Raw genomic sequence first — 72,089 nt, 5'->3', positions numbered from 1 at the left:
GAATTACCTAATAGAAATTCCACAGCACAAATCAACAGGACACCTACGCAGCAGTACCAGCAAAGCAAGAAACTAGTGAGTACACTACATTTATTGTATATATTTATAAACTTTCTGTATTAGGAACACTAAAATGAAAAAAACATTTTTTCACAGAAATGACCAGTACTTTGGAATGGCTGGAAGAAAATGTTCCTCGGGAGGAAGTGAGTGAAGACAATGATCCTAATGATAGACACTACACTTCTCTATAAAAGCCAATTAATAACCACTACTTTATGTGTACTTAACAAATTTCTTTTTTTTAAACAGACCATACAGACAATCAAAATAATATAACAGATGTTAGAAAATCCACTGCAGCGAATGGAGCGAACAATGGACCTGTTATTGAAAAATGTGATTGTTTTAAAAAAAACTGTGTGGAGGACCATATAAGAGAAAAAATGTAATATCACTGTCCCACATGTACCTGTACCCCCTCTCCATGTCCCACCCAACTATTCCCAAAAACTCCCCCGCAAGAAAAACGTTACAATGAGACTTCACTCCCTTCCTCCCCTACCATCCATCATGTGCAAAGCCCTAATTCCCCTGTATTTGTATCCATTTCTGCTTCCCCCTCTTTTTCTTAATTTTTATATTGTATACAATAATAAAATATTAAGTGTGTTGTTAGTATATTCTTCTGTGTCTTATTATTTTTTTTTTTTAAATGCAGTTAGGGTGTCCGCGGACAGCGTGGCTGTCCGGGATGTCCTCAAGTAATCAAAATGCAGGTGTCCTAAGGACACTATACCTGTTTGAATTGTTGGCAATCAAAATGGAAGTGTCCTTACGACACACAAGATGTCCGCCTGTCCGTAATTAAGCAAAATGGGGGTGTCCTAAGGACACTATACCTGTTTGTATTGTTGGCAATCAAAATGGAAGTGTCCTTACGACACAGAAGATGTCCGCCTGTCCGTAATTAAGCAAAATGGGGGTGTCCTAAGGACACTACCTGTTCGAATAGGCTGTAGTCAAAATGGGGGGTGTCTGCAGAACACTGAACACGTCCGTATGTTCGTACCTTTTCAAAATAAAGTGTCCTAAGAACATTTCCCCTGTTCGCATTGTCCGTAACCAGAATGAATATGTCCGTAGAACATATAGCCCATTCGCCTGTCCGCAAAGTTGTGACGCACATTTATTTTGGTCAGGGACCTGAATACTGTCCGTAGAACACCCGCACGCATGCGTAGACCCGACTCCACGCATTTGGTGTCCTACTGACAGCATTCCCATTCGCCAACGGGTCCTCAATATCATCATGTGACCGCACCGGTGCTAAGCGTACCGAACACTGTTTGGGCCCCCAGACACCTAAAAAGTATCTTATTCAGCAATCCAAGGTATTTTCCTTTCCTGGGAAAGTTCACCCATGCACATCTCCCACACTATGTCCCTGGCGACCTGCATACTTTTGGGAATTTTTTGAGCCCTTTCTTGGTGTTCGTAATGTCCAAGGACAGCACGGGTGTCCGTGAAGCGCGCCCCAGTTCCCCTATAAAAGGCCACACCCCTGAGCTGCTCCTTATTCTGTTTTTGGGCTTCCAGGACATGGACTGCTACTTGTTGCATTGGATTGCTCTTGCTCTTTGAAACAGCTATCCTGATGACATCCATGGCTGCTGCTACAGCTGTCTCAGCAGCACCCCCATCCCCTTCACCACCAACCCATCCCGAGGGCCTGCAGAGCGGAACAGGCGTCAGGATACAGAGGAGAGTGATTAAGAGGATGAGGTAGTGGAAGTCCCTACTACTAGTTCTCACCGTGCAATCTTGAGTGTGGAGGTTATTTACCACTGTTGATGGAGTACATAAGCATGTGCACAGAAGATGACTTGCAATCAGTGCAAGATGGTGCTGAATCGTGGGAAACCAGATTTCTACATCTATGATACTACCTCAATGAAGCAACACCTAAAATCGTTCCAGCGGGGCTATTCGTACCTTGCGATAAACGTAGTAGGTTGAGTTCCCCTACAACATCCTCCGTTTCCGCTCCTGCCACCACAAGAGACACTCCTTTGGGGCAGCGCATCCCTCCAGCTGCCTCGCAGGCCATACATGATGCTGTTGATCCTTACCTTTCTAAGGTCACAGTATTGTGCATGTACTGTGCCGCAGTACTCTGCAGGGGAGAGAACCTTCAAAGTGCTTTCGAGACTGTGGTCAAGGAGCATCAGAAGAACTGCTTACCTGAATAAGGCCCAACCCACATCTTCCTCGCTCCTCAGGCCCTTTCTTTTCCCCGTGGTTGGTGTCCCTTCCTTACCCTCCTTTCCCTTCCTTTCCTTGTGTGTCGTGTTTAAAAAATAAAAAAATATATAAAACAACAAACCCCCCCCAAAAAAGGCTCTTTTCAGAGCTGCCTTTCACAGTAAAAAAAGAGAAGTGTCAATGAAATGCACAAGGCCCTGTGCATTTTTAGAAGTCCGCGGACGGTCAGCGCACATCTAAAATCTGTGCAGTGCTGCCCTGTCACAACCATTGCACTTTTCTCTGGGAGGAAGTGGTGGCTCTGAAAAGAGCCTTTGTGTTTTTTTTGTGTTTCGAAAACTTCAAATGGTCAACACCTACAGCACAATGGATTGCTCCAATTCCAAAAAAGCTCACAATGCATTCAGTATACTTCGCAGAAAAATTGCCGGCATAAGATGTACTCCATCTCTGCGAAAAATGTGTGTACTACGAAACAATGTTTTCATTGTGAAAAGAGGACCTACCAACATCTCGCAAAAAGGCACAGACAGCCTTATTAACATTGTGCCTTGCTTTCTCCATTTGTCGACCAAATGAAGAAGAACGCAGCCACATTTGTGTCTGCGCGATACAGGAAAAAATTACTCTGGAGTTTGGATACATTTCCATGACTTTCACAAGTCCTTCTTTCATTGCAAATTGCAAAGAGATTCCGGACATGTCCTAAACTGTTCCCTCCACAATTAATAATAATAATCTCTGGATGACACGGTGTCACCAAAGTAGCACAGAGCGGTACCAAATCAAGCCACTTCATTCCACGCACTCCATGTCAGTGCACTTCCACATGAGGGAATCCAAGATGTACAGCCACTCCGCAACGATCTGCATGCACCGTCAACCAATTGATCCACGAATCTCCCAAAATCCAGATAATCTGCTTTCTGAAACACACAGCCATAGCTATCTCCTCGCTTCGCAGGAAAAAGACTTTCTGACAAACTCTCTGCTCGCACACCACACCCAGTAAACCCTATTGACCAATCCCTTCCTGTGCTACGTCTCATTTGCATCCCTCTCAACCTCAAAATCCCTGTATGTAATACGCGCTGCCTGCGGACAACCGCACTGTCCGCGGACACATAGAAAAATCTGAGGGTGGGGAATGAAAATTTAAATAGTGTGTCCCAGTTCCCCTTTGAGGTTGGCTCTAAAAAGAGCCTTTCTTTGCAGATTTTTTCAGGCTTCTTTTTAGGCTTTTTTCAGATTTTATCTGTTACATGACTTCACAACAACTTCCTGATTGAGGTCTGCATATTACCAAGAAATATTGCATGACCAAAATCTGTGAAAGTCATTCCATCACAAGAAAGAAACTGCACCATCTTCCAAAAGGTTCTCATTTTGGAATGATGGCATGCCCACAGAATACATAAAACACGATATTCCTATGTCTTGCTATGTCTTGTTGAGGATTAAATACATGACAAGGCATCCATGCAGTCCTAGGTGGTATTTGTGAAAGAATTATTTTAGCAGATGGAAACAGGTGCATCAGTTCCTTTAGCAACTGTTTCAGTGCACCCAGCAAACTTGTTGCACTCAGATAGCCCAAATACATTGCTCCACAATTTACCACCAGAATATCAGCAGTGTTAAAATAAGCCATATTTCTACTAAGTGTATAAACACCTTGCACATTTTTCCTGCCACATTACACCAGGTAGCCTCCACTCCCTGCATTGTCTGAAATGTCACACATCTTTGCATACTACTACAGATCAGTAATATAATGATCTCCCACCTATCCACACTCTAACTCTGTCCATCGCAGCAACCACAGCCTTCTTCACAGCATACAGCCAAGAAAAAAATGAATACCCTCTCTCCCTATGAACGACACCCTCAGCACCTGATTGGCTAATTGCCCTAGTCCCATTCCCATGCCAGATATGCACAGAAGCTCCAGATGTGACATGTCCCCTCTGCGAACAGCCGCGCTGTCCGCGGAGTGCTTAACATTGGAGCAGCCCTTCTACCCTTTCCACTTCACTCTCTGCACCATTCCCTCATTAGCTACTGTTAAGCAGTCACAAAACCATCCACCAATCACATCCAAGAACTCTACATCTAACTCCATCATCACAAGTCAGCACTTTAGATGTACTGTTGATCACTCCGAGTACAATTGTGCTGTGATTGCAAAGTACCTACAGCAAAAACTACTATAAAACTCTCCAATACTTCAGCTTGCTGATTCATACACATCCACGTGCATGAACACAAACTACAGTTATGAATATTTTCTGCACAGTACATGTAGAGCTTGTGTAAATACATATGAACAGGGTAACTTCACTAACCCTGTATAACCTATAAAAAAGCTTACTGTCATTTCTCACATCTGCTATGATCAAGAGTCACTTGCAAAACTGTCTGCTCTCCAACATTTTGTTTACCCATATTTCTAAATAATGTGGAAACTGTTATTCTCTTCATTCGTGCTGTCATTTGTGCAACCACTGCCACCTATTTATCCACATTTGAACCATAATAACATTTAATGCATTATAGTGCATTGCATGTACATGCGATTTCCTTTCTATTCATTCTGGATACTTTACATACAATCTATCATTTGAACTTCCTTTAGGAATGATTATAATAGTAATCAAGAGACAACACACAAAGCTATCTAAGTGTCATTTCATATTAAAAGATGGGAGAAATAACAGTATAAATATGGATAAAGGCTTTCTAGTGTGTTATAAAATTACACACCGCCAAGATGAGTACATGCATCTTTATTTATGCACACAGATAGCCAATATCATTTCAAAGGCTCCAAGCTGAAACAACACCACTGCCTCTAAAACTGTTATTCCAATGTACACAGCTCCCTCATTCCAGCTGGTTGCCCATTCCGTTCTAGATTTCACAACAGCATTCAACTATGCACAGGGACAGTCATATCTATCACATCATCTACAACTATGTACAGTGATGTAAAGCAAAACATACACCACCTCCCCCCTTCCCTTCAGTCTGCAACACAAGCACCAGGTCCTTCCTTGCAACCCTTACCTTATTTCAGACTCTCCCATCTCCAAGCACCACAGAATCACCCAGTACTTAGTAATCACCTACTGAGTAATGAGCTGGTGACCCCATCAAACCCTTCGCATTTATTTCCACTAAGCAGCCCACATACCACAATCAAAATGTTTGATGGCATTGTAGAGTGATGCTGCAGTGGTTGTGGCCAGGGCCTAGAGTCTTGGGTGCATGGCCTATGGCCTTCGGCCATGCACCCAAGACTCTAGGCCCTAGCCACAACCATCGCAGCATAACACACCCATAGAAACAAACAGCTACCAAATGACCACAACCCAAAAACATAATACATCCACCTCAAAACTATGCACTTCAATTAACATTTTAAGTAGTGCACCCAGTGTTTAGTATGTTCGCTGACATCTGCGTTGACCGCGGACACCGTGAACACATCACGGCCTTCTCCCACCTAAACAAATACAGCATTTGACCGATCTCTTACTCCCCCACCCTCTCCAAGCACTCATACACATCAACACACTCCCCAAAATAGGATTTCTGCTCACTTCCAGCGCATGTCTACGCATCCAATATGGCGGGCGCATCGAAACAATTTGACGCACCTCACGCCTCATCCCAGCCATTCAGAGAACATGACGCATGTCCGCAGACACGACGCAAGCCGATTATCCAATCGGTGTCCTGTCCGCGGAGCGAACAGTAAAGTGTGTCGGCAGAGTGGACATAGATATCACAACTTTTTTATGCCTTACGCTTTGGTCATTTAAATAAAAACTACTGGACGGATTTACACCAAATTAACAAAAGCACGCGTTCGGGACCAGGCCGCCGTTCCTGCCGCAAATTTGGTGAAAATCCGTCCACTGGTTTGGGCTGTAGGCACAACAGAAATTTGTTCCCATTATGTCTATGGGAAAAAAAGAAATTATGGGACCCCCCTCTATAACTTTGCTCCCCCTTCACCAAACCTCCCCATAATTTAGAATGGGCCATATACTTTTATTTGCAAAGTTTGGTGTGGATTGGACCAGGGGGAGCGAAGTTATAAGTCGCCCAAAAAGTGCTCTTCCTGTGGGTTTAGAAACTTAACCATAACTACATGGCCGCTACTGCAGGCCATGGTTTATAATATATATATATATATGGGATACATTACTCACCGTAATCGTATTTCTGATGCTTGTATCTGCTTAGATTCACATGCTGTGCATAGGCCGACATCTAGTGGAAGCTGCGGAGTATTACAGTTTGTTTTTCGAAAGTCGAAAATGGGCGTCGACACAGGCGTGCCAGTAATACTATCCCTAGTGTGACGTCCACTGTACCCAAGATCCCTCACGCGTGTAGGATCCTCAGATTGTATTTTTTCTGACATGAGGAAGCATGAGGAGTAGCGTGAGTACAGATAATCCAAGCAGATAGACAGAAAGGTAAGACTACAAGTAATCATGCGCCTTCTCTCGGAGGGGAGGAAGGGTGGGTCGCATGTGAATCTAAGCAGATACAAGCATCAGAAATACGATTACGGTGAGTAATGTATCCCTTCTGAGGCTTGTGGAATCTGCTTAGATCACATGCTGTGCATAGATTAGCGAGCAGTACCAGAAGAAGGAGGTGGGATGTGAGAAGGGTCATGAGCAAACAGGTGTCTTAGAACCGCTTGTCCCACTTGTGTATCTGTCTTGGAATGAGTGTCAATGCAGTAATGCTGAGTAAAAGTGTGAATAGAGCTCCAAGTAGCTGCTTTGCAAATGGTGTCGAGGGGAACATTTGCAATGAAAGCCAGAGTGGCACCAATGCCTCTAGTAGAGTGGGCCCTTGGCGTAAAAGGCAGAGTCTTTTCAGAAAGAGAGTAACACAGCTGTATACAGTTGATAATCCACTTCGAGATAGCGCCCTTAGAGACGCGATCCCCCTCTCTGCCTGTAGCTACGGAGACAAACAGTTGATCTGTTTTCCTTAGCGGTCTGGTTTTATTTACATAGTATAGGACCGCCCTACGCACATCTAGGGTGTGTAGTTTCACCTCAGCCGAGCTTTGCGGGTTTTGGAAGAAAGCCGGAAGCTCGATGGACTGGTTTACATGGAACTTGGATATGAATTTAGGTGAGAACCTAGGGTGTGTGCGTAAAACCAGTTTGTCCTTGTGGATAGTAAAGAAAGGATCCTGCACTGACAGAGCCTGAATTTCACTGACCCTTCTTATGGAGGTAATGGCTACTAAGAAGGCCGTTTTATAAGTCAGGTGTTTGAGACTACTTTTATGCATGGGTTCGAATGGGGGTCCCATGAGCTTAGCTAGCACCACGTTGAGGTCCCATCCTGGCGGTGGGTTCGAAATAGGAGGGTGAAGTCTCTTTACTCCTTCCATGAAGGCTTTAACCACTGGTACTTTCCACCACGAGACCTTGTTATGGGATGTGGTGTAAGCCGAGAGGGCTGCCAGGTGTACTTTCAGCGAGTTAAAAACCAACCCTGCATCCAGCAGGTGGAGCATGTATGTCACAACGTTGGAAGGAGTGCAATCAACCGGGTTGATCTGTTTATTCTGGCACCAGATAACGAATCTTTTCCACTTATCAAAGTAACAGTGCCTTGTATTTGGTTTCCTGGACTCCTTTAGAATGTCCATACACCTCTGTGGTAATTTGAGATGTCCAAACTCTATGACTTCAGGAGCCATGCTGCTAGGTTCATAGAGTTGGGTTCCTGATGCACTGTTTGACCCTGTTGCTGGGACAGTAGGTTGTACCAGGCTGGGAGTCTGATGGGTTCGCACACCGACATCCTGCGTAGGTGTGGAAACCATGGTTGTCTCGCCCACATGGGAGCAACTAGGATGAGCGTCATCGATTCCTTGTTCATCTTGTACACCACCTTCCTGATGAGGAGTTGGTGGAAAAGCGTACGCAAACATCCCTGACCAGTTCATCCACAGGGCATTCCCTTGGGAGTCCGGCTGGGGGAACCTGGATGCAAATCCTGGGCATTGTTTGTTTTCGCTTGTGGCGAATAGGTCTATAGTGGGGAAACCCCACTGAGAGAAGAGATCTTCTACTACGTCTCTGTGAAGGACCCATTCGTGTTCTTCTGGGAGGGAGTCTCTGCTTAGAGCATCCGCTAGGGAATTGAGCTCCCCTGGAACATGTTGCGATGACAGGAAGATGTTCCGTCTGAGTGCCCATATCCATATTTTCTGGGCAAGCTTGGACAGATTTGGCGAACGAGTCCCCCCTTGCTTGTTCAGATAGAACATGGCTGTCGTGCTGTCCGTCCTGATCTGCACCGACAAGTTCAGTAGATGGGGCTCGAACGCCTTTAGCGCTCGGAATACTGCCAGAAGCTCTAGCAGATTGATGTGGTTCTTGGCTACTGAGTGAGACCAGAGACCCTGAGCTGTGTGGTGGAGATGGTGAGCTCCCCACCCAGTCAGGCATGCATCTGTAGTCACCACGGCTTGTACTTCGGGATCGTAAAAGGGTTTCCCCTTTGCGATATTCTCTCTTGTCCACCAGTGTAGGCTCTGTACGAGTGTTGGCGAAACGACCACTAGATCGTCCCACTGACCACTTGCCTGAGACCACTGTTTCGCCAACCATTCCTGCATGGGACGCATGCGCAGACGCGCGTGGGGGACCAGGTAAATGCATGACGCCATCATGCCCAGTAACCGCATAGCTTTGCGTACTGTTATCTGTTGACCTGACTGATAATGCGGAATTTGCAGAAGTATATTCCGAATTCTCTCTTCCGAAGGGAAGGTCAATCCTTTCTGAGTATCTAGGATAGCTCCTAGAAACTGTTTTGAGGTGCTTGGCACCAGACTTGACTTTTTCTCGTTGATAGAGAAGCCTAATTCGTGGAGGAGGTCGATAGTCCTCTGAATGTTTGACCTGCAAATTCCTGGGGTTTCCCCCGTTATGAGCCAGTCGTCCAGATAAGGGTACACCGGGATTGCCTCCCTGCGTAGGTGTGCAGCCGCCACCGCCAGTACCTTGGTGAATACCCTTGGTGCTGGAAATATGAAAATAAGCATCTTTCATATCCAAGGTTGCCATGTAATCCCCCTTTTTTAGGAGGGGGATTACCTCTTGTAGCGTGGTCATACGGAATTTTTGGGGCTTGACATACTTGTTGGCAGGCCGTAAGTCCAATACTGGGCGCATTGTCAAATCTTTCTTTGGCACAAGGAAGTAAGTTGAATAGATACCCTTGTTTACCTGGTGTCCTGGGACGAGTTCTATCGCGTCCTTTTCTAGCAGAATGGCGATCTCCTCGAGAAGGATCCTTTGATGCTCTAGGGAGTGCACTCTTTGTCGTGGAGGATGGTTCCGGGGACGCTGCAGTAGTTCTATACAATATCCTGCGGATACTGTTGACAGCACCCATCTGTCTGAGGTGATCCCTTCCCAAGCCTGGGTGAAGGTGGAAATGCGTCCCCCTACTGGGGTTGCGTGACAAGGGACCCTGAACTGAGCGTCACTGCTTTGGTGGAGGCGTGCCACCTCCCTTGTTGGGGCTGCCTCTGCCTCTTCCACGACCTCTCTTGTTACCCCTGCCGTAACTCTGGGTAGACTGCTGGTTGTTATTCCATTGTGTACCCTGTCCCTGGGCATAGTTGCCTCTTTGTGAATTTTGGCCGCGTGGGCGACGAAAATTACTGTTCCCCCTCTGGTTAGGGGGTTTGTTGGTAAGCTGGCCAAGGGATTTGAGAGTCTCATATTCATCTTTGGCATTTTTAAGTGCGTCTTCGACCGCTTTCCCAAACAATAGGTCGGGTTCCACTGGCTTGTCTATTAAAGAAGCCTGGGTTTCTGTCTTGAATCCCGACTGCCGTAACCACGCATGTCTCTTGATAACAGTACCTTCTGCTATCAATCTCCCTGCGTTGTCAGCGGCGTCGAAAGTTGCTTTTAAAATGCAACCAGACACGGCTCTCCCCTCTGCCGAGATCCGAGCCAGCTGGCCCTTTAACGGTTCTGGAGCAGAGGCAATGAGCGCCGCGACTTCTTCCCATTGATGGCAGTTGTAACTAGCCAACAGGGTGGTGGAATTCGCAATCCTTGCTTGGTAGGCGGACGTTGAGGCTACCTTCCTGCCAAACCCGTAAAGTTTTTTGCTCTCCTTGTCGGGAGGAGCTTCTGATGAAGATAAGGGCGTGCCAGCCCTTTTTCTAGTGTTGGTAACCACTAGGGAATCTGGTTTAAGATGTCCCCTTATATACAGAGGGTCAGACTGGGCTGCCCGGAAAATCTTTTCAATTCTGGGGTTGACAGCTCTGGTGAGGTTAGGATTCACCAGGGAAGGATCTATTCGTCGTTGGATGGATTTGAGGATAGGGATGGTCTGAGCGACCGGTCTCCTCTCTCCTACAAACTCCTCCGCGAAGTCCCTTTCCTCCTGTACACCGTGGGTGTCGATGTGGAAATGTTCCGCTGCTCGAGCGAGAACCTCGTTAAGGAGGGGCTGGTTATCAACTGGAGAGTCGGTAACTGGGGCTTCGCTTTGTACTGGGGAATCTACTCTGTAAATTTCCTGCTCATCTTCTCCCTCCTCCAGGTCCTCATCCTCTGCATAGTAATCTGTCCCGGTTTGTTCTTCCATAATTTCAAACTCCTGGTCCTCTTCAGGGAAAACTTGTCCCTGGTAACTGGGGAGTGGAGTAGAATATGGAGTGGAGTAAGGCTGAACCTCGAAGGGTTCAGGTCTTTCGACCCGGGGCTTCTTACTTAGCGGGATAGGATCGGAGGAGCCTGAGGGTGTGGCCCCTTGAGGGTTATATGAAAGAAAATGTTCTGGGTTCTTATCATAAAAATCAGCCAAGGAAGACATCCTAGACATAACCCTGTCTATGTCTTCACTGGACCATTCCCTGGAACAGGGTATTACTTTAGTAGGTGATGATTTATGGGACTTTTCAAGGGTAGACTTGTGTTTGCTTGTCTGCCTAGGGTGAGAGGATGGCTTTACAGGAGTGGAAGGCTGTGCTTTCCGCTGTTTCCCCCCCTCCCCGTGCGTGGAAAAATGTTTTCCCTGTCCCTTGGAGGCCCCAGAGACTTTCGACGCCTGGCGCCGAGGGTCTGGAGAGGTATCTGTGTGCTTCGGGCGTGGGGCCTCACTGGTGTTAACCGCGGTCTCGGTATCTTGGAGCGCGGCCTGGGGGTGGAAGTCGTCTTCGTCTCCCGACGATCGAACTTCCGTTAATGTGTGTAGCGAGGCACTCTTGGCAAGAGTGGATGATTGCCTTGCGTCGTGAGGTGATCTCGATCGAGAGCGCCCAGAGGACACCGAGTCGGACCGTTCTTTTTGTGCCTCTTTCCGGGAAGTCGACGTCGTCGAGGTCCGGTTGGTCTTAGTGTGTTTAGTGTGTGTTAGGTGTGTAGCGCTTGCGTCGCCGGGGGTCTTCCCCATAGCCGCCCTGCCGGACGACCTTCCGAGGTCGGGGACCTGCGCTCGCCGGCTGTCTTTCGACGCCATAATGCCCTCGCCGTCCGAAAGTACGGCGTCGCTGCCATCGCTGAAGGCGCCCTCCGCTGCCATGGCCTCCTGCCTGGCGTGGTGGGCCCAACGCTTTGTCGAACGGTCCTTAAGTGTCTTAGGTTTAAACCTACTACACGCTCTGCAGTTCGCTTCGGGGTGATCCCTCGGCAAGCAGAGATTGCACGTGGCGTGCCTGTCGACCCAAGGGTATTTGCGATTGCACTTGGGGCAGAATTGAAAAGGGGTACCCTCCATACGCACCTTAAGGCAGCGGGCTGCTAAGTGTAGGAATATATAAAATGTAACTATATATCAAGAGTGAAGAGTATGTACCACCCCCCACTCTCCCTACTTGTAAGGGCCGAGGCCAGCGGCCTACTAGGCCCGGGCCGAGGCCAGCGGGCTTCCGAGGCCCAGATCCGTCGTGCAGCAGTCGACGGTCGATGACTTCTCCAGCCGTCGTCGAGGTCGAGGGTCGACGTTGGGGTGGGGAAGGGAATGAATAAGAATTATAATTATAATAACAGCAAAAGTATGGCTAAGGCCAGGGAACTCCGCAAGATGCTTCCGACCAGTATGGCGGAAAAAAACAATCTGAGGATCCTACACGCGTGAGGGATCTTGGGTACAGTGGACGTCACACTAGGGATAGTATTACTGGCACGCCTGTGTCGACGCCCATTTTCGACTTTCGAAAAACAAACTGTAATACTCCGCAGCTTCCACTAGATGTCGGCCTATGCACAGCATGTGATCTAAGCAGATTCCACAAGCCTCAGAAATATATATACATACATATATACATACACAGACACACTTTCCTTTTATGCAACATATATTTCAGTCATGTTTTCTTAGGAGACCCGGCCCCAGTAAATGTCTCCCACATACTAAACATAGTAAATGATTTTACCAGAGTAATATATTTTGGTGCAATGGGAAAGCTGCAATTTGAGCCTAGAGTTCCTCATGTTCCAGCTTGCAATTTGACACGCAGGCTACATCTCCTCCCATCTCATTCCTTACCATCCCATTTTTGCTTTTAGACCAATGAAAAGAGATGGAGAAGAAAGAGGATTCACTGGTAGAAACGAGTCAGGGAGTCTGGCTTCACTGTAAAAGAAAATAACATGTGCTGCCATGGCAAAATACCAATACCTTGGCTTCCTGCTTCCCCACCGCACATCACAAAAGGCATACCTGTCACCCTGTCCACCCGCACCCACAACATGAGAACCTCACTTGTTATACTGCCTACCCACCAGTACACATTATATACATGGTTAATATTCAAATAAATATAAGGAGTAACATTATAGATTATAAACCCAAATGAGAATTACAGACAGTTAAGAAAACAAGGGACAGTGATGAAAAGTGATTTGCTCAGTATCACATAATGTGTCAAATGTGGAAGGCGGACATTTAAGCCCTACCTTCCTGGGTCCACAGTTTCAAATTTAAACAGTAGAGGATACTTCATCTCCTATTGCATCTTCAATATTGGAACTAATAAAATGCTTTCTGCAAAGTTGTTATTCAAAGGCTAAAACACTGTTCAATAAATCTGGCTTCCAAAGCACCAATATATCATAGAATAAAGAGTAAGATGATAGATTTCCACTACTCACACCCCTACCCCTCAAATAGGACCCTCTGATAGATTTTCCGGCACTACAAGTCTTGACAACATAGACTGCGTTCAATACTTTTTTCAAGTAAAACATAAAACACTGCCCTCACCTAACACAGTGCAGTTACTAACACTAAAACCACAGTATCTAAAACTTAGGCCTCAGATTACACACATACCCAAGACACAAACGATATCAAATAACAAAATACAGAAAACCTCAATGTGTCATTAAAAAACATATGATCCCAACATGTTTCTGTTCTTCAAAGCCCTTTTTCGGGCAAACATTCTTCAGGGGATAATTTAAAACATCCACTATTCTCCTCAACACCGTATTGAATGGGTAGTATCAGGCAAACCGAGCCTGTAAAGGAAAAAACAGAGGACACTAATAAGTTCCAAAGGGGGGGGGGAAATACTACAAAATGTAATAAGAAGTCGGCTCAAGCCATGATGCCAACCTCACCCGGGTCTAGAACAAATGGACCCCTAAGATTTACCTTCAATTTGTGAACCTCCAATGCACGTCTATAAGTGACCAGTTTGCTAATCTCTCGCAAATCAGAAACCAAAATTTCACAGGGCGTCACAGTCCGCCGAGATATCGCAACACCTAAAAGGACAAACCAACTTTCAGAAACCATGCACTCTATTTCAGCCAAAAATCACTAAAAAACTTCAGCTGTAGCACATTCATGCCAAATATAGTGATTATTACCTCCACACAAGTAGAGATGCCCACTGCAGGGAACACAGGAAAAACCTCACTGGCAGCGCAGAAAGGACCAGATCCACAAATTTCTATGGCATTTAACAGTACCAATCTGTAAAACAAAAATGAACAACCTACAATGCCTCTATAAGTCAGGTTCTCCACCTTTTCCCCATGCATTAGCAGAAACGTGAGTGCATCATAGTGTGTAACTATATATCACTCTCATGCCGTGCAGTGAAGAAACCGCTAGTCAGCTGTGTACCCTGTCTATATCAGAGCAGTTTTAAAGGGGCACCACCCCAGTCACCGACCAAATGGTAGCATGCAGCATGAAATGAAGTATAAATCCGGTGTCACTGTAAAACACTCTCATGCCGTACAATAAAAGAAGCAGCTGGTCAGCTGTGTCCTGTGTCTATATAGGTGCAATCACACTGAGGCTACACCCCAGTCACAGACCAAATGGTAACATGCAGCGAGAAATGGTGTGTAAATACAGTGCGCGTGTTCTCCTGACACTAACATGCTCACCTTCAATTGTGCGTGCAAACTTCCTACACGAACTAAGACGCTGAACGAGTCGTGGTGCAACAACGAGCCTTGAAAACACAACGGCCGTCTCACCGGCAGGTATTTACAAGCGCAGAAGAGCTGTCTGAGTAGCAACGGCTCCCACCTTGGGAGTAAACACAGAAAAGAGACTAAACTCGTCAGAGGAGCGCTCGCTCATAAAAATAGAGCGGCCATTTTAACACGGACCCTGCATAGAGTACAAGGTTGATGTTGAGGAGATTAATGGACCCCAAAAACGACTAATTAGAGCAAAGATGACACATAAAGCACAATGTGTTGTGATTATAAAACAGCATACAATACGTTAAGGTTACCAAACATACAATATCTTGCCATTATAAAGAAACAAAATGTGAAAGCAGCTTGTTATTTGCTAAAGATGCAACACGCAACAAGTTGTAATTGCAAAATGTTACAAAAAGTTATGGGTATACTGAGATTGCAACAATGTAAAAAGTACACGAAACTACAATATTTCAAAATATCGTGACAACTATGGCACTTCATGTCTAAATTCACATACTTAATATTTGAAGGCAAGCTATGTACATATAGTTTGATTGAACATTACTCTTTATATTTGGCTGACCAAATGCCGATTCAATGCTTTCATTAAGCCCCAAAACATTACTTTGCAGTTTGAAAATATTTTTCTGCTCCAAATTCAATAGTCTTTGATCTGTCTCAGCTTCACTATGGCCATGCACCTTTTTCAATATGAGCCAAGTGAAATCATTACACCCATGTTTCATACCAATGAAATGTTTTACTAAAGGAGCTGTGATTACTTGATTTTTGATACAGCTCCGGTGTTCCACCTTTCGGACTTTACACTGCCTGTTGGTCTTGCCCACATAATGTAGGCCACACGGACATGTGATTAAATACACAACATTAGATGTGTTACAATTGGTCATTTCACTGAACACTCACTTAACATTAGGCAAAATTTGTATGGACCTTATTTCTTTGGTTTGGGCACACATACTGCATTTACCACATGGAAAATGTCCTTTTACTTCCGGCAGGCCCCACAGTCTTGTTTGTCTGAAAGGAGGCGTTTTAATTTCTGTCACATCATTCCTAATCAATACATTCTGTAAGTTCTGACTTATTTTGAAAGCCACCAACGGTGGCAAGACCTCTTTACCTCTATAAACTTTCTTCCATGTTTTCATGACAATGGTTTTAATTTTATAGGATAAATTTGTAAAAGTGTTTACAAAAACAGTGCCAATCTTTCCCTTGGTTTTCGTATTTTTCTCTAACAGAGCCTCCCGGTTATTATTATATGCTCTTTTAGAAGCAGTTCAAATCACTCTAGACGGGTAGCCTTTGGCTAACAGTTTCTGAGTCAGTACATCCGCACTCTGGCTGAAATCCTCTTTCCTACTACTGTTACGTTTCAACCTTAAAAACTGTCCAAAAGGTAAATTGGTCTTTAGATGCTTAGCATGATGACTGTTAAAATGCAATAGAGAATTTTTGTCAGTAGTCTTGTTGTAGGGCCTAACTTGTAGTAGCCCATTGTGATGGAAGATGGTAATATCCACAAAATGAGTCTCAAGATCACAGATCGACCCCGTGAATTTAAAAAAATGATTTTGTTGGTTAAGCCAAATCACAAAACCGTCAGCCTCTTCCCTCGTGCCATCCCATACGATCAGTATGTCATCTATATACCTCAGCCACTTCCTCAGGTGATGAATATAAAGATTTGTGGCTGGGTATATCACCATTTTCTAAAAGTACTCAACGTAGAGGTTAGCTAAGTTTGGGGCCATGGCAGCCCCCATGGCAGTACCCTCGATTTGTTGGAAATATGTCCCTTGAAATTGGAAGAAATGTTTAGTAAGGGCAAACTCGGTGCACCATAAAATGAAAGCATTGCTCACAGGGTGTCCGTCCTCTCTACTAAGCAAAATCTCTTCCACCACCTCTAGTGTGGCTCTTTGAGGTATCATCGTGTAAAGGGATTGAATGTCCAACCCTATCAGTAAGGAATGGCCCGGAACAAATTCTATATTCTCAATTTTGTTAATGGCATCGGTGGTGTCCCTCAAATAACTTTTCATTTTCACAACAAAAATCCTTACCAAAAATCTGCGAATTTGGATAAGGGTTCCAAAATGGAGTTGACCCCAGAGACTATTGGACGTCCTGGAGGATCAACAAGTCTCTTATGCACCTTGGGCAAGATGTAAAAGACTGGTACCCTACCTTCTTCTCTGGTCAAAAACTCATTCTTGTTTACTAATCATCTCAGAGTCAAATGCTAGAGCCACTTTTTCTTTAATGATCTTCATAAGTCTGGCTGAAGGGTCACTGGTGAGTTTCAAATAGCTAACGCCATCTGATAGAAGTCTCTCACATTCTTTAACATAGTCACTGCGATTCATTAAAACAATCGCTCCCCCTTTATCAGCTTGTCTAATGATAACGTTCTTATCTTTAGCTAACTTCAACGCTGATGCTCTTTGAAGTTTGCTAAAATTAGAATTAAGAGACTTCTCACATGACTCTAATTTACGGACTTCAGCCAAGACCTGTCTTTCAAACACCGTTGATTCAGCAGTGTGAGAATGGCTCGGCGCACAATAAGTGGACGCATTACGCAGCCCACTACAATTGTTACTGTTATATCCTTCATGTTCACTAAAGTATTCATTTAGGCGTACCTTACGCATGAATGCAAAGAACTCAGTTCTGAATTCGAAAGGATCATGTGGTTTAGGGATGACAAAGCTAAGACTCTTATTAAGGGTACTTTCCTCTTCTGGGCAGAGGGTATAGTTGGACAAATTAATCACCACTGATTCCTTGTCCGACTTCGTATTCTGACCTGGTTGTCCCAGTTCCCTCGATATGGACCCTGCCCTAAAAAAGGCATCCTTTGTCTTTGTCTATTTGCCCCTCTCTGGCCCCTTCCTCTACCTCTGTTTGAGTTAGGCTGGGCATCAGGGCCATTGTCTCCTGTACTTTCTTCACTTGAACTGTAAGAAGTAAGTGTACACGTCTGTTATTTTTAGGAGTTAGAAATGTGTTACCAAATTTACGGAACTTACGGAATGTATTGATTAGGAATGATGTGACAGAAATTAAAATACCTCCTGTCAGACAAACAAGACTGTGGGGCCTGACGGAAGTAAAAGGACATTTTCCATGTGGTAAATGCAGTATGTGTGCCCAAACCAAAGAAATAAGATCCATACAAATTTTGCCTAATGTTAAGTGGGTGTTCAGTGAAATGACCAATTGTAACACATCTAATGTTGTGTATTTAATCCCGTGTCCGTGTGGCCTACATTATGTGGGCAAGACCAACAGGCAGTGTAAAGTCCGAATGGTGGAACATCGGAGCTGTATCAAAAATCAAGTACTCACAGCTCCTTTAGTAAAACATTTCATTGATATGAAACATGGGTGTAATGATTTCACTTGGCTCATATTGAAAAAGGTGTCGTAAATCTCCCCCTTCTCACCTGGGATCGCTTCTTGCTCTGTTCCGCGGGAGGATTCCTCTTGTGGACAGATCGGGTCTTGTATAGACTCGTTCGAGTCTCGTCCGGCTGCAGAGCGCGTTCAGAGTTCCGGGAAGGCCGCTGTTCCAGGATGTCCAGGAAAGTAGGTAGCGGTCGCTAAGAATGGGGATTCCAGGAGCAGATTAGAGGGAAGGGGTGAAGGAAGAAAGAAGGAACCAGGATCTATGATAGTGGATTCGCCGAACAGCGCACACACATCAATTCACTACCTAATGATAGCGTTGAGATGCGCGGGGCCGCGGGGGCGTGGCCAATTTATAGAACGTGCCGTGTGCGACGTGGAAGCTGGTGCGAGGCAAGTCGCTTGTTACGGCCATGTTGGGAGTAACAAAGAATACAAGCCCCGGCGCGATAAGGACCAGAAAGTCCAGAAGGGGCAAGTTCTATGGGTCATGACAGCATGCCTCCTCCGAAGACCTGTTCCACCAGGTTTGCCCGGGTGTATGAGATGGAATCTTCTAAGCAGTTGAGGGGTATTTAAATTAGAAACTGGTTCCCAGGTTCTCTTGCTAGGAGGGTATTCTTTCCTTTCAACCAGGTATTGAAGTCAACCCCGTTTATACCTGGAATCGCATATTCTGGACACTTCATATTCCAGCTGATCATCCACAACAGGACTTGGTCTGCAGAATTTTCGGGAGGATTGGATGTAAGGTTTCAATAGGGAAGTATGAAAGACTGGGTGTATTTTCTTCCAGGAATCGGGTAGCTCGAGTCGGAATCAGACAGGATTGATGACTTCCTTTATGGAAAATGGTCCATAGTACCGAGGGGCCAATTTGTTTGGCCGTAGATGTCGCAGTAATAGTTTCGAGGACAACCAGACTTGATCACCAACAGAATAAGAGGGCGCTGATCTTGTCTTGGAATGCGCATAGAGCTTAGTGCATGTTTGAGCCTCTTTCAATTGTTCCTTGGCTTCCTTGTGTATGTTGATGAGAGTCTGTATCCATGAGTCGAGAGTAGGTACTGGAATGGGATGTGGAAGAACAGAAGGTAAAACAGACGGGTGAAAACCTTGACTGCAATAGAAAGGGCTGACCTTAAGTGCTAAGTGATCGGAATTGTTGTAGGCAAACTCGGCCAGGGGTATGAGGAGAGACCAGTCATCCTGAACCTTGGTGGCAAAACAACGAAGATATTGCTCCAGAGTTTGGTTAACACGTTCCGTGGCTCCGTTGGTTTGTGGGTGATAACCTGATGAGAGAGCGCGTTGGATCCCTAGAATACGACACAGATGTTTCCAGAATTGTGAGACGTATTGAGGTCCTCAGTCCGATATGATCTTGGAAGGAAGTCCATGAAGACGGAAAATATGTTCCAGGAAGATTCCAGCAAGTTCTGAGGAGGATGGTAGTTTATACAAAGGTGTAAAATGAGCCATATGGGTGAACAAGTCTATGGTTACCATGATGGCCATGTACCCTCAGGAAGGGGTAATTCCACAATGAAGTCTGTAGCAATAAACTCCCATGGTCTTGTTGGCAGCAACGGTTGCAGTAGAAGACCCGCCGGTCTCTTGTTATCATGTTTGTTTTGACTGCAGACAGTACAAGCCTTGACGTACTGTTGTACGTCGGTCTTCATTCGAGGCCACCAAAACTGTCTTTGTATAAGACGGAGGGTGTTTGTTATACCACGATGACCGGAGTGAAGGGTATCATGGCAGAGGTTTATTACTCTGTGTTGTAATTCCTGCGTAGGAATGACCAGTGCATTGTCCTTGAATAGATATTCTTCCTCGACTCTTAAATTCCATGGATTCTTCCTTGAAATATCCTTCCAGAGGTCAGAGGACTGGGTTTGCACTCAGATTTCTTCCAGGAGGTTGATTGCTTGAGCTACAAAGATAGTTTGGGGAAACATCTTAGGATAGGCCTTGTCCTCAGTGGCTGCGTAGTCGGGACGTCGAGATAAGGCGTCAGCAATCATGTTTTGGGATCCGGGAACATGAGTGATTTGAAACTGGTACTGGGCAAAGAAGTAGGCCCAACAGGGCTGACGACTGTTCCTACACTCCAACGACTGTAGGATTTGGAGATTCCGATGATCTGTGCGGACCTGAACTGGATATCTAGCACCCAGAAGTAGGTGACGCCATTCAGTGAAGACTTGGCGGATGGCCAAGTGTTCCTTCTCCAGGACGGAATAGTGTGTCTCGCTGGGGGTCAGGGTTCGTGAAAGGTAAGCAATGGGGTGCTCCAGTCCATCCTCAAGTTCCTGTTTCAAGACCGCCCCTATGGCGTAGTTAGAGGCATCCGTTTCCACTAGAAATGGGCGATTTATGTCGGGCTGGGTCAGGATGGGGGCTTGCGTGAACTCTGTCTTTAATCGTCGGAATGCTTTATCCTGCGGTGTAGACCAGATGAAGGGGGTGTCTTTCTTCAATAGAGCAACAATCGGCTGAACTATCTCAGAAAAAGGAAGAAATAAACTTCCGGTAGAAGTTCACGAGCCCCAGGAAGGATTGCACCTGTTTCACAGAAGTGGAAGCGGGACAAGCCAGTATGGCCTTTACCTTTGAAAGGTCCATACCAATTCCTTCTGGGCTAAGGATGAATCCTAGGTAGTGAACAGAAGTAACGTGGAACCAGCATTTTTCGGGTTTGGCTAACAGTTTGTGTTCACAAAGTCGTTGTAGTACTGCCTTTACACGTTATTCATGTTTTAGAGGATCCTTGGAAAAAATCAATATGTCATCCAGATAGACAATGACGAAGAGGAACAACATATCAGAGAACACTCTGTCTATAAAACGCTGAAAGACTGCGGGAGCATTGGCTAGTCCAAAAGGCATGACTAGGTATTCATAGTGACCAAAGGGTGTTCTAAAGGCTGTCTTGCATTCGTCCCCTTCCCGGACACGGATTAAATGGTAGGCACCCTGGAGATCCAACTTCGTGAATATTACGGCTCCTCTCACAGCTTCCAGGATATCCGAAATCAGGGGCAGTGGGTACCGATCTTTGAGGGTGCATTGGTTTAAGCCTCGATAGTCGAGGCAAGGTCTGAGTTCCTTGGTATCCTTCTTGGGAACGAAGAACAACGAAGCACCCGCTGGAGATTTTGAGGGTCTTATGGTGCCGTTTTCAAGATTGGTGTCTAGGTATTCCCGAAGGGCCTTTTTCTCAGGTTCGGAAAGAATGAACATTTGGCCGAAGGGAATTACAGCTGAGTGATCTGTATCTATGGCACAGTCTTCGGGCCTGTGAGGGGGTAAGGCTTGGACTATGGCAGTAGAAAATACATCAGCATATTCCTGATAGGCCTCTGGAACCTGTATGATATTGGAAACCATGAGTGGTGTTTCTTGGTCTCTTGGTGGTTCTTTAGGAGTTATCGAGGAGGGGTCCAGGGATAGACAGTGGGACATACAGAACTCTGAGCCCAGGAATAATGATCCTGCTGTCCAATTGATATACGGATTGTGCTTTTGTAACCAGGGCATACCCAAAACCATGGGGTAATGGGCTGACTTAATGATGTCGAATGTAATCCGCTCTTGATGATGGTTTATGGAAAGTTGGATCTCTTTAGTCTGCAGGCTTATGGGTTGTGAAGAGAGGGGTCTTCCGTCAATTGCTTCCACCGGCTGCATGGTGTTTCGTGTCTCATACGGAATATGATGACTAACAACCCAGTCTTGATCAATGAAAATTCCCATAGCTCCGCAGTCCACCAAGGCCAAAATGGGATAGGTCTTGTCTTTGGAGGGCGAGAGGAAGGCCTGTAGTATCACCAAACGGTTTTGTCCAGGAGAGTTCAAGGATGGAATTGATGTGGAGCAAACATCTCTCTCCCGACACCTCGCTCCATCTAGGATCGGGAGCTGGCGTTTCCCGAATGCCGTGGAGGGGCTAGAGGGCATTCTCTAACAAGGTGTTTATCCGAGGCACAATACATGCACAGGCCTGTGTGGATCTTTCTCATCCTTTCTTGAGGGGAAATAGGCCCACGGAAGGCTCTGATTTGCATGGGTTCCGGATCTATGTCATGGGTTGGGGCAGAATCGGTTTTAACAGAGGTCAAGGGAATTCTTTTGAAAAGGTGTCTTGGTCTTTCCTCTTTCAGCCTTTCTTTCCTGGATTCGGAAGTCTATCTCCATGGCTAGATCCATAAGAGCCTGGAATGAACTAGGACGAGCCACGCGGGCTAATTCATCCTTAATGTCCTCGTTTAGACCCCTGCGAAATAGAATGAAACTTGCTTCTGAGGACCAATCCGCTTCCTTGGCCAGTTGTTTGAATCTAGTAACGTACGTTAGCATATCCTGAGTACCTTGTCGGAAATCAAGTAAGCGTTCCTGAGCACTAAAAACCTGTTCTGGGCGGTCGACATAGTCTTGAGTGCCTGAATTAATCCATCATAATCATCCAGGAGGGCATCCCCTGAGTTGACTAAGGGTGTGGCCCAGGTCAACGCGTTCCCTGTGAGGTGCGAGATTATGAAGCCCACCTTCGCCCTAGAAGTTGAAAAATAATAGGGCTTAAAAGTAAAATGCACCAAGCAGGAATCCAGGAATCCACATAAGGATTTTGCCGATCCATCATATTTGTCTACCACGCCACCCAGTAACACACTGTCCTTGTTAGTGGGGTCGCGAGACAAAAAAAGCTGCTTTATGCAGCATTCTCAGCCTTTAAGTTCTGTACTTCAGTTGTGAGCTCTTGCATGCCACGCATAAGGTCCTGGACTGCTTTCTCCATAGCAGTATCAGTGTCGGTCGTTTGGCGTCTAAAACTGTCGTAAATCTCCCCCCGTCTCACCTGGGATCGCTTCTTGCTCTGTTCCGCGGAAGGATTCCTCTTGTGGACGGATCGGGTCTTGTATAGACTCGCTCGAGTCTCGTCCGGCTGCAGAGCGCGTTTAGAGTTCCGGGAAGGCCGCTGTTCCAGGATGTCCAGGAAAGTAGGTAGCGTTCGCTAAGAATGGGGATTCCAGGAGCAGATTAGAGGGAAGGGTTGAAGGAAGGAAGAAGGAACCAGGATCTAGGATAGTGGATTCGCCGAACAGCACACACACGTCAAGTCACTACCTAATGATAGCGTTGAGACGCACGGGGTCGCAGGGGCTTGGCCAATTTATAGAACGTGCCGTGTGCGACGTGGAAGCTGGTGCGAGGCAAGTCGCTTGTTGCGGCCATGTTGGGAGTAACAAAGAATACAAGCCCCGGCGCGATAAGGACCAGGAAGTCCAGAAGGGGCAAGTTCTATGGGTCATGACAAAAGGTGCATGGCCATAGTAAAGCTGAGACAGATCAAAGACTATTGAATTTGGAGCAGAAAATTATTTTCAAACTGCAAAGTAATGTTTTGGGGCTTAATGAAAGCATTGAATCGGCATTTGGTCAGCCAAATATAAAGAGTATTGTTCGATCAAACTATATTTACATATCTTGCCTTCAAATATTGAGTATGTGAATTTAGGCATGAAGTGCCATACGTGTCAAGATATTTTGAAATATTGTAGTTTCGTGTACTTTTTACATTGTTGCAATCTCAGTATACCCATAACTTTTTGTAACTTTTTGCAATTACAACTTGTTGCGTGTTGCATCTTTAGCAAATAACAAGCTGCTTTCAGATTTTGTTTCTTTATAATGGCAAGATATTGTATGTTTGGTAACCTTAACATATTGTATGCTGTTTTATAATCACAACACATTGTGCTTTATGTGTCATCTTTGCTCTAATTAGTTGTTTTTGGGGTCCATTAATCTCCTCAACATCGACCTTGTACTCTATGCAGGGTCCGTGTTAAAATGGCTGCTCTATTTTTATGAGCGAGCGCTCCTCTGATGTGTTTAGTCTCTTTTCTGTGTTTACTCCCGCGGTGGGAGCCGTTGCTACCCAGACAGCGCTTCCGCGCTTGTAAATACCTGCCGGTGAGAAGGCCGATGTGTTTTCGAGGCTCGTTGTTGCTCCACGACTCGTTCAGCGACTTGGTCCGTGTAGGAAGTTTGCACGCACAATTGAAGGTGAGCATGTTAGTGTCAGGAGGACATGTGCACTGTATTTAGACACCATTTCTCGCTGCACGTTACCATTTGGTCTGTGACTGGGGTGTAGCCTCAGTGTGATTGCACCTATATAGACACAGGACACAGCTGACCAGCGGCTTCTTTTATTGTACGGCATGAGAGTGTTTTACAGTGACACCGGATTTATACTTCATTTCATGCTGCATGCTATCATTTGGTCGGTGACTGGGATGGTGCCCCTTTAAAACTGCTCCGATATAGACACAGTACACAGCTGACTAGCGGTTTCTTCACTGCACGGCATGAGAGTGATATATAGTTACACACTATGATGCACCCCCGTTTCTGCTAATGCATGGGAAAAAGGTGGAGAACCTGACTTATAGAGGCATTATAGGTTGTTCATTTTTGCTTTACAGATTGGTACTGTGAAATGCCATAGAATTTCGTGTATATGGTCCTTTTTGCCCTGCCAGGGAGGTTTTTCCTGTGTTCCCTGCAGTGGGCATCTCTACTTATGCTGAGGTAATTATCACTATATTTGGCATGAATGTGCTACAGCTGAAGTTTTTTTAGTGATTTTTGGCTGACAGAGTGCAGGGTTTCTGAAAGTTGGTTTGTCCTTTCAGGTGTTGCGATATCTCGGCGGACTGTGACGCCCTGTGAAGTTTTGGGTTCTGATTTGCGAGAGATTAGCATACTGGTCACTTACAGACGTGCATTGGAGGTTCACCAATTGAAGGTAAATCTTAGGGGTCCATTTGTTCTAGACCCGTGTGAGGTTGGCATCATGGCTTGAGCCGACTTCTTATTTACATTTTGTAGCATCCCCCCCCCCCCCCTTTGGAACTTATTAGTGTCCTCTGTTTTTTCCTTTACAGGCTCGGTTTGCCTGATACTACCCATTCAACACGGTGTTGAGGAGAATAGTGGATGTTTTAAATTATCCCCTGAAGAATGTTCGCCCGAAAAGGGCTTTGAAGAACAGAAACATGTTGGGATCATATGTTTTTTAATGACACATATAGGTTTTCTGTATTTTGTTATGTGATATTGTTTGTGTCTTGGGTATGTGTATAATTTGAGGCCTAAGTTTTAGATACTGTGGTTTTAGTGTTAGTAACTGCACTGTGTTAGGTGAGGGTAGTGTTTTATGTTTTACTTGAAAAAATTTTGAATAAACAAAATATGTTTTTTGAAAGTTAAAGTGTTGCACGCAGTCTATGTTGTCAAGAGGGTCCTATTTGAGGGGTAACCTATTGGTGGAGTAAGATGTGCATATTTGAATAGGGATTCTGTTGTACCTATTTGAATAGATATTCCAAAGCACAAAGGCACATGATAAAGCAAACTGACAAATTATAAGAAGCCTTAATTGAAACACATGTTCCCAAAGCAAGTATGCATCACTTCATCTAAAAAAGGGATTGAGCCAGTCCGACAATTGGGTGCAGTAGCATGCATGTTAGGCACACATCTCAGTAACAGCCACTCAATCTTTTCCAGATTTGTACCTGTCTCATTGACCCTATTTTCCCTACCCATCAACCCCTGGTGTCATTCCTTTACATCACATCCTTGATGCCCCTTCATACCCTTTTTTAAAATTTACTTTTAGACTCCTGTTCCCCTTTTGCGCCATCCCTTAAATATTGGCTCAATCCCCCTTCCTTTCCTCGCTCGGATCCCCTTCACTTGCCTACATTGCCCAGTGACCAATTCCTCATCAGGGCCTCACTTCCATTGCCTTGGCTCACGTGCAGATGGCAAACCACATTAATTTGCTAGTCAGCCCCTGCCAGACATGACGAGCATCTGTAGTCTGGGTCTTGCTGGTAATACTATTGGGTCTGCAGTTGGACCACACAGAGCAAAAGACAGAGAGGGGTCTTTGCTTTTAGCCCTGCAGAAATTGAAGTGGCAACCAGAAGATCAAAAATGTTTTGACAAGTTGAAACATACTATGTAGTGACCCTATTTTGATAGAGGCAGGTTTCAACTGACCCTTTATTTTGCAAATAGATGCTTCCTATATGGTTTTAGGAGTAGTGTTATCTCAGCTCCATGATGGTATAGAACTTTAAATCCTCTATATAAGTTGAAAGCTGTTTGAGTGGGAAAAGAAACATCCCACTCTAGAGTTGGAAGCACTTGTCATCAAATGGCTAATAACATACTTGAAATACTATTTAACAGGACAGAAATTCTGATTAATCACTGATCATGCTCCTTTTAAATGGTTAAGCTTGAAGAAAGATACCAACGCTAGAATCATGCACTGGATTTTAGATCTACAGCCTCATTGCTTCTAAGAGGAACATTGGAAAAGCAAGGAACAAGGGAATGTTGATTTCGTTTCCAGATTTCCCCAAGAGGTTAAGAAAACCAGCAACTTAAGGGGATCGGTATGTGATGAATCAGTTATGATTCCTCCCAGACACCTGGCCTGGGACCCTTCTCATGTGGCCAGGAATACTGGTAAACCCCCCTGTGTAACTTTCCCCCCGTAATCCCACACTATTAATGGCCGTTTGTCAAATAGCAAACGTCAGACAGTCTAACTTTGTTGTTGGGGACTACAAGTCCCATAATCCCATAAGAAATAGGACGAGGAAGAGGGCTAAAGATTCAGGCTGTAGAAGTAGTCAGGCAATTAAGCCTAATAGCCCACACCTAAAGGAACCCGAGAGGCTTAAAAGGCCCCATCAAGTGTATGCGATTAGAAGAAGCTGGAACTGTGGCTCAGGTGTATGGAGCAGTAGAAGAAGCATAAGTGTTGGCAATCCAGGCAGAAGTGTGAGAACCAAAGGGATGCTGGGACATTAATGCAGCAGATGTCACCTGCTTGTCCTGTGAGGTCTTGTTCTCCCAAACTCTGATGTGTGGAGGCTGCGCAGCGGAGGGCGACCAGGAATGCTGCCTTTCCCTGTGAGCCTAATTGCAGAGATTGCGCAGGAAAAAACGTGTCGGAGACCGTGGTGAACAACTGTCGTGAAGCCGTGGGTGTCAGGAGCGAGAAGGGCTCCTTAATTGAGTGGCCGGACCGGCGACTCCTTCAGCGAGGAAGGGTGTTGGTCCTAAGTGAAGCCAGAAGTCGTAGAGCTTGTGAAACACATGAAGAAAGGAATACAGAAGCTGGTGAGTTAAACTTGGCATTCGGATTCCTTGAACGAGCACTGCCAGGAACAGTATCCAGCTTAATAATCATTTGTGTAAGAGAAGAAGCAAGGTGAAGGTACTTGTTGAATCTTTAACAATGGGACAATTGAAATGTAGCAGTCGCGTATGATAGGGTAATTTCTCTTTCACTCACAGGAAGAGCAAGCCCTCCAAAAAGCAATTGTTAAACATTTAAACTTGGTAAAACCTATGCAGAAGTGGTCACGTGTGCCTAATTACACTTCTTAGAGGGAGAGGGAACTCTGAAGCATTATTCATGCAGACAACAATTGCTTATAAAGAGAAGTCAAGTGTTTAAAAATTGTATTTGAAGTTGAAGAAAGCAAGCAATGCCCAAGCTAAGAGTATTTCCCAATGGAGACTGAAACCAGCCTTTCCCAAAGTCAGAGAACTGTTTAAACATCACAGTAAGCCAAACAAAACTTCAACATTGCCTAAGATACAAGTGTCCAAGCATTACCTGAAGCCAAGAGTGGCACCAAAGCTTCAGGGTAATAATTCAAGTGGCAGAGAGATAAAGGCAAAGTTGGGGAAGGGTCATTTGCTACTTATACAGTTGCATATTCTTTGAAGTTGATACAACCTAAATTGCCAAAGACTGTGGACGGAAGAGAGAAATTTGTTCCAAAGGCAATCATAGGTTTTTGTTGGTTGCAGATAGACGAGAGGCAAAGAGACTGCCCTTTGCATAACTGAATTTTCAGAGGAAGAGTGCCTTGCCTATTTGAAGGTGATGGAAGTACCTGAAATTGCATTTTGTCCTAACCCGTTTGAAGTCACAAAGTACTGAAGCTGTTGTGCTTTAGCACCTTGAAGCGTCTTTTGTGCTAGATGGAATTACAATAATAGCTCTTAGACCAAATAACTGAACCGACTCAAAGAATATGTTGAAATACTACTTTATTATCAGTTTAATAAAACAGGGTCATCTGACAGACATCAGACTGATGCTTGCACTCTCACACAGTAACTTGATTACATGGAGGTTTTAAACCCCAGTATACGTCCTCTATGACGTCATTATACGTGGCAAAATACAAAACCTTTCAAAGGGAGGGATTGGTTAAGGGAATATATCTACTTATAAAATATTTAAGTATTAGTGCTTCACTGGCTACCCCTTGTCTTTACGGCACGCCTTGAAATACCTCTAAATGCATACAGTACTGATTATGATTGACAATACATCAGGGGATTTGCTCTTCCAATGTTGTATGTTAGGATGTCCCCCAACCCCACTGATTGGTTGGCATACTATCCTAAGCCTTGGACTTTCGGCTCCTTAGCAGCACGTACGTCCAACAAAACTTAAGCGTTTGAATCCCACCAGACTACTCCCCATTTTCCCAATTAGACCATCATCTGTCATCAGTAGGCCCTCAGCCAAGGTTTTTCGTTTGTAGTTGACCTTGTTGCCGCTCACTGTTCTGGAATATTAAATGGAGTATGAGCACACCACTATCTTAGCTTAGACCTCTAATGAATAGTCTTTGTTTTTGACTTCTGGGTCACATGTGAGTGGACCACGAATTTACCCATTTCAGCCTTCCATTTACTGCTATTTTATTTAATTATGCAAGGTGCCGATTATCCTCTTGGCCTCTAGAGACTTGCTCACTCTATCTCATATGAACTTTATACACTTTTAATTGGCCAGCAGTTTGGCTCTCATAGATGTTTTTGTCTTCCTTCATCTAAGAAGAATGTCTCATGTCCAGAGCTTATTCATATACTCCCTTTGTGCTCTGTACTTATCCTTTAAAAATAGAATCTTTGCTCTGGGCCAACCTTGAATCATCGTAGGGTCTGCTCACAGGGCTGTCTTCTCATGCCTTACAACTTCGCCCTGTTTCTGAGGTAGCTTGGTTAAATTCTACATGACCGTCGTTCATTTTCCTAATATGGCCATCCTTGCATATATATATATACTCAATGAATAAACGTTGTTAAAGGGACGTTAGGTTAAGTTGCCCCGAAATTCGCCAGTTATGGTAAGCTAAGCAACCATAACTCGCACCAGCACCGTGCACTGCTAAGACTAACACCCAGGACATCAAAGATGACATCACAAATATCATTGATGACATCACTGATGACATCACATGTCTAGCCCCTTCTTTTTTGTTCACTGACATATCTAGGCCAAGTGGTTTTATTTACTGACCGTCAGAAACTTAACATTCAAAAGGTATTACATTTATAGAAGTTGCTATTCTCACATGTTCTTACACTACTTTCCTTAGAATTTAATCGCATCAAACACAACAATCATCTTTGTGCGTGAATACAATCATGTAGGTTATACACCGTTGCTAATGATTCTGCCTCTTGTTTGCTTACTTTACTCTCCATATATAAGCCCCATATTTGTATGTATTGTAGTCTATTTATGTTTTGTGTGTATAAGTCGAAATTTGTAGTAAGTGATGCATTATTAGCTACTTAGTACATGTTTCACAGTACGGAAAAGTCTGATACAGAAGCATTCACCGTTTTATTATATAACTTTGGAAAATTACAAATATTGCACCTCCATGGTGTATGCTGCAGCCAATACCTACATTTAGTTGCAGGTAAACAGCTGTGAGACACTTTTGTTAAGTGCACTACACGTTCAAACATATAAGTGTATTGTTACATCGTGGTGTGCAATAACACATTCATTGATCTATGGCCGTCGCCTTACCCTTACACACACCCCTGTCTAGTATAAATGGCAGTTGGAAGCTGTGATGGTCTACTTGAATTCAGAACAAGACCTTCAAGTGCAGGGACAGCACCTAGCAACACGGATAGGGCTGGTAACATACTACAGAAGCATTTTTTAGGAGAAAGCCCCAAGGGGAAAAAAACAGGAGGGGGAAGAGGAAAAGGTCAGGGAATGACGACCAGACTCCAGTCACATTGGACCTAGTAGTCAATCTTTCAAATCGGACGTTAACTGTGCAAGAAAATCGCACATTACAAAAAGGATTACAATTCGTACCAACATACAGCACCAGTCTGTTCAACACGAAAGTAGAACTACACAAATTGGTACGAAAGCTTAAAGTCAAGGTCTTTTTTGCTGAACTTCCAACTCAAGACAAAAGAGCACACACCCATTGAGTTCGTAGAATTCCGACCAAACAGCATGGCTCCAATCAACGTACCTGCGATTGATATATTTGGGAAAATTGTACTGGCCGACCTCAACAAAGTTTTTTTTGGTAGAGCTAAGAACAACAACCTAAGCCGAGGTGATTTTTTCCATCATTAAAACATTGCATACAGACGACAGAATTACCATCAGACCTGCCGATAAAGGAGGTGCCATGGTCCTAATGAATACGGAAGATTACAGACAAGAATGTAAGAGGCAACTGGATATCCATGCAAACTATGCTATGATCGACCATGGCCCTACCAGTGAAATCGCAAGTAACCTAGACTAATTGCTTACTAGAGTGGAAGAAATGGGATTCATCACACAGAAGACAAAAGCAGATTTACAAACCAGACAAGCACAGATTCCCCACTTTTACCTTCTTCCAAAGATACACAAGAGCCTGATTAATCCACATGGAAGGCCAAATGTAGCAGCGAGAGGAGGCATACTGCAACCGTTAGGAACTTACATTGATTACTTTTTGCAACTCATCATCCAAAAAACTACCACCTATGTTAAAGATGGCTCCCACTTCTTGAATATACTTGAACACATCACTCTGACCAAAGAGGACATTTTGTTTACCATCGACGTCAGTAGCCTCTATACAAGTATACCACACGACTTGGGACAGGAAGCTGTTGAAGGGCTATTGCTACAAGAGAGTGACACCGGAGCTGCTAAGGAGTTCATTATGATACTAACATCATTCATTTCAGTTAACTCGTACTTCGAAAATACACTTGTAGAGAAAATGATGAATTTGCTCTACAAATCTTAGGGACAGCTATGGGGGCCAGCATGGCCCCCATCGTATGCCAATTGCTTCATGCATCAATTTGAGAAGAAACAAATCCTTGAGAACCCTTTATGGAAAGACAAGATCAAAACCTGGGTCGGGTACATAGATGATATTTTCGGAATTTGGCGTGGAGACAAAGATGCATTACTACAATTCATTACAGATATCAACAGCATATATCAAAGGATTCAGTTCACTGCTGAAATAGGGGACCCAGGACAGGAATTTATTACCTCAATGTCAAAGTAAATGTTAAGAATCTACAGATCACTACATCACTGTTCACCAAACCTACAGATAGAAACAATTTACTACATTGCATGAGTTTTCATACTCAAAACACACTAGGCAATTTACCTTATGGACAACGGCTAAGATTGAAAAGGATCATCAGTGACCCAGACGAGGACAATGTTGAACTAGATAAATTAAGGAAGAAACTAGAAGAAAGGGAGTATCCAGATAATGATTTGCAGCAAGCGACAGAGAAAGTTAACACACAGCTACGTGAAAACCTTCTACAGACCAAAGCTAAACCAGCTGCACCAACAGTTGTATATGTTTCTCGTTTTTCAACCCAAAGTGCACAAATTAAAAAATACATCAAACATTGGAGGATCCTGACCAGTGATAATAGACCAAAAGAACGATTGGCACCACAACCAGTCTTTGCTTATCAGAGAAGTAGCAATTTAAGAGACTTTTTAGTGAGCACAAGAGAAGCCAAAACATGCTGCACATAGAGCAGCAAACCAGGAACTTTCCCATGTTTGAGATGCGCCAATTGCCACAACATAATAAAAGGGAACACAGTATCACATCCCCAGACAGGGGAGAAGATCAAACTCAGATTTTGCTACCTGTAACACAGAGAACACTGTATATGGCATTAAATGCCCATGCAGCATTTATTATGTAGGGGAGACTGGAAGGAACATTTTAATTTGTATGAATGAGCAAAAGTCTTATGTTAGAAATAAAAATTCAACATCATCCGTAACAAGACATTTCACTGAACGAAACCACAATGTAGCAGCATTAAAATTCCAGGTACTACTGGTGATTGAGAAGCAAGGACAACATCAAGATTTGAAGAAAAAGACAGCTACGAAAAGCTTATTGGATAGATCGATTGAACACAATGGTACCCAATAGCATGAATGAGGAATGTGATCTCAACTGCTTTCTGTAATATGTATCCCAAGTTTTCAATTCAGTTATTCAGCAGACCTGTCATTCATCAGGACAGCCTTTGTGAACTTGCAATCACCATTGAACAGTACTACCTCATGTAGCATACGAGACATCCCGGTGATTTTCAACCAAAAATTACATTTTGTAAGAACGATGTAATTATGCAGAACAAATCAAATTTTCCACAAACTACTTATAGATGTTACTGTGACACGGGATGCTGTTTGCCAATCACTTTCCTTTACTATTGCCTTAGGTTGCTTTTTAAATTTTGCTTAGTTGCTTATGCTACTACCTAGATGCATAGTATATCCAAGAAGAACAGACTGACAATTGACAATACGTGCACAAGATACTAGTAACATTGGCTTATGCCTTTGACAAAGGGATCACCGTTTGCAAATTATTGCGTGGACCTATTCAACCTATTTTACTATTTATACTGACTGGTCCATGCCATATGTCGACAACTGAATATATATTTCTAATGAGTGGGAGGAAATAGTATCTGACTCACATATCTCGGTACATGTACGTTTTTTACAGACCGTGTTTGCCCTCTATTAACACAAAGAATTTATGATATATTGCAGTATAACTTAGAATCAGACTGCTCCACAATAGTAAATGAACATACTACATACCATCTCAAGATGGCCGCTGCCGTTCTCGCGGCACGGCCATCTTGTCAGGCATAGGTACAGTAACCGTTTCTATGACAACAAAGTCGATAAATAGAGAAAGGCACGAGAGCCTCAGTTTCTGCTGCTGCTGCCGTGCCTGCACGTCACTTTGATCGAACACAATAGTGATTTGCTACAGTTACAGAGACACTAGCGTCTCGTTAATTATTTCAAACTAGATCAACGCTAAAACCATTGTCATTTTCTAGATCACGTTGCACAGAGCAGCATAAAGCAGATTGTCAGTCCTCTTAAGTACAGGTTAGTTTCTCTCCACACCTGAGGACACCGAGCTTGACACCCACCCGGAATTTTACATGAGAGGGATAAGGGAATGTTAAGACTCTCTAATAACACGCTGTGTTAATACCGCAAACATAGCTATATTATTGTTACTAACAGACGTTTGGGCACCAGTGACCGCGTGGTAGTGCCGACATGCACTTAAGCATAATTAAGAGATAACGGTGTTGGGAGACGCAGGAGATTAACAGCTTGGCTTTTGAATACAGTTTAATCTTGTAACAGGCGCAATGATGATGTTAACAGACATGATGGGAGAGCTGTATTGTCACTTATGCTTCAGATTATCTTGGTTCAGTGCATACAATGTTAAAACCCATACTGATGGGACAGCAATGCTGATTATGCTTTTTGTTATCTTTTTTCATGTATGTTTTTTGTTATTGTGCGTCTTGTGCTTGGTGGGCACGTTATTAATATATTATGAAAATGTAATTGTGTACAACCACCATGTACCATTCTATGTAGTGATGGCATGATGTAATGCTATGACTAATTTTGACATGATGTTTGTATTGATTGATCTCTCTACCTGCACAATATAGGGATTTTTTTTAATAATGTCAAATGGGGACAAAAGTGGCGTATCCCATGGTATTTGCGGTATTCTGAAAGGGGACAGGGTTTTTCTTTAATTGTCTTTAATCTGGTTGTTTACTAGCTTTTGTATTAGGATGTATTTTGATGGTCTTATGGCCGAATAAAGTTATTATGATGAGGATGATTTCTCATGATTTGGGAATGGAGACTATAGAATGGGTTGTTTTTCAAGAAGGGCACATAGGTGCCTCAAGAGAATTATTGTCCTTACTATCATTCAGAACTCGTATTTCAGATTTGGAAAACAGTATTACCTACAGGCCTTTGGAACATCTATGGGGGCCACTATGGCCCCAGTTTATGCCAACTAGTTTATGTATAAATTTGAGCAAGATCATATGCTACCCGGAAAGGCGTAACTATTTGAGATTCTGGGTCTGATATATCGACGATTCAGCATCACTTACAGGTTTCCTAACATACATTTTCTTGATGTGAAGATTACACCCACAAAAGTTACCCAACCAACATTTTTCGTGAGGTCACAGATAGGAGCAATCTGCTACCCGGTTGAGTTTTCATCCTCCAGGTTTGAATATCTTACGTGCAGTCTTTGACTAAGAGTATGAAGGATAGGGATTCATGACGAGGAATGCACAAGACAACTAGACATTATAATTAATTCTCTGATCGAGGAAAATCCAGCAGACAAAGTCAACGGATTCAGGGCTAAAATACTAGTCTTAAAACAGGTGAACTTATTACATACTACAACCAAAGGAAAAAAACAATCCAACATTGGTATAGGTATCCAAGTATTTTATACAAAGCAAAAAGACCAGATCTACAATTAATAAACATTGGAACATCTTAAACTGTTATTCCAAGGTTGAACATCTATTCCGTGAAGGTCCAGTATTTGCATACACTTGTTCCAATTTAAGGGGACGATTAGTTAACATGGATCCCACTAGAACATCACCTAAATCCAATAAGAAAACTGGTAGTTAGCCCTGCATGCACTATACTATCTGTAGTTTCGTAATTAAACGCAATATTGTACACCACACCCAAGATCTCGAGCGAGAATCCAAGCACGGGTGCAGGCCCTGACGAAGAAAAATAATACTATAACTTGAAGTATAATCATCACACCTAACATTAGCCCACTCGTCCATCTGGATTAAGTTGCACTAACAAAAACATTTTGGTTACAAGTAAAACCGGAAAAACCTCTGTAAGCTAAGCAACCAAAACTCACGCCCCCACTGTGCACTGCTAAGACTAACACCCAGGTCATCAAAGATGACATCACAAATGTAATTGATGACATCACTGTGGACATCACATATGAAATACATTTTGATGAGAAGTCCCTACAAGGGGTTGTGTTATAATGTTGGTAACAAGATGTCAGGGGTGATCGGGAGACCCATCATGAACTACTTAATCTATTAAAGAATGTACTCATCTAAACAAAACATTATATTGGAGCGATGTTGCTAATACAGGAACCTAATCATAAATAACCATAGGCAATAGCTGCAGCATGAACCATAGAAGTACAATATTTATAATCTTGTAACTTTGGATGGTAAAATAATGAATGCTACCTTATCAGAGATTTGAGTAATGTTAAACATGTAATAACTAGCAAACAATTCAAGGCTTACTACACACTTGTGCTAGTACAAACAATACATGTGAATACCCACAATGCATACAGATCAGAGACCCATGCAGGGAAACTAAAGTATGGAAGAAAGAAACAGCATCACCATAAAATGTTAATAACAAACGTTTATCTTCATGTATACAAATAAATTGTGTGTTTAAGGCCTGCGTATTGCCCCATGAAGGTGCACCATGAGCTGAGACCAAACCCTAAGGAAAGTACTTTAAGAACATACGACAAACTTAACGTCTAGATATAAAGCACCCTTTGAATTTGAATATTCTGACTGTCAGTGAACAAAAGCACCTGGCCCAGATATGTCAGTGAACAAGAGAAAGTGGTCTAGATATGTGATGTCATCAATGACTTTTGTGATGTCATCTTTGATGTCTTGGGTGTTAGTCTAAGCAACGCACAGCGGTGGCATGCGTTATGGTTGCTTACTTAGTATTTTCATATTGTTGCAGCATAAGGTTCATATATCTTCTTCATGACATCACTTTGCCCTGGTCAGATTTCATTTAACGTCCATCCACGATATTCCCTGATGTATTCTGACATCTTGGTAGGCGACATGCTTCCATTTAACATTCTTCCATACAACATCCATCCACACTTGTGCAAGGGTACATTCTGTATGGCTGTCTACGCCTCTCATACACTCGATGCGGTACAGGAATGTTACAGGGGGTCCCATCTAAAGCTCTTCTCCGACTGTTCCAATATGACAGTAGCGAGGGTGCGGGGACTGGCAGGATAGCGCCTACCGGCTACTCTACATTCCCCCCTTTGGTCGAATCTTGGACCAAATTCTCTTCTTCCATGGTCCTTATCTCCTCTTTATGATTTACCAGCATTATTTCTTCATTCTGCTTAATTGTTGGGATCCAAATCTTTGTCACCGCCCTCAGGTGTCCTGCATTCTTTATGTGTTCATCCACACTCAAGTCATGTGGCAGCTCTCTACAGATGGTGAGCAGAATATCCAACATCCTACATATCTCTTCTGATCCTTAGGATAATAGAACATGGTTCCTCGAGGTGCAAGAGTGCTGTTCTTTATATTCTCAGGGGTAATGGCTTCATTTTTGCATCTGCTCACCCATTTCAGAGTCAATGTTCATCATTATCTTCCTCCCAATATCTTTCTTTGCTGTCTCCTTGCATTGCCCCACAATGATACTAATGAGAATGAATCCTAGAAACACAAACACTAGTATTGCTCCAAGTATTGTGAAAGCATTTGCTAGCCGGGTTGGAATCCATGAGAACAGAGATGTAAACCAATCATTATCTTCAATTTCGTCTATTTCCTCCACCATCGTTGTGTGCAATGTTGACTATTGCTTCTGTCAGACTTCCATTCTTGTCATAATAGGAAGATATAAATATGCAGCAAGAAGGCCCGATCTTTGCACACACGCCTGCTTCCATTCCTGTAATTAAGTCCAGAAAAATAGCTGTTCTTGATGGCCATAATCGGGATAGCCCTAATTTCTTCTCGAATCGCATTGAATCCTTTTATTGTCAAATGTATTGTTTGCAGCAGCTCCCATCTGGTAATCTGAAACCACTTGGCATGTGTTGCAGCCTGGAGTCCTGGCATGAATATAGATGTAAGTATCACTGCTGTTTGGGTAAACAGTTTAAATTCATCTGGAATGTCATAATATGCATGATCTGATTTTGCTCAATAAGAATTCTCTCTTTTCACGGTAGAGATTGAACAATCTTTTTTTCTCAAGTGTACATTCATTTTCGGGAAATGTACGGTCTGCAAACCACTATGGTACTACCAAGGCTGGTATACTTATTAGTACCAATGAACACACTCCTCCCACTTTCATCATCGACCCATGTCAGCATTTTTGAAGTCTTAAACCACTGGTCTTTACATTCCTTTTCTGCATTCATCACAACTCCTTCCCAATGTCCGTTTGGTGCAAATGTTTTGCACACAATCAATCGTTCAGCCCATCCTTCAGGATTAAGTACTGTTCCTTTTATTCATAATTGGCCTCTTTCCCAGCATTCTCATCTTTTCGCCCCAGTCTTGTCTTCACATTTGAGCATCTTATTTTCTTATGTCGTAATTCCAGGCTGGTCATATTTTATTATTATTCTAGGTTTTGTTTCTTGCTTTTCTCTTGGCTTTATTGTACATAATTGTCTTCTCTAGACAATGTTGCTTTATTCACCCATAGTATGGATGCTGTCCTGCTTTGAAATTGTCCTCTGGTCAGACAAAGTGCAAGATGCGTCAGACAATGTGCCTTTGTCACTGAAACTTTTCATAGCTATGAATATTTTAGATGTTTCCAAAGAATAAGGTATAAGGAAAGACATAACTTTCGTCTGATGTCCTCCTTCCCACCTTTTGCATGTGTTGGTACCATAAGTTATTTTTTAAATGAGCTGAATTATCAACTTTACTTTTCTTTATTTCATCTATGTAGTGCACCAATAAACCCGTAGGCATGAGGGTGCAGACAGTACAAACAGCAAAAATATCAACAGATTATACAAAAAGTACCAATAAACTAGTACGCAAGTGGTATCAGACAGCCAAAGGAGGAATACAAAACAAGTCCCTATAAATAAGATAAATCAGAGAATCAAATTACAGTTAGACAACCCTCTGGGGAGATATTTGCACAGTCTTAGAAAGTCAGGTAGAGTGCTGGACCCGCAGCCCACTAAAACACAGTCTTTATTAGGTTGCGAGCACCAGTCTTAGGTCCAGCCTGCAGAGAATCTTTAGGTCAGATAATCTGACCACACCCGGCCCAGTTCTCTGTCTTAGCCAAGCTAGGACCTTGTTACGCAAGGCTTCCCTGGGCTCCTGACCTTCGACCTTACGAATATTCGTAATGATGCAGTTCTTCTGGTCCATAATGAAGTCATGTGTACTCGGATAATCTGTTTTAGGCATTTGAGACTTTCCAAGGCAGAAGTTCTGCAAGGGACCCAGTATAGCAATCGCAGAGGAGTATTGTTTAGTCCCTTTTTGACCCAATTTCGGAGCATGTACCGGGAGGGAAGGCAGTGATTCCTGTACGGGCCCATGATGACAGTATTGGGTGTTTCACCCCTTTCCTCAAGGTACGGATTTATATCTTAAATCGAAACAACCTCCTAGTTATATTGTAAAACAGGCTGTCTGTTCTTTTAGTGGGGACAATAACAGATGTTTTATTAATACCTTCCATTTCAGTACTACCTTTTGCCACATTGTGACTTGCTATAATAATGAGGAAAATACAAACCACAAAACCCATAAAAATCATCAATAAAAGTCCATGAAAACCTATTAACCTTCTGGATGGCAATGAGTCTCTAAAATGTTGAAGTCTCTCTGTGTTATATTCACTTTAATGTGCACATGTTAGCTACTTTTTAATCACTTCTATATCAAAAACTGGAGTGTTACTGCAATTATCACTCTCCAGACAATACAGTTGTTTTTTGGGTCCTCCAAAAATATAATAATGTTTATTCCTCTCCGAACTAGTCTGTAATACATAGGAAAAAAGAACAGATAAGAATGTATATACTAGTGTTACTAAAGGTATCATACATGGTAGTTGATACTCTTTTTTTTCAAGGTTCGGACTCTTTCCTCATTGCCCTTTAAATTCTGTCCAATGGGAGTGTTCCAAGATAGCTGCAGGTCTACTTTCTCTTTGTCAAATCTGGAACCCAGTGATCTTTAGTGGATTCAAAAAGAAGATAAATCCTAGTCTATAGTTCTTGTGTGCACTTCACTCTCCTTATTCTCGTTCCTAGCCATTTGGCAGGTCAGCATATGCAGAACTACTTGTCTTTCTTCTCTTGTGGGGTCTTTGGGAGAGGCTGATGTTTTGCCTTTGTATGGTTTGATGGATGTCGTGTAGATGTAGCTACGCTCTTCGACCCTTCAACTTTACGGCAGTGGGGCTTGCTTCCTCTACTTTGCAGGGACCTTCAAACGAGGACTACTCCAGTTGCGTATACATTTTCTTACTAACACCTGGTGTGCGGGATACAGTTTTGGGGGTTTGAGCCGATCTTCCATTTCCTGGGATTGTTACTGCTTCTTTTTGACCCCTTCCTCATGTTTCTGAACTTTTGAGACATTAAAGAAACACTTGCAATCATTGCTGTTAAATAATCATGCATCGCGTCACCTAATGCCCTTCCTACACTGTCGGCATCAGTTCTTACTGTAGTTGGAGAAGTCAATGGGGTTCTCATACAACGTCCCGTCACCAACTAATGACGTGTCAAATGGTGATCCGAACCAGGTTTGTTTCTTAATGCAAACAAAGCAAGGAGCAGACAATGCAACCACCCCCTTTTTAAAGTTATTTTAATTTAAGCTATTCTCTCCTTAAGAAGTCCTTTTAATTTCTCACAGATACTGTTAGCCTGTGGAGGGTAAGCAGACAAAAAATGCTAGAAAAAGGACATACTACGACCAGCATATATCTATAGCCGTTACATATCTGTAGCATGTCTACATAATCTATATGTACATTTTGAAATGGGCCATTTGGTCTAGTGATTACTCCTCTTACTGTTCGCAAAGTGTGTCCTGCAGTACACTTCTGACACACAATGCAATTCACAATGAACTGAGATTGTTTGAGAACCACTCTTCTGCAATTGTTGCAGCTAGAATCTCTCGAGACGTCTGCGCTGGGTAGTGAAGCTGCTCTAGCGCTACTCTCAATAATGCTAGAGGTATAACTGGCTTTCCAGCACTATACTGCCTCCAAATTGCCTCAGTGCGCGATAAAGAAAACCCTTCATACATCCTGTTCTTCTTGTGAAGCTAAACCTTGTATTTTAATTAACTGGACAATAGACAGTATGTTAAAGCCTTCCTTTACCAAAATGCATTGTCCTGTCATTTTTTTATCATCTTCTTTCTCTAAAATAAATATGGATGGGTAAGAGGCTGCTTTTTTAGCCGTATGTCTGCGGCTTCGTTTCCGTGGGAAATTAAATCTGGTTGTTTAGAATGTGCTGGCATTTTACGATTGTTAGGGTTATAGAAGACTCAATGCTTCTATAATCCTATCCAATAGGGCTGCATGTTGCACTGGAGTACTGTCGGCACGGAGGAAGCCCCACCTTTTCCAGCATGAAAGACTTGTGCGCACAGTTGACATCACATAGGCAGTGTCAGAGTACACCGTCACTTCCTCATCCTCAAATTTTTGCAGTGCTTCGATGAGTGCCACTTATTCTGCAGCCTGTGCTGAGTAACACAAAGGCAACCTCATGCTTGTTACAACCTCCAGTTCACCTACTCTATTCAGCTTTACTACCAGTGATCCATTATGCCTTTCCCCAGCCATCTGGTCAATTGTTCACGGACCATCAACAAAACAGCTCCCCGCCCTCCCAATAGCATGTTCTCCAACTTGGGAGATTTCATTATAATTCTCAATATACATTATACAATCATGTACATAGTCATCCTCTCCTACTTGGTCTGCTATAACTGTTTCTGGGTTCACTGTTTTACATTTAACAATTGTAACCGCTGGGTTACAATGATTACCTCGTACACAATGCCCTTTGTGTACTTTTGGTTTTCTAAAATTGCAAATAATACATGCTCTACAAATAATGTTACTGAACACCCCCATCGTTATATTTGAAGGTGTTTAAATTGCAAATGCATCAGCAGCTAAAGATAACTCACAGGGATAGTGTCCCTTCATTACTGGATCTAAAATCCAAACATAATACGCCAATGGTTTATGTTCATGTCCTAATACCGTCTTCTGTGTAAGAACTGTGATATAAAGAGGGCACCAACGGAGTTACGGTAAGTCTTATATTCATAACAGACCCTGTGGCGACACTGCCACACAGCTCCAAGACCAACCGTCCGTCTTACGAACCTGGAATCGTTCGATCGAGCCAGCATTCCAGTTCACATTATGACACATCTTCCCACCTTAGCATATCACACAAAAACAGTAGCAAAAATGGCATTAACAATAAAACATTTCAAGAATTAAAATAACCCGAGATGGGCCGGCAAGAATTCAAACCTATGGAAACAAATTATGGAAACAACTGCCAATATATGAAACAATTATGCAAAACCAGACCCACTACCCTACATAATCTCTCATCCTGACAGGAGGCCCACAGTCCCTTGCTGGACAACCCCCAGTCACACCCAAAGCTGGTTAACACTTACCCCTGCGCCCACATTCACTCCATCTTCCTGACCATTTCCCATGGACTCCACGTTATCACCACCTCCAGTACCCGCACACATTGTTCCACAGGAAAATCACACCATGCACCCTCCAACTCTACATCCCACTGAAGCCCAGATACTGCACCCCTGCCTAGCACGACAATCCTTCTCTTGCTCCACCTTGTCCCATAATCAAGAACAACATAGCCTGTTCCCACCCTCACTACCACACAAGGAGACATGAACATACTGCTCCCTTTGACAACAAACTGGGATTCTTCACACACACCCCCGATCACCAACTTCAATCTTAACAGGCTTCCTCCCGCACTGTCGCACTCCCACACAATCGTGATGAGACTGCACTCTCTGCAACACCTCAGACATATTCACTTCTGTCACTGCACCCCCACCAAGGGCAGCCGTCCTCAACCTAGAACCAGCCTTCCTGCTCCTCATAAGCTCAAAAGGAGTTCTGCCTGTCATCAACGAAGGTATCCTCCTGTACGCCTACAAGACCTCTGACAACACCTCCTGCCACGGCAACCTGTTGGCTATGGCCAACTGAATGGCACCCTTGACAAAACCATTCATTTTTTCTACCAACCCATTTGCACGGGGATTGTACAAAGCCGTCCGATGATGTCTAATGCTATAATACCTTAGAAAATCTTGCATTTGTTGGGATAAAAAAATTGAACCCCATTGTCTGTAACCACGCTTGCAGGCACCCCTTCCCTATCAAAACTCTTCCTGAGAAACCCAATGACATTGTCAGTCATATTTTCAAAAGCGGCAGCCTCCACCCACCGCGAAGTATAATCCACTAACACCACCACAAATCTCAAACCACCCTGCAAACACTCCATTGGCCCCATAATATCCAAAGCTATCTTGAACCACACCTCATTAGGCACGTCCCCTGGACAAACAGGCTGCGGGCGCACCTCCCTACTCTTGTCACTAAGGGTGCAAGCCACAAACTCTTTTGCTACCACTTCTACCTCCTCATCCATGGCCGGCCACCAATAGTCTTCCCGCAACCTCCTTTTCGTCAAAGGTCTACCTAAATGTCCTTCATGGGCCAGCTTTACCAACCTTGTTCTCATACTTACTGGAGGGACCAACCTTTCTCCCCTGGTGACGCCCCATGGTCCCTCTGCCAACTCGCTCAAAACATGCATGTAGCCTTTACCTTCCGTCCTATCTTTTTTTTTTTTAAACTTTGGTTTTATTAGCATTTTTCATAATATAACAAACAGGCTCAAAACTCAATTAGAGGCACATAAACATTCAGTACCGCCTGTAACCCCGACCCCACCTCCCCTCCCTCCCCCAAACGAAAATGAAAAGAACGAAAGAAAAAAAAGGAATAAAAAGTGGGAGATAGCAATGAAAGTTCCTTTCTACTCATTTGAAACGACTGGGAGACGCATTGAGTGTCCATTTATAACCGGGGCTAAGAAGTGACTGTGGCCGCTGAGGTTTTCCATGGCTGTAGTTCGAATACCGTTCCCCAGGCCGTGGGCATCCGCCCTCCCACGAGCTCCTTGCTGCTCCCCTCACCCACCACCCCCCATCGGGTTTCAGTGAACATCCCATCCCCAGGACTCCTGCACCCCATACCAGTTCGCTTGGAATGAGCTAGAGTCATTGTTTACCATTGCTGTCAATTTGTCCATCAGGAACATTTGTTTCACCTTCTTTAGCCAGTCCTCCTTCGAGGGGGTCTCCGGGCTCTTCCATTTCTGGGCCAAGGCTACCCTCCCTGCTCTCAGCATTGTTTCCCACATTCTGGGGTATCTCTACGTGTCCGTGTCCTCAGGGGGGAGACCCAGCAGCACCATCAGGGGGTTCTGGGGGAGCAGTTCCTCCGAGACTTCCGCGATCCAACCCCTCACCCTCTCCCAGTAGGCTTGCACCTTCGGGCAATGCCACCACATATGACCCCTCGATCCTCGCTGACCACAGCCTCTTGGGCATTCGGGTGACACCCCTGAGAACATCTTGGACAACTTCACCGGGTCTCTGTGCCACCCCTGTAAGATTTTAAAGTTATGTTCCATATCTGCCGTGAATAGGTTACCGTGGAATGCTATTTTAAATATTCTCGACCAGGCATCCTCCGAGATCTCTTCCACTGCCAGGTCGTTCCAGAATGTACGGAACCCCCTCCTCTCTGCCAAATTGATGGTGTTAAGAATCTTGTATATACCAGATACCGCCCCCTTCCTTGAGGTCGCAGAATCAAGAAATTTTTCAAAAGGGGTCAGCTGCCTTTTCAAGTCCAGAACCCATGACTGATCACAGAGGATACCTTTCAGGCGGAGATATTCAAATATGGAGAGGGACCCATGCCCCAGAGCATCTCTTAACTCCTCGTTTGATAGGAAATCCCCATCCTTAAACAGTTGACCCGCCCATTCCATTCCCAAGTCGGACCAAGTCTGAGCTTTTTGGAACCCCCTGCTCCCAAATCTGAGGGGGTGGCCCCAGAGTGAGGTCATCGAGGACGGCCATGACATCAAATGTGCAGTCTGGGGGCCCTCTTTCCAGATTGCCCAGAGTACCGCCAGTGTAGGGTGGGATTTCAGTCTACTCAGTATCAGCCTACGGGGGGCCCACAGAAGGTCCCGTACTTTTAGGGGGTGCGCATCCATGTCTTCCAGGTAAGACCAATAAGTTCCCATCCCCTCTTTCATGTGCTGCAGGAGGACACGCAATTGGGCTGCGCGGAAGTACAACTGGAAGTCCGGGAACCCGAACCCTCCCTCCTCTCTCGGTAAGGTCAGGACCGCCTTCGCGGCCCTCGGGGTCTTGCCCTGCCATACAAACTCTCTTACCGCGTTCTGCAATGCTCTGAAGGTGTGGTCTGGAACATTAGTAGGGAGAGCAGTGAAGAGATACAGTAAGCGCGGCAATATATTCATTTGTACCGCCGTCATGCGGCCGTACCAGGACAGAACCATCGAGCCCCATCTCCTGAGGTCTGCAGTGATTCCCGCCATAACGGGATCGTAATTGGCAGGGGCTAGATTGGTTAGGTCCCTGGTAAGGAGGACGCCCAGGTACCGGATAGAGGCCTTCCCCACTGTTATACCATTGAGCCTGCCCAAGGGATCTAGCCCCGGGTCACGTACCCGCATGGGGAGCAGAACTGATTTGGATGTATTGATCTTCAATCCCGAAAAACGCCCAAAAGTGGTCATCAGAGACAGGAGAGGGGGAAGCGATGTGACGGCATCCACCAAATAGGCCAGTATATCGTCCGCAAACAGGGACAGTTTGAATTCAACTTCTCCTCTCCTGATCCCCCTGATGTCCGGGTGTGCTCTAACTGCTATGGCCAGAGGCTCCATCGTTAGGACGTATATTAGGGGAGAAAGCGGGCATCCTTGTCTCGTTCCCCGGGAGAGGGCGAAGGATTCCGACAGCCTGCCATTCACTTGGACTCTTGCCCGCGGGGCTCTATACAGTGCTGGCACCCATTCCCTGATATGTACCCCAAAGCCCATTTTCTGGAGGAGGAGTTGCATGTACCTCCACTCGACCCTGTCGAAAGCTTTTTCCGAATCTAGTGAGAGGACACTTGCACCGAGATCGGACCTCTGGGCATAGTGAAACAGATTTATGGTTTTCCGGATGTTGTCCGAGCCCTGCCTGCCTCTGATGAAGCCTACATGATCTCCGTGAACCAGTTTCGGCAGTATCCCCTCCATCCGCCTCCCGATTACCTTAGCTAGGATCTTAACATCGATATTTAATAGGGATATTGGGCGGTAGGAGGAGCACTCCGTGGGGTCCTTGCCTTCCTTTGGTAATACTACAATTATGGCTTCCATCATGGAGTCCGGGAGAGCACCACCCTCCAGAACTGCGTTGAAAACCTTCACTATATGCGGGGCCAGGGTTGAGTGAAACCTTTTATAGAAGTATACCGAGAAGCCATCCTCCCCGGGGAAGTACCCGCCTTCATCTCGCTAATCACTTTTTAAACCTCGTCTTCCCGCACTGGACTCTCCAGCCCGTATGGCATCTCCCTAGTCAGGGCCGGGACTTGTATAGAATTCAGAAACCTTTCTATCTCGGTCTCGCCCCCAGTGTATTCCGATGAGTACAATTTCTCATAGTATTGGCGGAAGGCCTCTCCAATGTGGGCCGCTTCATGCCCTATTGACCCCACTTCATTCTTTACGGCTCTCACCATTCTACTTCTCTGCACCTCCCTCAATTTCCAGGCTAGGATCCTGTCTGCCCTGTCCCCCTTTTCGTAGTATTTCTGCTTAACCAGCTGGAGGCTCCTTTCTGTTTTGTGAAGGAGGAGGTCCTTCAGCTGGAGTCTGTAGTCTTCTAGGGCATTGATTTGTTCGAGATCTAAGGGCTCCGTTGGGAGGCCCCCCGGCTGGAGGTGGGATATTTTTGCCCTCAGGGACTTCTCTTGAGCTTCCCTCATTCTTTTATTCTGGGCTCCCTTCTTAATGAGAACACCCCTTAGGGTAGCCTTGAATGCATCCCACAGGGTATGTGGGCCCATCTCCCCATCGTCGTTGAGATCGAAGAATTCCATTATGGCATCTAATACCTCCTGCGCTTGGACTTCATCCTTCAGCAAGGAGTCATTGCATTTCCATCTACCCCTGCGGTCGCCGGACCATCCCTCTGCTACGGTGACTCGAACCAGGTCATGGTCTGACCAGGGGACAGGGTCCACCCTATGGCCGGTGATAAATGGGTATAGGGTTTCATCCACTAAGATGTAATCTATTCCGGAGAAGGAAGTATGGATGGCCGAGTAGTACGTGAAGGAGGGGGCGCCCGACCCGGGGGGAGGGGGGTATCGTGTCCACCAGGCCTAGTTTTGAGTTCACCCTCTGGAAATTTCTTGTCATGGTCTTGTCTGCCACCCTGGAAATCTGGGGGCCCACGCGTTTCCTGTCTCTGGACGGGTCCAGAACCATATTGAAATCCCCCCCTACCACCATCGGGCCCCGGACAAAGAGCTTGAGTTTATCCCTCACCTCTTCCCAGAATTGAGTTTGACCTTCATTTGGACCGTATACTACAGCTAAAGTTAGTGGGGCACCCTGCAGGGACCCCCGGACCAACAGGTAACGGCCTTCTAGATCTTTCAGTATGGCCTCTTTCTCGAAACCCACGTTCCTTGACATTAATATGGCCACTCCTCTTTTCTTGCCCTTGTGGGATGCACAGAAAACCTCCCCTATTCCTCCACCCCGCATTTTGGGCTCCTTCCCCCGGGCCCAGTGAGTCTCTTGCACGAAGAGGAGGTCGAGGCCTGCCCTTCTAAATTCCCTGCAGACCAGGGACCTCTTTGTGGGAGTGTTCAGACCACGGACGTTGAGGGACCCCACACCCAGGGACGGCAGGCTTTCAGCCATTATCCAAAAGTTCTACAATCTCAGACCACCGCGTCACCTCACCCCTCCTCACTCGCTCCCTTAGTATTATATTTTCCTCCCCCCTTTCCCCTCCCCCCCTGGTGGGTTTAAAACATTTCCCCAACTGCCCCCCAGTCCCGACCCCCAACTGAACAACCCCAACAGTCCCGTATCCCCCCTCCCCGGCGTCCAGCCAGTTAGTTCTGCCATCGCTGGCTATTGGCCGAACCACCAGCCTGCCCGCTTCGGCCAGGCGATCCATATACTGCTCGTCCTTATGAGCCCCCCCCTTCCGCCCTGTGGCGACATCCCCCTCATGATACCCCTACCCCCATACTTTCTGTCCATGGGGACGCTGATACTGCTAAGTCCACTGTTTTTTCTTTTTTTCTTTTTGCTTCCCGTTAGAAGACTCAGCAGGTTTCCCCAGCCTTCAGTCCTCAGGAGCGTTCCGCTCTCCCTCCTTAACTGGCGACGGAGTGTTCATTTTCCTATATTTTCTCGCACCCGTTTTCCTTCTCCTATCATTCGATGGGCCTGGGCCTCTCTGAGTATCCCTCACCGGCCCCGATGGGCCCCTCCGGGGATTCCAGTCCTCTACGTAATCCTGGATGGCTCCTCATATGTCGTCTTCCGTGATAAGAGTCGACCTCTGGCCCATATACTCAAAGGTCAGGGAGAAAGGATAGCCCCAACGGTAGCAGATCCCCTTTTCCTTGAGCAGGAGCGTTAGGGGGCGGCACATCCTGCATTTGGCCAGAGTGTAGGCGGAGAGATCCTGGTAGATCGTGATCTGGGCATTGTTGTAAGTGATCTCCCGAGCCTTCCTGGCCTCCTCCAGCACCTTTGTTTTTTCAGAATAGTAATAGAACCGGACCAGAATAGATCGAGGGCCCCCCGCCCTGCCCCCGGCTCTGTGCACCCTGTCAAACGTGGGTTCCGCAAATAGGATGGTGATGATGTCTCTCACCGTTCGGGTGATGTCTCTCTCCGTTTCCCCTTCCACTTCGGGTACCCCAAAAATTCTGAGATTGTTCCTCCTTTCGTCCATCTGCCTGGATCTTTCCTCATCCCTTTTCTCCAAGGCCGCCAGCCTCAGCTCTACCTCCATTTCCTGGGTTGCTGATGATGTTTGATAGAATTCCACCTGCAGCAGCCTGTCCTCGACCTTGTCCACCCTTTGATCAATTTTTTCAAATTTCTGGGCGATGTCGGATCGCATGTCCCTAATTTCCTGCAATATGGAGGCGATACCTCTTTCCATGGCCGTCATGGAAGGTGCCTGGGCCTCCGACTGGGCCATACCTCTAGTGGGGCTTGGGCTTCTCTTGCTGCTCGCCCTCTCTTGAAATCGAAATTCCTGCAAGGTTTTCCGCCAGTTCATCTGGCCACCCCCTTCTGGGACAGCCAGTGGTTACTTCCTAGGGCTCTCAGATAGGGGCCGTGGAGAATTTGGGGGGGGTCCCAGGGCAAGCTCGCCCCCACCTTGTTATGGTATGACTTTGCAGGGGGAGTCTTTATTGGGCGGGCACACGCCCCACCATGTTCCAGTGGGGGCCTCACACCCCGATCCGAGTCGTCGCGGTCTGCTGGTCTGTTCGCTCTGTGCCCCGTGTGGGCAACTGGTTCCATGGTCCTTGCCCCCCAGTCCACCGTCTCCGGAACCCCCGAGGGGGTGGTGGGGGCCGGGGCGGTCCTCGGGCGGGCACGCGCCCTGCCGAGACCCGGCAGGGGCCTCGCTGGCCTGTTGGTGCTTGCCCCGTGGGGGGGGGGGAGAGCTCCCCTTGGCGCTTGGGCCTGCTTGTTGTCCCCCACCTGGGTCCCTCTGCCTCCACGGCCGACAGGAGACTGGTTTCTGGCCCCCCTTGCCGTGATGCGGGTCCTGCTGTCTCCCTCTGCGTGATTCCTTCTCCCGCCTGGCTAGGCCCGCTGCGATGCGCGCCTCGGAGGCCGGGGGGAGGGGCGAGGCCCCGATTCACAATGCGGGGGGTGAACCCCCACGTCCCGCTGTGGCCCCCGCTCCCGGGGCCGAGTGTGCTGGAGGATCGGAGATTGACCGAATGAGGCGGGGGGAGGGGGACTCCTCACTGTGTCGGCGCGGCTCCCACGGGGCTCCTCTCCATTGTCTTGCGCCGAGGCTGCGGAGGCCCTGCACAGGATCGTCCCCGGCAGCCGTCGCAGGTCTCGTTCTCGTGCCTCCCGGGGTCCTCGAGCGTCGCTGTTTCGCTCTATAGGTGCCCGGGGGTGTCTCCTCACAGCGCCGACATGCTGGATCCGCATGGGGGGGAATCGGGGGGGGCTCAATCCCCTTAATCTGCCCAGTCAAGGCGGGAGCAGTACGATCAGGCAGCCATTGCCTGCGCGCCCCCTGGTGGCCTCCCCTCCGTCCTATCTTTAATCGCTTCCCAACCTTCTCGCAGACCTTCCCTAATCAAAGTCAGTTCAGCATCCTTGGCTGATTCCACCTCCCACTCACTCTTGTCCACCGCAGGAAATATGCATGCCACCTGTGCGCCAACATCACTGTCCTCCACTTCCTACGGTACTTCTACCGGTAGCTGCGATAAACAGTCCGCTACCACATTCCTTTTTCCTGGAAGATACTCTACCCTAAAATTGTACTCTTGCAAATCTACCATCCACCTGGCTATTCTCAGGGACACCGATGCCATCCCTTTGGTCGTAAGCACATGCACCAATGGCTTGTGATCCGTCCTCATCACATATGGGACCCCATAGAAACGTCCTAAAATGCTTCGAAGCCCACACTGCGGCTAATGCCCCTCTCTCAATAATCCCGTACCTCCTCTATGCATCCCTAAGTGCTCTAGATGCAAAGGCAATTGGCTTGTATACCCCATCCTGCCACTGTTCTAAAACTGCCCCCACGCCGACCTCACTGGCATCTACTGAGAGTACAGTTTTATTTTCTGGGTCAAATGACATCAGAGACGGAGCCCCAACCACATCCTCCTTCAATGCCACAAGTTTGTCCTGGCACTCCCGGGACCATTCAAATCTGACATTTTTTTCAACAAAGCCCACATACACACCGTCCTTTCTGCATTCGAGGGTATGAACTTCACATAGTACTCGGTCATGCCCAAAAACAATCTGAGTTGTTGCTTATTGATAGGGGATGGAGCCTCCCTCATAACCTTCACTAGCTCCTCTTTTAGCTGTATGTCATCTGCCCCTAATGTGTGCCCCAAATATGAGACACTGGGCACCCCCACCTGACACTTGGACAACTTTACAGTTAACCCGCTTCGCTGCAGAATACATATGGCCTGATGCACCCTCTCATCATGTTCCTCTTTGCTCCTACCCCAGACCAAAACGTCAGCCTGGAAATAACTCACACCTAGTGTGTCCCCAAACAGCTCTTAAATAAGACGCTGAAAGACAGCCGACGCTGAAGCCAACCCGAAAGGCATGCGACAAAACCTATATGCCCCAAACGGTGTTATAAAAGACGTCAACGGGCACAAATCCACATGCAGATCGATTTGGTGATATGCCGACGACAAATCAAAAGTAGAGAACCTCTCTGCATGCCCTATCATCAAAAGCAACTCATTAATGTTGGGAAGGGGGTGGCGATCTACCCAAATGCTAGCATTCAGTTCTCCAAGATCCACACACATCCTCAACCCCCATCTTGTTTTCGAGCCAACACTATGGGAGATAACCACTCCGAACTCTCTATGTCCTCTATGATGCCTGCGATTTGAACCTTCCCTGGCTGCAACAGGAACCCCCATGACCTTATTCACTTTCGGCACCGCCCCTCTCTTCAGAGCAATTCGGTGGGAGAATCCCCGTAACATCCCCAGTCGCTGTGCAAACATAGCAGGGTACTTGCTGCGCAAATACTAGGCTCATATGGCCTCCACCGACCCTTCTTCCACACTCAACTTCGGCACTCTCTTCCCAGGACATATTTCAATGTCTAGCACAGCTTGCTCATCCCATCCCAGCACACTGGCACCCTTGTGTGCTATGTATAGTTTACCTTGTATACTACGCCCCTTAAACTCAATTTGCACCCACTCATATGCCATGACCGTTATGGGTGCCTGCCCATATGCACTTGGGTTAATATCAGGAGGACTGAGATCAGATACCCTTTTCCCAAATTTCTCCCTGTACACCTCAGGAGAAATCATAGTATACGGGGAGCCGGAATCCACCAACATTTCTAGGCACATACCATTCACGGTTAACATGTCCCATGGCCCCTTTTTGTTCTCCCCAACAACATGTAAAATCACTCCTTCACTCATCCTGCTGCCATCAAGGGTATCAGGACACCCTGGATCCCTTTCCGGTTCTATCATCCTGATTGCCTGTCTTCCTTTTGCATTGCCTTCCTCCACGTTTGCTCTGCACATCCTAGCATAATGTCCTCTAACTTTACACCGTCTGCACTCTACAGACCAGGCAGGACATTCCTTAGCCCCCGTGGGGTGACTGGACCAACCACATTTCTTACATGCCTCCCTCACCCCACCGCCATAGTACCCCTTGCTTGTTTTGCCAGGTTGCCCATCAGGTTTTTCCACTTTCTTCCTGAAGTCAATGGTACTCCTTTTATACAATGGCAATATCGCTTGAACCAACTCCCCTTGATCATGCTTGTCAGCTTTCTCAGTAACTTTCTGGACGTTGGCACGTGACTACTCTATTGCTCTGGCAATTTCTATCACCTTGTCCAGTGGAAGATCTCTTTCTATCCACAGTCTCTCCCTGACCTTGGAATTGGTGGTCTTCATCATAATTTGATCCCTAATGTACTCTTCCAGCGTTCCAGTGAACCTGGACGTAGCCATAAGCGTCCGTAGTGCTGTGACATAAGAGTCGATACCCTAGATGTGCCCTAGAGAAGAAGTGGTACTGCTCGAGTACCACATTGATCCTTTTCCAAAACTGTCCTTCCAGCTTCTTGAGGGCAGTCTCGTATGCACTCACTATTCTCTCCCCCTCTCCGCCACCTGGCACATACAGCTCCTCTCCTGGCAGAAGTCTGAAAATCCTGAGTCCCTCAGTGCCAATGCAATTCAACAGCGCCTCCTCCTTCTGCTGTCATGAATTCTCCATTCGAATGGGAGAATAAATAAAATTACTCACTATAATTTGGGATCCCCAACACAGGGGCTGTACGGATTGTTTTTTTTTCAATCCTTCAAATCCTTCAGTCATCTCATCTGTCCATGTTATTGTACTCTTATCTACTTGTGCTTCTTTAAGTCCTTTTAAAAGTGGTTGAATATATGTACTGTACAAACCCAGGCCCTGCACTAATTACATAGACCTAGAAACTGCTGCATTTCCCTAACTGTATTAGGCGCTATCGTTTTCATAATTGCCTCTGCTCTTTCAGGTGTCACTTTTCTCCCCTCATGAGAGATTTACTGTTCTATATACAAAACTTCTTCTTGACAATATTGTAATTTCTCCTTATCTGCCTTGAATCCTTTTTTTTGAAGTATAGTCATAAGTTTAACGGAGTCCTCTCTGCACCATTCCTCTGCCTCACTACACACCAACATGTCATCCACATACTAAATTATTGCACTTTCGAGTTGGACATTACTCAAGTCCACCTGAAGAACTCTGTAAAAAATTCGAGGGGATTCACAGTACCATTGAGGCAAACAAGTGTGCTTCAGGCGGATCGTTCTATACAAAAAGGAAGTAAAATCTTGTGAGTCCTCATGAAGGGGAATCGAGAAACATGCATTTTTTAAATCAACAACTGTGAAACTGTGAAGTCAGAGATCGTGCCGTGTTTGACACCAGCAGTTGTGCCAATGCTGCAGCGTATATTCGAAAGAAGAAATCCATTGAGACAACCCTATCAAATGTATCCCCGAAGAGACAATATGATGGAAGAACTCCCTGAAGGAACCTGAAAAAGAGCAAAAAGAGAAGCTAGTGACGTTACAAGAGACATGCGTGATGTCCTGAATTATTGGCTGAAAAGGATGCATGGATCCTATAGAAACTAGTGACGAAGTAAAGAGACAAGTGAACTTTTAAATACAAAAAAAGAAGATTAAACATGCACAAAGTGCTGCAGAGAATTAACCATTCAATAATTGTACAGATGCTGAAGCGCAAGGTAGACTAAGTCATAAAGGAAGCTGGCTATATGTAGTGAATATAATGCAGGCGAAGCCGTCACTGTTTAGAAGCTGGACAGCGGTATTTTGAATTTTAGTAAGCCAGGACCAATGAAGAAGAAAGGGAGAATTGTGTTGCAGCAAGAATAAGCTGATATCGTGGAGCTGCATGGCAAGGCTGTCTGGCCTGGTATCAAAACTGAAGCATCCAAGGTCAGCTATATAATCTTGAAAGGAGTGAACGTGCAAAGAATGAATCATCTCATGTTAAGGTGCAGAGAAAAAACACCAAGTGTGCCAAGTTTTATTCATTTAAGACATTAAAAACCTGCAAAATGGACCAAATCGTGGTCTCCTGTCACGTGAGCCAAGGATGAAAATAGAGTCGAACTTGGAGTCCTAGAACAACGATAGTGAGTGCCTGCACTCCCATGTATTCCCAGAGACAAGGATACTTTGCAAGGCCAGGTTCAAAGACAATCTTCATGGCAGAAGGCATGGGCGATGAGTGATGTTAGGCTAATTGGGTGGGGAGATAGAGTCAGGCCCACCTCCTTGCACCTGGGTCAGGGCTTACGCGCTGCTAAGTGAACCGAATGTTCCAGCCATGGCACAAGCATGCTAACCAATTGTAGAGGTCTATATAATGAAGGACCTTATAGTTTGCACTCACATCCCTGGTACAACAGCACCTTCAGGAGGCACAGCTAATGCGCGAGTGCTTGCAGGCCAGTTCCAGACGTAAAGCATGTGCACTTGGTTGCTGCACACGTACCACTGTCCAGATGTCACAGAGGGTAAGGGGGCAACAGCCAGTGTCGGATCGGCCCATCCGCCAATCGGCCCATGGCCGGGCCGAAATCATAACGAGGCCCTACGTGCTGGCCCTCACTGCAAATCTTGAGTGGCCCTCAGCCTTTACTCCATGTTGCTCTTTGCCCCGTGCTACTGCTCTTGTGCTGAACTCTTCGCTTTATTTCCTATGGGACACCTGTGAACCGGTAGCAGCCTCCTTGACAGGCACATTTTCCTCAATGGCACCATTTCCACCAGCCCTGATAGCAGCCCCTGAGAAGAGCTGCCTGACTCACGAGTCTGCCTCGCACATGTGTTATGTATCTTTATTTATTTATTGCAATATGGGGTGACAAGATTAACTGTGCCCTGGTGCACGTTTGAGATTTTCTGCACAGTTTCCCATACAGGCGCAGCGCAAACCTGCGAGTCTGTTCCAGCCAGAGCAGTCCATGCAGCAAATACTTATAAAAAAGGGCAACCTTTGGCGTGTCTGCTCGTCTGATCAATAATGATGCGAAATGTATACCATTTTGAAAAAAGTGGTGACAGCCAGAATACATGTAGCCGCAGCATTCAACTACCAGATCAAACACGCATCTGGCCCACTTCAGTGCTGTTTCCCGCTTTTGCGCTAATTTTTTCCTATAATAATAAAAGCATTCCTAGTTTCAGTGGCAGCTACATTAGTCTTGCAACGAAAAAAGAGAGTAAGAACATTCCTGCTGAGAAATGCATATAATAAGAACAACAGATCGGCTGGACAGATTAATGTCAGAGAAAGCGAACTCATAGTTGGCCTTTTGACGATTTTGGGGATAGAACTTATGAAAAATGACACATGCTTTAGTATTTCAGAAAACTGACAAGTCGCAGGGCTCCCCTTTCTTAATTTACTTTATGCAGCAGAGCAAAGGGATCACCAGAACTAGCTAGGAAGTAATGAGTTCTATGTTACCAGCGCCCGATCGTGGAAGCATATTGTATCGAAATGGTTTGAAGGGGAGATGAAAGAGAATGGGGGGCTTTGGTGTGAGGCGGGGCGTGTAGGATCGCACACTTTGGCTCAAATTACTAACCGCTGTAGTTATGCCACCAACTTGATCATTAGACATTAGGGCGAACGTTTTTCATACAACGCGTTTCCCGTGTCTGCATCGATCCTAGGATTCAGTCGGCTCACCGTTGCAGTGGGAAGACCCAACATGTTTCACCCAAGAGCCCTACTGAGTAAACGTCGAAGCCACAATGCTGCAGCAAACAGAGATTGCGTGTTGTCCCATGGCAAGGTGGCCAGACCCGGAGGTATCACAGCGCTAAGAGGGCAGTACAAACACTACCTAGACAATCATTGCAGCAAACAGCACGTGAGGGCCAGAGCATATGCATTCCCTACCTTACTAATGATGGCACTTCTTGGACATATAATGGAAATAGCTGGTGAATGGTGTGAGTACCTGGAGATGTGTTACATGCTAACACTATTGGCATTACCAATGCTTGTTTCTCTATCAGATCTTCATAGAGTATGGCTAATAACGATACTGGAAAAACACATAGTTAGAATGAACCCCTTAGCATCTCTAGTAGTTCAACCTGTGTAACCTGCTAATATGCTGTAACTAAGTAACCACTGCATCTTCTGTAATCTTGCTTACGTACACCTTCTTTTAACAAGCGCCTCAATGCCTTTGGGCTGCAGCGCGCTATACAAATGTAAAATAAAAATAAAATAAATTGTTGGTTTTCCAAGTCTACACACAGTAATAATGTCTTATAAAGTTTACTTACAAAAAACACAAGTTGCATAATAAAGCCACACGACCAGGCCTCCAGATAAGGTGCGTACCAGGACTCTTTACGCATGAAAATCTTGTAAATACGACAGCTTTATTATTTTCTTATGTACATTTACACACAGGTTTAGAGCAGAGGGCAATGCAAAGGTCAGGTTACTTGACAGAAACCAGAAGGCTCCTTTTGATTTGCATCTAGAAGCCACCTCTGAAACAGAATGTATTTATCTGAAGCCTTTCAAAAAAAGAAACTGCACACTGTGATAAAAGGAATGGTTTCTTTCCATTCAGCTTCAGAAGCACTGTGCATATTTTCCTAGAATTGTAGGATTGTATAATGAATAAGATGGAAAACTGAGTTGCAATTGAGAATTGATATTTTGTAACAAATTATGCTTGTTTCCAGTGAAAGCAAACCATTATTGCACAATTGTATTTTGTTCCGGTGCTGTGTGCATAATCATGCGGAGGCACATCATTGTTACGCTTATAATTTAATTTACCCTCTAATTAGAAAAACAGTGTGTAAAATGATGACTATGCACAGTCTAGTTTACATCCAGTCAACCTTGCAGTCAAAGGGGTACATTACTGGTCAGTGGCAGCAGAGTCTTTGCACATGGATAAGTGATTGTCATTACACCAATCACAGGTTTCTAGCCTCTCAAATCTTCAAAGCTACAAATAAAACATCCAAAACCTGACTCTCCAGGAAATGCACAAACAAACAAATGAAAGTTACATTGGTAATTGAAATAGAAACTCAGCAAAACCTATCCCTGTGTTAATCCAGATCGGTATTTAACTTAATGTAGCGCTTCATAAATGGTTTGTCCAACATCTAGGTACTGTGATTTATTATACCTCAGTCGTCGATCCTCAGTTAACCGACCTCTGAAGGATGTTAGCCAATAAGATAGCTCGGCCAGTTGAGCCCTCGTTGTTGTAATCTGTGCTTGATCTGTAGGTTGTAGGTTCTAATCCCGGCAAGTCCAACTCAGCCTTTCACCCTTTCGAGGTCGATAAAGGAGTACCGACTTTGGTTTGGTAATAATTGTGATAAATATGTTCGATGTACAGCGCTTTAACAAAAGCGCTACATAAATTACCATTTGACCATTAGATTACATATAGAATTCAGCATGGAGTCCTTGCCTCTCTGCACTGTTGTAAGATAACATTGGCATACCATTTGGTAGTAATAGCTCCAGGAAATGAGGACAATCATCAAAAACATCAAAAAGACAATTCTGCTATCGAACCTCAAAACACACAATACAAATCATGTTTGCTTTACTATATAATTGGCTAGGTTTTTGTGATTTCAACATTTAAATATATACAGGTGAGATCAAATGACCAAACCTTAGAGAAATAATGAAAGTTGTATTCAGTCACAATGTAGAAAGCATAGTAATGATTTCCATAGAGTTTTTGCACACGTCGGCTGGATGTCACATACATTTTACTCTCTTGCAAAGGAGAAAAGTCATTTTAACTCTCTTAAAATCACATTTACTCTCAAAGTTTAAAAATCGGGAGTAAAATACTCCCATCTCAAAATCTTATCTGGAGCATTGCACGTGACAACATGTAAATCCTTATAACATGTTAAACCAAAAGAATATCATTGTGGCTTTAATTTTCACATCCTGAATGGTAAACTGTAAGTCCCAGAATGTAAGATACAGCTAACCTGAAAGATCTAGTTAACGTAACCCCACTGTACTTTCAATGATTAAAGACATGTAATACAAGAAGTTTGTGTGTAATAAAGACAGATATGCAGATTCCTTGTCGCAAACTTCCAACTCTATGATGTAGTTCAAAGCATTTGATTAGTGACTTTAACTATTACAGATTTGCGGTACTTTGCAAGCTCTATAAATTGGAAATGAATTGTTCCATCATGCATATGAAAGGCTCTGCCACAGTGCCATTGATAAAAGTTTGCAACCTGTGCACCTTAACCTCACACAGAGCCACAGATGCTATGTGCGTGTGCGTCTGCCTAGTTGTGACTTGGGGAAACTGGCAGTGCTTGAATGTCTGGCCTGAGCCAATTCTATAACTGGCTCGGGAGAAAAAGAGCACCTAGGACGCGTTTCTTCTTCAGCCTTTGAAGTAAAGGTACACTGTAAAAATTAAAAGGACTAGTGGTACAGCGTACCAATGATTTATAAAACACTTACATCTCTGGTTGTGGTTATTCAGCACGGCATGCTGATTGCCATGCCTCTGGTAGATTTCCTACCATTTGCTAATTACCACCGGAGAAGGTATCATTTATTTGCCCGGCTACTAGTGCTGCTAGTGCACAGCTTTTATGGTCCTGGATGCTCTACTAATTTCTTTGTGACATACTAACAGTGGGGGTGGTTGGTTCATGCCACTCCTGAGCCTCGGAGCTGTGGACCCTGTCACAGAACTGCAAGTAGGCAAAGTTATGTTATTTTATGAGTTGTGTTGTAATGTAATATTTGAGCATGAATACAAGTGACAAGGTACTTTCCGGTGTCATCTGTACTGCTTATTAAATGCAACGCTATTTTCGTTACTAGTGGCAACAAGTAGACAAGCCTTGAGACTGGTTTTGCAAAATAAGTATTTAGCTATGTGATGATGATTATGTTTAAAAAAAAAGAAAAACATCACTTTCTCAAGCGTTTACACAAAACATAACATGCAACAAACACATTAACCGTCCATAAGTAGCATTTTCTGTAAAGTCGTGAATTGACGCGATTCACAGATGATAGTTTGAAGGCCACTTTTTTGAGGCGAGGGGTGGGCCACTTCTATTTTGGTGTCCGGGTCTATTTCTTGTCCCGGTCCAAACCTAGCAACATCGTTATGTCTTTCATCGCCAAACCAATGGCCATCTTGCCACAGGCTTTCCTGGACCGACGGCCCATGGCACTACCACCTGCTCCATCAACTAGCACAACACCAGGGAGCTCGGTGCAGAGCACCCCAAGGCGGCGCTCCATGCGGCTCTCCCGCCCTGCACACAGCCGCACACCCGAGCCAAAAAGGGGACGCAAATAGGCCATGGATCCTTCCGTTCCCGGTCTGTGACTAATGTACACAGCAAAACAGGACAGGAGTTGGCTACAGACGGTTGGGGAGGGGCAGAGGTCGAGGGAAAGTTGGGGTGTATAGTATTGGGAGGTAAGTCATTTCGCATTTGTATATATTTTCATATCACAAAATATAGTCGTGTTGGAAAAAAATGAATGAGTGGACATTTATTTTTGTACAGTGCCCAGTGCGCTAGCTGGCCTGTGCGCGACAGGTGATTTGAAGTAGTGCTGTATAAGTTCATCTGGTGCGACATGTCCATCCATGCCATCACGGCGCTGTGCAATTGCCAGCTCATCATCACTGTAGTCATCAGCCTCTAGTGGGTGCATGTCCATGTCAGTGGTGCAGGGGGACTTTGCGCATTATACACAGGTTATCCAACATGGCACAGGCAAGCACCATCTTTCCCACCTTTTTAGGGCTGTACATCAGTGCTCCACCTGATCTGCTCAGGCAGCAGAACCTCGTCTTTAACAGGCCAAATGCCTGTTCAATGGTGCACCGAGTACGTACATGGGCACGTTTGTATGCCTGCTCGTGGATGTTGTGTGGTTGCCTCACGGGGGTTATCAACCATGGCGTCACAGGGTAACCAGCATCACCTGCAAAGGAGTAACAGAAAATGTAAAATGTCCTTACTCTGGCCATGTCATGTTGGCACAGGCTGTATAGTGTTCATTTGAGTTGACGCTCATGTACATGCAAAATGTTGTTTAGCTAGCATATGTGCTTTTTCGGGTACCTGAAATGCACTTTGTCTGAATTCGTGTTGGTTGTGTGGTGTGCAGTTGCATTCACACGGCTCGTTCACAGACAACATGACCTCTGACCCTTTAAGTACAACTGACACAAATGGAACTGCTGTATCTGTCATTATTGTGTTACAAAGAAATAATACCAAGGATATCTATGTGCTAGGGTAGATTTAGATTTATAATGAGATGCATGTGTGATTGTGTGGTACTAACAGGCAGGGGACATGGCACATTGGTGTGCAAACGGTGTTGTGGTTAGGAGCATAAGTATTCTCTGTTCATCAGGTGTTGTGGGTTTGCTTGACTGTGTTTGTGCTTCTTGTTTTCACTTTGGTGTGGGGCATTCTGGTACATGTAGTTCTTTGGTTTGTTGCTCTACGGAATTGATGTTGTCATGCATGCACTGGATCGTTTTCCTGGCCTTGCACTTAGGCATGCTATTACTGTGTTGCACCTTGAGTGACATGTGCACTTTCAAGTGCACTGTCAAGTTTAATGCACGCACAACACAAAGTAGGTTCTTCTCACCTTAAATGTGGTAACTTTACTTGTACTATTGTCACAATTAATAACCCTTGCTCTCATTCATGGTCTACCTTCCACTTTAACCTCCCTATCCGGCCTCTGTGCACTTTCATGGTGTTTTTCTAATTGTATGTATGAGCACATAGAAGTAGGAGGAATGACGGATTGATGCATACGCTGTGCACAGCCACTGGTGATGTGTGCTATACATGGCCATAATTCTACAGTGCACATGGCCTTGTAGTTAGACTCACCCAGCAGCCAGGTACGCTGTCCACCGTGACGTTCCATCTACTAAGGCAGCATGGAGTTGCGCAGTACCATGGAGTCGTGGGTAGAACCGGGAAATCTGGCACAGCAATGGGTGATGAGGTGGCAGGCATCACACACCATCTGCACGTTCAGTGAATGAAAAGGTTTTCTGTTCGGTACACTGTCTCCACAGCATGCCTGGGCACCAGCTCCACATGTGTGCAGTCCAAGGCACTGATGATGTTAGGCATGCCTGCAAAGGCATGGAAGGCTATTTTCGTGGCATTAACCTCGTCAGCTGTCCTGGGTAGGCTGTTGTGGTCTCAAACGTGACGCAGGAGTGCATCAATGACCTGAAACATGACATGCGAAAAACAGGGTTGCGATATCCCATGCAGCTCACCAACAGTGTGCTGGTATGGGCCTGTGGCTAGGAAGTTTCGCACAGACACTACCTTGAGTAAGGGGGGGATGGCTGTGCAGATATTTATGAGGCTGACCAGGTCATCATGAATCAGGTCCACTATTGAAGTGATGGTGTCCCTGTCTAGCCGGTACAGGGTATGTATCTGGCTTTGGCTCAGGTTGAAAGGTGTGGCCCTTAAGCGTGGGATTGGTGGCTGTCTGCGAAGTGCAACCGCCTGGACATTTGGGTTTTGCTAGGCCACGATGGGCCGCCTCCTCCTCAAGCGCCTCCTGTGTATCCTCTGCCTCCCCTTTAAGTAATAGTCCTGCAGGCATGGCCTCCAGATACAGTGCTGCTAGCATTTTGGTGTTGTAAGGGTGTGGGAGTGGTCTTTTTGTGCTGTAGCACTGCTCATTTGGACCACCTGTGCTAATTTTATGCACCTGTGGCATGTTTCTAAACACAAGAATCTACTTAACGTCTGGTGCATGAGGCCAGTGTTTCCGGCATCATTTTCACGTTGCTACTGGCATGTCCATGCCGGTAATTGATTGTCCATACACCTCGGAATGTGCACTTACTAACACCATGCCGGTATGTCAAGCACAGCTGCAGCGTATCTCTGCAGATTCCGGCAACGCTGTTGCCGGATGCGGTGGGTCACTTGAGGTGCCCTTGTTACTGGTGTCGCAACTCAAGACTGTGCCGGTCCGGATCTACAGGCAATGCTATTTCCAGACCGGCACACTTGTAATGAGGCCCACCGTCTTGAAGCGGTAAAGCTATTTTTGATGCTGGGGCATGACTAATGCTCATCTTGGTATCTACAATAGACTCATTTCAGAGGGTTTTAGAATACCGTGCACGTATCCCTGGCTCAGATGGTAGACTATGTCTCAGGATGAAGTCCGAGGAGAGACTAGTAACGATGGTCTATGTCAGGGAAGGGAAAAGGTTATTCGGAATATGTTGGGGAGAGGAGGTGGAGGGAATTGTTTTGGATGGTAAGACTGGTAAACAGAAAAATAATTTGAAGCTTAAAATGCCCGATTTTAAGAATGATTTCCATGCTAGACTACATTGTCACATTCAGATGCTTAACACTTAATATCAGGGGGCTTAATTCCCCCGTTAAGAGAAGGAAGTTGGAACGGGTACTAGGCATATATCAGCCTGATCTTATTGCTCCACAGCAAACGCATGTTAAGTTTCAAGATCAATATAAGTTAAAGTTAAAACATTTCCCAATACTTGGGCAGGCTAATGCAAAGACCAAGACAGCAGGAATGCTGAGAGCCTTTCGTGAGGATACGCAACTCACTATAAAGAAAGTAGAAGCTGATAAGGAGGGACCGTTCCTTTTTCTCGTGGTACAATTAGGATTACAGACTCTAACTGTGGTCTCCATATATGCCACCAATACCGGGCAGGAGGGCGTCTTGAAATTAGTACAAGATAAATTGGAGTATTTTTCCCAGGGTGAACTGATTTTGATGGGAGATATGATCACACGGGACCCGTTAGGAGATCGAAGTTCTGTTATCAAATCGATGCGCCCTGCACCTTCACTAGCCATGGAACTGAAATTCGATCATCTGATGCTCAAAGATATATGGCCTACCTTGAAGTGAGAGGAGAGAGCATACACCTATTATTCCCATGTCTCCAAATCCTTTGAGAATTGACTACTTTTGGGTCTCTGTTAGACTGATAGGCAGTGTGACACAAACGGATACTCATACTATTTCCATTTTGGATCATACCCCTTTGACAATAGAGCTTAGTCTCCCTAAATTCTTTCCAACATTAAGGAGCTGGAAATTCCCAAAAGAGATTCTCTCGGACCGAGTCTTATGCGATGAAATGAATGGTAAAATATCTGACTACTTTAGATCTAATTTGGGAGGTGAAACAAGTTTGGATATGGTTTGGGATGCGTTCAAGGCGACCCTTAGAGGAGAGATTATCACAATACAAGCATACAGGCGGAAGTTAAGTTGCAAATTGGAAATGGACTTGGAGGGCGAGCTAAAGGACACTTTAAAACACATGGAGGTAGATAGATCAATAAAACTTCAAAGACAATATCGGAGTGCCAGGGGAAGGCTAGACCTAATCCGGACCAAACAAGCAGAAAAACAGCTTACTGTTTTTAAAGCAAAAGCTATATATAAAAGCAAATAAAGCTGACACATTTTGGCCAGACAACTTAAACAGAAAACAGCGGCGCAGACAATTAAAGGGGTGGAAGATTTGTCAGGAAAAACAATAACCTCGACGGAAGAAATGATGTCCCAATTTCAGGCATTTTATACGATTCTATACAAATCAGACTCACTAGACCAATCTCAACAAGAGAAATATTTGTTAGCTACCCCCTTGGAAAAAATCTTAGAAGCAGATAGAGTGATTTTAGATAACATTACCTGGGAGGAGGTGCGCCGAGCAATAATTGATCTCCCTATTGCCAGGCCCGGATGGATATGTTGCCTCTTTTCATAAAGAATTTCAACTGATACTTGTTCCGATACTAATTGACCTTTATAATTCCTTTTCCATTGAATTTGTTATTTTACCCATCTTGGCAGAGGTCAAAATAATATTAATTCCAAAACCAGGGAAAGACTTAGTAAAATGTGGATCGTACCGCCCGATTTCTTTTATTAATATTGATGCAAAAATGTACACTAACCTCTTGCTAAACGACTTGCAACTGCCATGGAGATTGCGAGAGGGCTGGAGCAAGAGTAATCGACAACAACTAATTCCTGGTTCCGGGCCAAACTCTCGGTCACGTGCCCTGAGCTCCGCTCACGTGATCAGGACTCGGCAGGTATAAAAGCGACGCACTTGAATCGCTCGTCTTTTCACAGCTGTTCCGCGACACTGTTTGGCGTTTTCGATTCACGTTGGATTCATTTGGTTACAGATCTCAAGCTTACGGATTACGGACTGGATTTTCTTATTCCTTGGATTTGGCGTTTGGTTTCTGCTTGGATTTACGGACCTTTTGACTTTAGCTCACGTTTCATGGATTGATTGGATTATCCTTATCTGCTTTGTCTAGTATTCTACGCTCTCCAGAGTTCCTCGAACTGCTACGTTATCACAGTTTTCAGAATACTTCCAAGAATCATCAGGTGGTAGCCAGCGCTGAGTTTCTAGGCGCTTTGGCTTTGAAGGATTACCGACGCTTCCCTGCACCACAGCCTCAGAGTTACTGGCAGTTAGAATATAACCCTTGGGTAAGCCCTATTTTCAATAACAGTTACATTGTTGACAGTACTGAGTTTGCTTTTACTAATACCTAATTAATTCCACAGCTCTGGGGTCCTCATCGGCGTCTGTTCCTGCGAAACAACAACCACCACCTGTGGCCTCAAGGCTCGCACAGGGAGTGATTTTTTCTTCTTTCCGTGTGGAACTTGGGGACAGAGGCCCATATATTCTTCACGAGTCAAGTTACGACAGAAAGAGGGAATGTGTGCGCCCCAAAGGGAATCCGCAAATGGATACGGAAGTGAGACGGTATGATCTGGAACAACCTATAGATAGAACACCAGATCCTATAGCATATCCTGCGCGTCCCTGAGGACGATCACATAGTGAGAAGGAAGAGTTGCCACCATATGTGAGCAGGTTAAGGTCATTACCCACAAGGAGACAGACCGGGACAATTATCCCTGCCATGTATAGACTAATAGTGGGATCCGAACATGCGACGGAGTTTATGAGTTTCCGTTGTTAGAAAAAGGGGGAGCAAGACCGCAATATATTCCATGGCCTCAGATGGATAAGGCAAACTTTAGACGCAAGCTCCCTAGTTTGACTTCGGGCGCTGGGAAATGGATATACGAATTTTTAAAAAAACGACATGAGGAAATACACTGGCCATAGGGGACATACAAGGTCTCCTGGCAGCTATTCTTGGGGAGAGGGCTGATGACATATGGAGGAGAGCAGGATATTCAAGTGTGACTGCACAAAACACAGCACATGATGGAGCACTGTTTAATCATTGTAGAGCAGAGGTTTGGAGGGCACTCAGGGCACAGTATCCAGACACATGAGACATGGGTTCAATTATGACACGTAAGATCAAAGAAGATATTCAGCAGAAATGGCAGCTTGAAATTCGCGAGCCGTTGGAAAAGACAGTGGCATTATTTGACCACATTTTGTGTCAGGTTGCCTGAGCCAGTACAGAGGCAGATGCAAAAACAAGCTGGGATGGAAGCTAAGCCATGGGCCGAGATACATTTGACAATAGTACACCATTGTTGGTTATTACAAGAGAAGAACAAAAAGAAAGATGAGAATAGGAAATAGATGAAGCTAAATTAGTTCAGAAAGAATTGTCAAAATTTACCATAGAAGGGGCGCTATTGACAAGCGGAGAGGGATTGGGAATGCAGGAAACAATGGGTACATGCAGGTGAATAATCTGCGCCCGATGGATCACGGTAGATATGAATTCATACCACGAGGCAGAGGTATGGGTTGCAGAGGAAAAGGAGGCAGATTTCAAAATAATCAGGGTGGATTTCAAGGTGCACAGAATGAGAACCAGAAGGTTCAGGGAGGATATAACCAAGGAGGGACGAATAGGGGTGTTCCTCAAATAGGTTGGAACTGTGGAATGACGGGACACATTGCGCATGCATGTGGGAGCCAGAGGAATATACAAAATGGATGGTTCTCAAGAGGGGGGGACAGCTTATGCTCCACCATATAGCACACATACAAGAGAAGGTTTTGTCCTGGATCATACATCTTATCAAACACAAGCGCTGCAAGTACAGCAGGTACCACAGCAGGAACAAGCACAAATGAATCTGCCACAGGGCAGTCACAACAAGCCCCTATGCAAACACAGCAATATGTAAAGACAGGAGGTGTCACTGTGGTAGGAGGAAATCCTTTCATAGGGACGGGATGAGCCTGTATCCACAATAGGACAGCTCACAGGCTGACTTGATGTGTTCAGTACTATCAGTGACACCAGAATCCCAAATGGAACCAAGGTTCGATGTGACAATAGGAGGCAAATCTTTTTCTTTTCTTGTAGACACTGGAGAAACTCGTTCATGTATACGAGAGGGAAAATATCTAATTTCAGGTATTGCCATGAATGCTCAAGGGTTCTCTGGAGCTACAAATCGAGTTCCTTTTACTGATTAACTACCAGTCTCCATAGGAGAATGTGACTTGTCCGTTCCCTTGTTATATTCAATAGACACCAGTTAATATTTTAAGAGATTTAATGACGAAACTTAATATGACAATTTCATTTACTGATCAAGGAATAGTGTGCTCCACTCCAGGAATACACTATTTAAACATGGGAGAGGTCTTACTGGTGCTCACATGACAAGTGGCTCTGTGAGACATCCCAGTACATCCAGAGATTTTTCTATGTGGAGTGAGCATTTTATTGACATGGCTACCTGGCCTGGTGGGAAAGATTGTGAGTATACCTGATGAGTTTATGTTTAGACCTCAAATACCTATGGATGAGGATGGTAGACAGACTATTCCTATTGAATTGCAAGCAGGCATAGTACGAAAGGGAATGGCAATGCTCGGAGGGATAGACTATGAGGGTAGACCCTGGAGAACAGTGATATCTCTTGAGGAAGGGTATAGATTGACTAACATAACTGATGACGATATGTTCAGGGAAGACCGAACAGATGACGAAGTGGTGTTCTTCATGAGCATCACATACTGGATAAGGATAGAGAAAAGGGGAGTCCCACAGCGAACGGCGATAATGCGGCAAAGACCAGCATTGTTTCAGGAAGACTTGGAAAAGGTGCCAGATGCCTTATGGACCACATGCCCTTATGACGTAGGTTTATTGAAGGGGGATAGGAGAGGTTAAAGTAAAGCTTAAGCCAGGAGCGATTTTACCTCAAGCAAAACAGTACCCTATGTCTCAAGAAGCTGATGAGGGTATATTCCAGACTATTTCAGCACTGATGAATCAGGGAATTCTGGTGCCATCAGAATCATTGTGTAATACTGTGGTGTATCCACTTAAAAAAATCTAACGGGGGCTCGTGGAGATTTATCCAAGATATGAGACCGATTAACCAGATTATAGACGCTTAGTTTCCTCTAGTGCCTAATCCGGCGACAATATTGTGCAGTATCCCTGTGGAAGCTCAGTATTTTACGGTGATCGGTTTGAAAAATTAGTTTATTCTCAATTCCATTACACAAGGACTCACAAGACTTGACTTCATTTACGCTTCGCCAAAAAAAAAACTGAAACATACTAGGCTGCCTCAGGGGTACTGGGAGTCCCCATCGATCTTTAACGGAGTCCTACAGATGGATTTAGGCAATATTGATCTCAAAAGCGCAGTGATACAATACGTAGATGGCATCTTCATTTGTAGCACCACAGAAGATGAGTGCACCACAGAAGATGAGTACAGACAGGATTCTGTTCAGTTGATGACTATTCTAGCAGACAAAGGACATAAAGTAGACAAGGAGAAGTTACAATACTGCAAAGGACACATGTTATATATAGGTCAGTTGATTTTGCATGAAGGAAAGAAAGTGACACCTAAAAGAGATGAGGCGATTATGAAAACCTCAAAACCAAACACAGAGAAACCGATACAACAGTTTTTGGGTCTATGCAACTATGTTAGACCCTGGGTGTTTGATTATAGCACCTACATGAGACCACTTTTGCAAGCATTAAAGAAAGCGCAAATTGGCCAAACAAAATTAGAATGGACTAAAGAAATGGAGGAAGGATTTGAAGAGTTGAAAAAGCAATTTGTACAGCCCTTGTTTTAGGAATTCCCAATTATGCTGAGGAATATCATTTATTTTTGCACACTAATAGGAGAGTCATAACAGCAGTGGTTACACAGTGTCATGATGCCTACCCCCGGAGCATCAGGCCAGGCCCAGCACCCCCGGAAGCAGGCATCATGCCCTCGGGTAAAAGCCCAGCGGCCCCTTATAGGGACTCTTTGGATATTGGACATCAGTCCTGGCGCCATAGGCGCCAGGCTCATAAAGGGAGGTGTTTTGTGCACTTACCTGATGCAGACCATGCTGCACGCTTCAGGCCTCCCTGAGACCTGAAAGGGACTATTTTTTCATAGGGACTATTTTTTCACTCGGGCGTGGCCAGGGAAGGATACATACCTAGTTGGGGAAGGATACATACCTGGGACTTCTTTGGAGGCTATTTAAGCCACGCCCAGACAGCAGCTCATGCTTCGCGTTGTTCTGCTTCCTGCAGCTTAACGCTCACCGTGTCTGCTCCTGCTCCTGGACTACAGCCACGCCCGTCTTGAACCTGGAAGACCTGCAAGGAAGGAAGAGAAGAGAAAGGTGAAAACCAAGGATTATTTCAAGCTTCTTACCTGCATCCGGAATCTTCTCGCCAGCATCCCTGAAGGAAGACTTCAATTTAAAAGCATTGCGTTGCTCGCTGCAGCACCACGCTTCACTCACCTGTCCTGTCCTCGAGACATCTCCCGGCTCCATCGCGGCTGTCAGCATCGGACGCCACATCTCTGCACCTAGGGGAGAGAGGAAGAAACAAAAGGTGAGCAGAAGGACTCACAGAAGGAAAGCCTGATTAACAGCCATAATACTTACTGGCTTTTTTTTCCACATTTCGGGTCGGCGCCGCCCCGTTGGCAGGTACCGTACCCCGGCCCCTATGGAGAAAGGACTAGAGACATTTCAGAGGAATGATAAGGACATCTAGAGGGATCGCCCTCATTACTACTCACCTCGGCAGGTTAACCCCTCGACGCATCGCCTTCATTCTGCACCTGAAGTAAAGGACAGATCACAGGTGAGAAAGACAGCATAAAGGGGGCCTCACTTGAACTTTGAACTTTCATACTTACGGCGCATCGCTCAGGAAAGTCAAGTGGATTTTGCCAGCGCCATTCTGAAAACCAGTGAAGTAACTGGACGAACGCGCGCCCCTGCACCAGAAGCAGGATGGAGAGTTCAACCTTCCAAACCATAAGGTGAGCTTAAACCGGGTTTGGAGGAATAGAGAGGAACGGAGGGGGCAAGGGGGGAGCTAGTACACCATTCAGCAGACTGTTAATCCCCTTTCTCATCTGCAGAAGGATATTCCTACGGACCAAGGAAGCACGATTTGGAGGTCCTGTCCAATCGGTGTTCCGGGTCCTGAGCATCACGCTAGAAGAGGCCGCAGTAATCCAGACTAGATCAGCGCCCCCGTGGGAACCAGGTGGGCGTTACACACAGAACCACATTGGTGTACAAATCTTTGGCGTATTACAGTGGAATTTTAGACCCAGTTATGAGAGGACACTTCCCTTGCAAACAATCTTTGCCAGCTGCCGTGTTCGCGATTGAGAAGTCTACAAGTATTGTCATGGGCTGCTCTATGACCCTCTTTGTGGAGCATGCTCTATTGGGCATTTTAGAGAAACCCAAGTGCACATTGACATCCCAAAGAGCTTCAGTTTATGAGGTGACAATTTCTAACCCAGCGATTAAAATCGTAAGATGTAAAATAGTGAACCCTACCACATTTATAGCTGAGCCAGTAGAAGAAGGCGATCATGTGCATGACTGTGCCAATTATGTTGAATTTTATGATGATATACCCTGTGTGAAAGAGAATAATTTAGCAGCAGGGGAGATTGTATTTATTTATGGTTCTTCAAAAATTATTCACACTAGTGGGGAAAGGCATTCAGGCGCTGTAGTAATGAGACACAGATTAAATGGAGAATTTGAAGTAGTTGCAAGTGCAAGAATACTGTCCCACTTTTCAGCACAAGCAGCAGAATAAGTAGAGCTTATTGTCGTGCTTGAGAAACATGAAGGGCAGGAAGTGACGGGCTATCTCTGTACAGATGGAACTCCAGTGCAGCATGCATCCTTATTGGATAGACTCATTAAGGCACTACCACTCCACATAGCCATAGCGGTCGTTAAATGCGCAGCACATACTAAGCAAACAGATTTTATCTCTTGCAGGAACGAAGCCACAGATGAAGTCAAAAGGGTTGCAAATTCCTCAGAAATTTCAAGTTTTGATACTGAGAATATTAAGGAAACCGTAGATACAACAAAGCTAATGCAAGAGGGGTTTAATAAGTTGTCAATAACCCAATTAATAGATATTCAAGGAAGGGCAACACAGAAAGAGCAAGAATTATGGAAACAAAGTGGGTGTTCTTTATCCCCCACGGAAGCTCTATGGCTACAGGATAGCACTGGAAAGCCAGTGATGCCACTAATGTTATTAAAGGTTGTGTTTGAACAGCTGCATTACCCCGCGCATGTAACTAGAAAGAGTCTTGCTGCCATGATTGCAGAAGACTGGTTTGTTCCTAATAAATTTATGATGAACTGCATCGTGTGTCAAAAGTTTACTGCTGGGCATACACTGAGAACGATTAGGGGAGTAATACCTTGACCAAATGGTCAGTTTCAGCATTTACATATCGACTATGTCGATATGCTGCAGGTATGTAATGGATATAGGTATCTATTAGTGGTGGTGGTGGTGGTGGTGGTGGTGTATCCCTTTGCTAGGTGGATCGAAGCAGGTCCATGTACACACCATGATGCCACTTGGGCAGCAAAGTTTTTAGTGTGTGAAGTTTTCCCGAGGTGGGGTGTGTGTGAAGTGCTGAGATCGGATAATGGGCCGCATTTTGTTAGTGGACTATTTGAACAGATAGGGCTTCTATAGAGCATAAAATCACAGGTTATCTTCTGCTTATCACCCGCAAGCGAACAGACTAGGTGAGAGACTCAACGGCCTCCGCAAAGAAAGGATTGCCAAGATCAAATTGACTTTGAAAAAGGGATGGCTGTATTGCCTACCCCTAGCTTTATATGCCCTTCAGAATTAGCCAGGATCAGACCACCACCTCACCCCGCATGAGTTAGTTACCGGGCGTCGTATGAGAACGCCCATTATACCTCCATCTAGGAGTAGAAGTGATGCCCAGAGTGTAGCTAAAACTTTAGGTGATGAGATGCATGATTATTTGACATGTATGACCTCTCGCATTTCTTTCATTTCAGATCAAGTCAAGAGCTAGGGGGGTCAGTCTACGAATGCAGAAGAAGATAATTTGACAGTCAATCCAAGTGAACTTTTAGCATCACCTAATTTATATGTTGGGGACTGTAGTGCATGTGCGAAATGAGCCAGAAAACATGGCGCAGATGCGCGGCCATCCTGGATATTCACTTCCATTAACCGCAATTAAATAGAAATGAAAGGCTACGTTTTCACGGGCTCAGCAAGTAAACATGTTTTCGAAGGGATTGTGTCCTCTGACGTATTCCTTATCTTTGATAATACGTTTCCAGCTTGCTGGCCTCGGAAATTTTTTCTCCAGAGGACGCTGCGCGTCCACGTCCGCTGAGTCGATGTCCCTCGACGGCCACCGTATCTGCGCCGATGTCATCATGCCCATAAATAGCCACGCGCTGCGTCCGTTGCTCAGTTCTGTTTTTCCACGCTTCGTGGGGCCTCGGAACGTCGTTGCTCAGTTCAGTCAGGATAACTACATATATCTACTCGTATAATACCTTCCCGTTCTCGATGGCATCTTCATCGGAACCGACGACGCCGCGATCCGGCTTCAAGAAATATCGAGACTGCGGTAAAAAAATTTCGATAACGGATCCACACAGGATCTGCTTGTGGTGCTTGGAATCCGAGCACCATTGTTCGGAGTGTGAGGACTGCATGTCCATGACGGCGAAAGCCTTGAAGGAGCGCAAGGGGAAGCTCGCAAGGGGAAGCTCGAGAGAGGTAAGTAAGTCAAAACCTCCTCGAAGGTTTCTTCGGCTGAGTCGAGGCATTCGTCTCCTCGCCGTCGAAAACATTCCCATTCTAGATCTCGAAGTAGCTCCCATCATTCGTCGAGATCAAGACACTCAAAAAAGAGACGTCGAAGATCCCCTTCCTCGTCGTCTTCAGTGTCCCCA

This window comes from Ambystoma mexicanum, chromosome 13 (assembly GCF_040938575.1).
Source record: "Ambystoma mexicanum isolate Mex_15411 chromosome 13, UKY_AmexF1_1, whole genome shotgun sequence".
NCBI classification, from domain to species: domain Eukaryota; kingdom Metazoa; phylum Chordata; class Amphibia; order Caudata; family Ambystomatidae; genus Ambystoma; species Ambystoma mexicanum.
This window is presented reverse-complemented; position numbering follows the sequence as displayed.